This window comes from Ornithorhynchus anatinus, chromosome 4, assembly GCF_004115215.2.
Source record: "Ornithorhynchus anatinus isolate Pmale09 chromosome 4, mOrnAna1.pri.v4, whole genome shotgun sequence".
In the NCBI taxonomy this organism is placed as follows: Eukaryota; Metazoa; Chordata; class Mammalia; order Monotremata; family Ornithorhynchidae; genus Ornithorhynchus; species Ornithorhynchus anatinus.
Window position 1 is genome coordinate 47,667,975 of NC_041731.1, and position 71,767 is coordinate 47,739,741.

At 48.5% G+C, this 71,767-nt stretch overlaps 1 protein-coding gene across 1 annotated transcript; it reads left to right on the forward strand.

Moving 5' to 3' along the window:
• Positions 1 to 28,738: 28,738 nt before the first annotated feature.
• On the forward strand, positions 28,739 to 45,929 carry ZBTB43 (zinc finger and BTB domain containing 43). The gene is made up of 3 exons (XM_007669567.3): positions 28,739 to 28,798; positions 38,034 to 38,114; positions 44,415 to 45,929. Exon 3 carries the CDS (start codon positions 44,438 to 44,440, stop codon positions 45,839 to 45,841), a length of 1,404 nt encoding a protein of 467 aa, XP_007667757.1. The 5' UTR covers positions 28,739 to 28,798; positions 38,034 to 38,114; positions 44,415 to 44,437; the 3' UTR covers positions 45,842 to 45,929.
• The last annotated feature ends 25,838 nt before the right edge of the window (positions 45,930 to 71,767 follow it).

A 71,767-nucleotide genomic window follows, 5' to 3' on the forward strand; every position in this document is an offset into this window, starting at 1 on the left:
CTTTGGGACTTTTCCCCCTCGGGATCTGTCAGTAAAATGAGACGTAGGCCCAAAAGGCAGCCAGCTCCTCCAGTATGGAGTATTTAGAATTCCCAAGAGCACTGACCAGGCCTTTTTTCTCTCACTACTAATCCGCCTGGGTTTCTAGAGAAATGGAATCCATATCTCTCTATTATGCTACATTTACCCACCGAATGGCAGTGTGGTTAGAGCTTTGAAGATATTTAGGAACTGCTCGGTTTCTTTCTTCCCCATCCCCCCCAGTGGAAGTCATCTTTTCCCAAATATATGACAACACCCTGACACCAAAGTCTGGTCCAATATCTGACCCCAGGAGATTTGAGGGAGGTTGAAAGGGAGAGGGGAAGGGGCAACTGTAGGGGACGAGGTAAGGACTAAGAAGGGGAGGGACTTGGCTAGGAGACACTCCTGTCTCTTCTGACCCTAACCCATCTTCACGGAGTCCCTCATCACACCAGTTGGCCTGAAGGTGGGTTTTGAGAATTAACTTTTGAATGTTTATCCCACCCGGAAGTAGTGGCAACCCTGTCTCGTGAAATAATAATTATGGTATTTGTTAAGTGCTTACTATGTGCCGAGCACCGTTCTAAGCACTGAAGACTGTAAGCTTGTTGTGGACAGGAATCATCTCTACTGAACCCTGTTATATTGTTATATTGTATTCTCCCAAGCGCTTCTACAGTGCTCTGCACACAGCAAGCATTCAGTAAATCCAACAGATCGATTGAGAAACATTTCAGGGTGCTGCAGGAACAGCAGAGCTGGAGGAGGGGGTACACAGGGTAGTGTGGAATTCTGTCACCTGTGTCTCCCCACCCATTCCAGCATCCAACCAACCTCTATCAATTCCAAGAGTCAGCATAGACTGGTAGAGCTGAGCCTGCCTAGTAATAATATTGATGATGGTATTGTTTAAGCGTTTACTATATACCACGCATGGTACTAAGCACTGGGGTGAATATAAGCAAATTGGATGGACACAATTCCTGTCTCACGTGGGGCTCACAGTCTCAACCCCTATTTTACAAACGAGGTAACTGAGGCACAGAGAAGTGAAGTGACTTTTGCAAGGTCATACAGTAGACAAGTGGCAGAGCTGGGATTAGAACCCTTGACCTTCTGACTCCTAGGCCTGTGCTCTATCCACTAAGCCATACTGCTTGCCGTCCCAACCTGGCCACCACCTAGAGAAAGACAGCACCTGCCGCCCCCGATCCCTTCACTTCACACAAACCAATTCCCGTTAGGGGAAAGAGAGTCCAGAACCAGCCAATCAGGATCCCGTTTGAAGGCCCTGGAGAGATCACTCGGCTGGGACTCAGGTCGGATTGACACCCTATAGAGGGTGAGCTGGGCTGGGCTGGTAGGATCAAGGCCTGAGTTGGGAAGTGGAAGCTGACCCAGTAAAATCACATCAGGGCCTAAACCTCAGCCTCCTGCTCTGGGATACCTAGATGACCGGGATTGGGTGGGGTGGTGGTGGTGGGGTCCATACCTAATAATAATAATTGTATTTATCAAACGCTGTCAAGCACCATCCTAAGTGGTGGGACAGATAGATTATAATCAGGTCGAACGGAGTCCCTGTCCCACATGGAATTCACAGTCTAAGTAGGATGGAGAACAGGAATTAAATCCCCATTTTACAGTTGAGGAAACTGAGGCACAGAGAAGTAAAGTGACTTGCCCCAGGTCACACGGTAAGCAAGTGGCAGAGCAGGAAATGGAACCCAGGTCCTCTGACTTTCAGACGTGTGCTCTTTTCACTAGGCCACGCTGCTTCCCATACCTGTCTCTGATCTCTCCCTGCCGGGACTGAACCCTGGACTTTTGCTCCAGGATTACCTTCTGTCGCTTACACACACACACACATACACACACACACTTCAGCCTGGGTAACAGTGACAATCCCACAGATAAGACCCCGAAAGAAGGACATCTCTGAAGCAGGGCCCGCTGGTCAGTTACAAAATCATAGGCTTGGTCCAGGCTGGGCTCTCCTGTCCAGACGGGCAGACTCAGCCTAAGGGAGAAGGGTCCCCGCCTCTGTGGAGAGCCGGAAGAGCTGCTGCTGGACTGAGAGGACGAGGCCCTAGGAGGCCTCTGGCTGCCCTCAGCCCTGTCACACTCTGCCCCTTCTCACCCAAGGTGCTCCACCCCCTCCTCTTGCTACCTCCCCCGGGCACAGTGTTGTCCCCTGGACCCTGCAGGGATTTCTGAGCAGGAACACACCAGAGTCTGAGGGATGGACCGGACTGAATATGCACCCAATCCAGCCTGGGTCCTGTCAGCACCAATGGCAAGTGGATGTTAGGGGGAACAGTGTGATGGCCTCCCTTCATCCTCCTTGCCATCCATCCATCCATCCACCTTCCTGGTCAGCGGTGGCTTGTGACAATCTGGGTAGTGAGCAGCATAATAATAATAATAATATTAATGTTGGTATTTTTAAAGTGCTTACTATGTGCAGAGCACAGTTCTAAGCGCTGGGGTAGATAAAGGGTAATCAGGTTGTCCCACGTGCGGCTCACAGTTGATCCCCATTTTACAGATGAGGTAACTGAGGTACAGAGAAGTGAAGTGACTTGCCCACAGTCACTCAGCTAAGTGGCAGAGCTGGGATTCGAATCCATGATCTCTGACGCCCAAGCCCGGGCTCTTTCCACTAAGCCATGCTGCTTCTCTGGTAAGGCATAGTGGATAGAGCCTGGGCCTGGGAGTCAGAAGGTCACGGGTTCTAACGCCAGCTCCGCCATTTGTCTGCTGTGTGGTCTTAGGCAAGTCACTTCACTTCTCTGTGTCTCAGTTACCTCGTCTGTAAAATGGGGATGAAGACTGTGAGCCCTATGCGGGATAAGGACTGTATCCAACCCATTTTACTTGTTTCCACCCCAGCGCTTAGTATGGTGCCTGGCACGTAGTAAGCACTTAAATAAGCAGCTTGGCTTAGTGAAAACAGCAGGGGCTTGGGAGTCAGAGGACGTGGTGTCTAATCCCGGCTCCACCATCTGTCTGCTGTGTGACCTTGGGCAATCCACTTCACTTCTCTGTTCTCAGTTTCCTCATCTGTAAAATGGGAATGAAGACTCTGAGCCCTACGTGAGACAATCTGATTACCTCGTATCTACCCCGGTGCTTAGAACAGTGCTTGGCACAGAGTAAGTGCTTAACAAATAGCATAATGATTAAATACTATTATTATTATTATTAGTGACTTGGGTGAGATTTCCGGGAGCCTCTGGGGAATGAACACGTCTCCGCGCAACAGAGGGGGACGGGATTTGCATGGCCGGGTGCGTGATCAGGCTAGGGATGAATCTGGCTGAGGGTGACTGGGACTCAGGGGGTGGCCAGGTCGGCCCGGACTGGACCACGTCCGGTCGGGTCCAGCTGGACCCTGCCCCTCTGCCCCCCCCAGGTCATCCCATTGAGGTGATGCAGTATCGGGGGACGGCTGTGTCCCGGATGGTGTCCAGGGCCCAGTCAAGGCCCAAGGGATCTGAGAATGGGAATAATGACGGTATTTGTTAAATGCTTACTACGTGCCAAGCACTGTTCTAAGTGCTGGGGGTAGATACAAGAGAAGCAGCGTGGCACAGTGGAAAGAGCCCGGGCTTGGGAGTCGGAGGTCATGGGTTCTAATCCCGGCTCTGCCGCTTGTCAGCTGTGTGACCTTGGGCAAGTCACTTAACTTCTCTGGGCCTCAAATACCTCATCTCTAAAATGGGGATGAAGACTGTGAGCCCTACGTGGGACAACCTGATGACCTTGTATCTACCCCAGCGCTTAGAACAGTGCTTGGCTTAGAGTAAGGGCTTAACAAATACCAACATTATTATTATTATACAGGTTGCCCCACGTAGGGCTCACAGTCTTCATCCTCACTTTACAGATGGGGGAACTGAGACACAGAGAAGTGAAGTGACTTGTGGCCCGGGATTCTCCGGACGGACGGAGCCGCCCTCCCGCCCCCGGCCCGGCCCCGGGGAAACGGACCCCCGGGATGGCCCCCGGAGCAGGGGGGCCGGTCCGTCAGTGCGGGGCTTGCTGAGACCCCTGCCCCCGGTTGAAACAGGACCCCGCTCTCGGCCCAGGGGCCGACAGCACGTTGACACGACAGGCAATTTTCTGTCATTTCTGTCATTTCTGTCGGGGGGCGGGGGCGCCTTTCAAATGACCCCTGCTGACCCCTGCGGCCCCCCGGCCCGTGGCCCCCGGCCCCCGGCCTCCCCGGGCCCCGGCTCTGAAGGCGGCTTTGTCCTCGGGGGCTTGCGGGGCGCGCTCAGAGCCAGCCGGAGGACCGGGGCCCGGACCTCGGGACACCTAATCTCCGTTGGCCCCCGCCCCGGACGGCGAGGATGACAGACGCCTCCACTCCATCGCCGCCCCCGCCGCCCCACCTGGCTCCCGCCAGCTGCTCCCCACGCTCCCCACACCAGCTTCCCTCCCCTCCCTCCACTTGGCTCTCCTCCCCCAGCTCCCTTCTGCTTCCTCCCGCTCCCCCTTCCGCTCCCCCACTCTCCCCCACTTTCTCCCCTCTGCTCCCCCACGTTCTCCCCTCTGCCTCCCCACGTTCTCCCCTTTACTCCCCCCGCTCCCCCTTCTGCTCCCCTCTGCTCCCCCACGATCCCCCTTCTGCTCCCCTCTGCTCCCCCACGCTTCCTTTTCTGCTCCCCTCTGCTCTCTTCTACTCCCCTCTGCTCCCCTACGTTCTCCCCTGCTCCCCCACTCTCCCCCACTTTCTCCCTTTCTGCTCCCCTCTGTTCCCCTCCGCTCCCCTCGGCTCCCCTCTGCTCCCCCACATTCTCCCCTGCTCCCCTCTGCTCCCCCACGCTCCCCCTTCTGCTCCCCTTTAATCCCCCTTCTCCTCCCCTCTGGTCCCCTTCTGCTCCCCTCTGCTCCCCTCCTCTCCCTCCAGCTCCATTCTCCGCTCCCCCACTCTCCCCCACCTCTCGCCTCCGTTCTACCCCATTCCTTCCCTCCTTCCCCTACTCCGCGGAGCCCAGCCAAAAGGAGGAGGTCCCGACATCTTCACTGCTCCTCCCACCCTGGCGACCCATCCCCATTACCCCCAGCACCACCCCTCTCCCTGCTGGGATCCTTCAGCATCCTGAGATCTCAAGGCTGGACTCTTGGTGTTTAAGTGAAAATTATTTTGGAGTGAGGAGTGGTCTGGAGAGGACCGGCTCCATCTACAGTATGAAAAACCGAGATTAGACTTCAGGAAACATTGACGTTGGTGCCGAAGGTGCAGGAGCTCCTGGACGACTTTCCCAGTTAGCCATGTCCCGCTGGGTGCGGCCTGTCTGAAGGCAGGGAAAGGAAAGGAGGAGAGACGTGACTCAATTCCCTCTCCTGTCTCTTCAGGACTGCCCTGAACCCTACACCAGGCTGACCTGCTCTCTGCTGGTGCTTTGAGGTCCTCTCAAATGAGGGGAGGAGACTATTGTTCCCCTCGCTTCATGCCCCTCACAAGGCCTCGGTCCTCCTTGTCCTTTCCCCCTTGGTATATCTTGAAGGTCATGGAGCACGGAGGGTGGGGGGAGAGGAGGGGCCGGGAGGCCGGTAGGAGGTCAAGAGACTGCTTTAACCGTGTCAGTGTCCGGCCTCTCAGGAATGCCAGGTTTTCATCAGTTATTTGACTGGGGTTGGGTTACTAATACCAGGCCCAAAATGCCTAAAGCTAATAATTCTCCCCGAAATCTGATTCAGAAGTGCTCGGGTTATGGTTTCCAAAGCCAGGATTCCTGGAGAGATCAGCGGCCGCCTGGGCTCGATTGGCTGAGAGCCACCTACAAAGAAACCTCCACTTCTCTCTAGGCCTCCTCTTCTCTTTCTCTCTGTCTCTCTCTCTCTCCCATCCCCAGCAGGGGTTACCTTGGAAGAGACAGTAGGAAAGTGAGAGCTGGCAGAAAGCAGGGAGCTCTGAATTTAGTATTTATGTGGGGGTGGGGGGACACCTCTTTCCAGGTTCCTGACAGGGCCCTTTCCCCTGGGGGCCCGAACAGTATACTGTTCCCCAGCCAGGCCCACGTTCTCTGGCCCGGAGCCAGGGCCAGCCAGTCTGCCTTCTCCTGACCCCCTGTCCCGAAGGACCGTGGACTCCTGGTGGAGTCTGTGGGCAGCAGGAGTGAGGGAGAGTGGGCAGGGCCCATCCCGACATTACAGAGTGGAAGCGGCCATGCTGGGAGTCAGGTCAGGTGCAGGGGAAGGGAGTCGGCCTGCCTGAAGTGGGGGGGCCTTGCAAATAGAGAAATCAGGCTGCAAGTGAGGAAGAAGAATCACGGAAGCCTCCCTCGCTATTTTCCTCTCCGCCCCCCTCTACCCCCTTGTCGACCCCCCTTCCTTTCTGGGCTCATTCCCGCAGAACCGCAAGTTGAAATGCGGGGAACGGGCCTCTGAGAAGGAACAGACTTGTGCAGTGGAGACCACCCAGTAGCTCCCCAGCCCAGGGGCAATCCCAACTCCAGCTACTCCAGCTTCAGCTTCACTCCAGGAAGGACGAGGTCAAAGGGAGACTAAGGGGTGCTGAGAGCCACAAGGAGGGTCTCTTCCAGGAACAACGATGCCTGGTTGCTGCCCTCCCCTCCCCACCCCAACCCCCACTGCCCTGGGGTAGGTGGCCAGTGGAAGGGGCGGGAGAATCCAAGAATCCTTGAACGAATTCTGACTCAGTCCTGGTCCAGTTCTGGACCAATGCTGGTCCTTTCTGGCCTGCCCCTGCCTCTGTCCCACTTCTGCTGCTGCTGGGGAAACAGTGATTCTGGAACTGGACATTGGGACCTCCTTTCTCCTCCCACCCAACCTCCTTCTCCTCTGAAAGGATTAGTAGCAAAACAGAAAAAAATTCCAGGGGGAGGAAAACCGAAATTGCACGTCCCCAAATTTCTTGTCATTGATACCACTAATTTCTGTTCAATGCCTGATTTTTTACGATCGATCCTATATCCAGCAAAATTAGATTTATTGCTCTTGCATCTTATGAAATTACACAGATGTTGCTGCTCCTCTCCTCTCCAGGACAGTAAAAAGCAATAAAATTCTTGCAGATTTCGACAGCAGGCAATTCAATAAAAACCTATGTATATTTTATAAGTACAATAAAGACAAGTCTATAGCTGGATCGTAAATGTTTGTTTGGCCTCGTGTGCGCGTGTGTGTGTGTAAGTGTATGTGTGTGTTTGTGTGTGTCCTTGTCTCTCCTCTTTCTCCCTGTCTCCTGGGCTGTCAGTCCCGACCCTGATGTCTATCTGTCTGTCTGTCTATCTGTCCCCTATCTCTCAAATCCCTGTTGCGATTTGGGTGGCTGTCCTATTTTGGAGGAAATGGAGGGAGATGTGTTCTTTTCTGATATATTATTTAAGTTCAGCTCCAGGGACTTTCTCTGTTTAAAATTTAAAGGGGTTGTGAAGCTCAACCCTGCGCCCTTGATTAGCGGTATAAAATGGTGTATGTATTTTTGTTACCTTGTAAAAGTTTTCTATCTTATCATCGCATTTCCTTGTTTATAGACAAACACTGAATCTGTAATAGCGGGGTTGGACGTTGTTTTCTGCGGCTGAATCATCGCATGGACCCTCCTCTTCCGACCCCATTCCAACCCCAACCGCATCCTGAATTTAGGGGACGCTGAATAGGTGCTGTTTGTCCGTAGATAAAGGCCTAGGGCCTTTTTACCGCGACCTCTGCCCCCTGAAACAATTCGGGGAAACGTACGTCACTCCCGAATCGGTTCTTTAATCAATTAATCAACCAGTGGTGTTTATCGGGCGTTTAACTGTGTGCAGAGTACTGTGAACTAAGCGCTCGGGAGAGTACAATGCAACAGAATCGGCAGATACGATCCCTGTCCTCAAGGATTTTACAATCTAGTGGAGGACTTTAGGATGTAGCGAATCTGGTTGGGGCCGAAGGAGTCAGGGAAGTCGGTTCTCCCGAGGTTTCCCAGCAGGTTCCCGGTCCCTGGTCCAACTCTGAAGTCCATCAACCCCCGGACTGCGGCAGGGGCTTCTGGCGGGCCGGGGTGGGGTGGGGGAGGAACCCAAGACAGATGGGGGTTCCCTCCCGCCAGAATAGTTTCTTGCTCAGTGGAAAGAGACGGAGCTTGGGAGTCAGAGGTCATGGGTTCGAATCCTGACTCCGCCATTTGTCAGCTGTGTGACTGTGGGCAAGTCACTTCACTTCTCTGGGCCTAAATTCCCTCATCTGTAAAATGGGGATTAACTGTGAGCCTCACGTGGGACAACTTGATTACCCTGTATCTACCTCAGCGCTTAGAACAGTGCTCTGCACATAGTAAGCGCTTAACAAATGCCAGCATTATTATCTCCCTCGCCCTCACCAGGGGCTCCAGCCTAACGCCGCCCCGCCAGGGAGTCTAACGCGAATCCCTCCTACTGCTGGTCGAGGTCATTTGGCATTAGGCGGTGGAGACAGGAATGTGTCGTCCCCTCCTCCTCGTCCCCTCTTCCCTCAACGTCCAGCTTTGTTGTCAGAGGGTCTGAGCCCTAAACTGCCCCCGCTTCCCTCCCCAATCCGCTCCCCTCTTTATCACACCCGTCTCTACGGACCTAGATGAGATAACGAGACACCTGCAGTCCCCGTAGCCAAGGATTAATGAGCTCTCCGCGCAGGGCCAGCTCGGTCGGGCATTTTATCTGGACAGGAGATCGCCACTGAAAGAGACAGCCGAGCAGCCCCTCCTCCCAGCCTCCCTCCCCACCCCCAGGCCGTATGTGCTGGGTGTGTGTGAATGTGTGTATGCTTGTGTGTGTGTGTGTGTGTGTGTATGGTGGGGGGGGGGGGTAGTACTCAGCTCGGCTTTGTTAAGGTGACCATGATGACAGATCCTTACCGCCCTCCCCACCCGCCGGCTTCCCTGAGGCCTCTATTCCCGGAGCCACTGATGGACTGGCCGACAATAGGAGAGCAAACTGTGCGATTCGATTATCTCGTACCTACCCCAGCGCCTAGCACAGGGCTTTGATACCTAATAAGCCCTTTGTATTATTATAATTATTATTATCGATGGTCATAGTTGAAAAAGCTCTAGGGTCAGGTGCAGCACCAAATATAATTGAGCTTTTGAATTCGGTTCCCTTCACCCTGTGACCCAACATCCCATGTGGAGCGGGGAGTTGTCTGCCTCGGCCTTGTCCCTCCCCCTCCCAGCCCCCTCCCCACTTCCACTCCGGTTTTTCCCCTCCTGGACGTCGGCCCTGGACGCCGGCTCCCCGGCACTGCCTGGGCCTGGGTGAAGAGAGGTGAGGGTCCCTTCCCCAGTGACCTCGGCCCTTCTCTAGTCGTGTTGTCTTGGAGTGGCGTCTCACCAGCCCGAGCCTTCAGGCCGCCTTTGGGTGTTTCCCAGCCATCGCCCCCCTTTGTGTCCCTTCTCGGCATTGTCCTGCAGGAAGCGGCCTGGACCCCCTTTTGGGATGTGCGGTCTTGGTGTTTGTCAGCAGGCTGCTCCCCGCGGCACCCAATCAATCAACCAGCCGATGGGATTTATTGAGCACTTACTCTATGCAGAGCACTGTTCTAAGCGCTTGGGAGAGTACAATATAACAGTATTAGCAGACACGTTCCCTGACCATAACGAGTTTACAATCTAGAGCTCTCTCGCGCTCATAGGCCAGATCAAGACCTTGGGCAAGGCACTTCACTTCTCTGTGCCTCAGTGACCTCATCTGTAAAATGGAGATTGAGACTGGGAGCCCCTCATGGGACAGGGATTGTGCCCAACTCAATTTGCTTGTCTCCACCCCAGTGCTTAGTGCAGTCTCTGGCACATGGGAAGGGCCTCACAAATATCATCATGATTATTATCAAGCTGGGCCACCCTCAACCCACAGGTGTCAGCTCATGGGGATCGCAGCCTTGCTCACCCCAGGCCCCTGCCAAGTCCCAAGAGTTTTCAACCTGGAAAATTCAGGTCGGTTAATTCTTCCAAGCCTATTCCACCTCAGTCCACTGCCCACCCACCCCATCCTTTTTAAATTCACACACACACACACACACACACACACACACACACACACACCACCCAACTCAGAAAGAAAATTGGTCCCTCTGCCCAAATCTGCACACCTTGGCTAAAGGCTACCACCTTCAGTTGAGGGTGGGGGGCTGGGAAGGGCCCTGGGGGTCAGACGCTCCAGAAGTTCTCAGGATTTGGGATGATGTGGGGAGATTTGGGGGCCGGGGGGTGGGGCCTGCCTGGACCAACAGTTTCTAGGCCCGGTCTTCCCCTGGAAAGTAGAGACTAGGTCTCGGCGACACCATTCCCTAGTCCCGATGCCCTACAGTGCATGTTGAGCCTGGGATAGTTTGGGGGTTTCAAGCATCTGCCTCCAGAGGGGCAAAGGGAATTCAATCATTCATTCATTCAATAGTATTTATTGAGTGCTTACTATGTGCAGAGCACTGTACTAAGCGCTTGGAATGAACAAGTCGGCAACAGATAGAGACAGTCCCTGCCGTTGGACGGGCTCACAGTCTAATCGGGGAGACGGACAGACAAGAACAATGGCAATAAAACTATCAGATAGGGTCTGGAGAGGGATTGGGGGGATGGAACACTGTTCCCATCACCCCAGGGAGCCCCTGAAACAGCTCCTATGGCCCAGATGGAGCTAGAAGGACTGAAGCACCTCAGGACTGGAATTCCAGTAGGTTGAGCTGGTAAACTGGGGCGAGGACACTAGTAATGACTGAGCTTCTTGGCATGGGAGAAATGGGGCTAAGGCACCTGGAAGATAAACGTTGAGGTTCTGGACGCCTCGATTCTGTAAAGAGGGTGGGTAGTCGACACCAGAGGCCAGCCCTCGGGTCAAGGAATTCAGATAGGCTGAAGCTGGGGTGTCGTCCGGAGTTGACCTAGGAGATGGGATTTTCTGTGGTCCCAGAGGCTGGGTGAATCTCTACGGTCAGATTAGGGGCGACCCTGCAAGAGGTTAATGTCAAACTGGCACTGCCACTTTGACGAGCACTCTGGGGGAGCATGCAATTTTCAAGGCGCGGTGTCAAAACAAAATGAAAAAGCCGTAATACGCTCAATCTACCGGCCTCAGAGGGATACAGCTGAGGACTGGAGCATGGAAAAATCAATTTAATGATTCGAAGCTCAAATCCCTGACTTTCTTCAATCGACCCTCTCCCCCCTCCCTCCCGCGCGGGGACCTCGGGGGTCGCCCTCCATCCTCACGCCAACATGGGGACGATGGGGGGCTTTTTGAAAAGAGGGAGTTGGAGTTACTCCAAGGAAAACCGCCTATTATCTGCTACCTCCTTTTACCCCAATTTGTTTGTAACGGAGGAGGGCGGAAAGTGATTTTTTTGTTTTTTTCAGACCGGAGTTTCCGTGGGAGCTGGGCCTTCCGGAACCTTTGCAGGCTACTGGGTTTGCCCCAGGCTCGGTGGAGGCATCGTCCCGGTTCATTCCCAGGCCGTAGGTGGTGATGCTCCCTTGCCCCCCTCGCGCTCCCCGCCCCGGCTTTGCCTCCTTCCCTCCCTGAGTTTTTATTCAGCAAGTAAAAGGCTTGGCAGTCCCCAGGAAGGATTGGGGAAAGTCGTGCCTTGGCATATTGGGCTCTGGCTCTGTAATCGGTAATGAAATGTGAAAACTTCAAAGACCTCGGAGCTGCAGAAGATGGGAGCACCGCTCAACCCGCTCCGCACCCCGATCCCAGTCCCGCTTTCAGCCCCGCTCCCATCCCCGCTCTCCAGGTCCCGCTCCCGGTCCCGCTCCCGCTCCCAGCCCCGCTTCCCAGCCCCGCTCCAATCCCCGCTCCCCAGGTCCCGCTCTCATCCCCGCTTGCCAGGTCCCGCTCCCCAGGTCCCGCTCCCAGCCCCGCTTCCCAGGTCCCGCTTCCCAGGTCCCGTTCCCAGGCCCCTCTCCCAGCCCCGCCCCCCAGGACCCGCCCCCAGGTCCCGCTCCCAGGTCCCGCTCCCGAGGTCCCGTTTCCAGGTCCCGTTCCCAGGCCCCTCTTCCAGCCCCGCTCCCAGGTCCCGCTCCCGGTCCCCTCGGCGGCCCTCCGTGCAGCAGGTGGGCCCTGGCGGGGGCCAGACGCAGCCGGAGGCCTCCTGCGGAGAGGTCGAGACACCCGGGGCCCGGATCCCGCAGCCCCCAGCCCGCAGCCCGCAGCTGGAGTCTGGAGCTCGAGCCCGGAGGTCCTGTCCTCTTCTGTCCTGTCCTGTCCTGCCCCAGGCCTTTGAATAATAATGATGGCATTTCTTAAGCGCTTACTATGTGCCAGCACTCTTTTAATAATAATAATAATAATAATATTGATGATGTTGGTATTCGTTAAGGGCTTACTATGTGCAGAGCACTGCTCTAAGCGCTGGGGTAGATCCAGGGTAATCAGGTTGCCCCACGTGAGGCTTCTCCAGCGTTTTAAGCGCTGGGGTAGATACAAGGGCATCAGGTTGTCCCACGTGGGGCTCACAGTCTTCATCCCCATTTTCCAGATGAGGGAACTGAGACACAGAGAAGTGAAATGCCTTGACCGGAGTCACACAGCTGACAAGTGGCAGAGGAGGGATTAGAACCCACGACCTCTGACTCTAAAACCCGTGCTCGCTGCTTCTCTAAGTGAACGGTCTTTGAAGTGAAGGGCAGAATGACGATTCCGCGCTAAGCTTTCTGAGGAACCCTAATCTCGTCTCCGGGTGATTCCCCCAGACCACCCCCCGGGAGGTCGGAGAGCAGCGAGCGGTGCGGCCCACTGAGCTGCTCTCTCCGACCTTGTTTGGGGCCTGGAGGCGGCGGTGGGGCCGGAGGACCGTCCATCCCTCGGAATGACCGCCCCAAACGGCCGGGTCCCTTTCTCTAAAGAGAAGCAGTGTGGCTCAGTGGAAGGAGCCCGAGCTTGGGAGCCAGAGGTCATGGGTTCTAATCCCGGCTCCGCCACCGATTGGGCAAATCACTTCTAGCTTCTCTGGGCTTCCGTTACCTCATTTGTAAGTTGGGGATTGAGACTGTGAGCCCCACGTGGGACAGGGACTGTATCCAACCCGATCTGCTTGTATCCAACCCACCGCTTAGTACGGTGCCTGGCACATAGTTAAGCGCTTGACAAATACCATAATTGTTACTATTATTATTAAAACAATGCCCATCGTCGCGGAGCTGGACCCAAGCGTCCTGGAGCTGGAGGGCCGGGCAGCCGACGGACTCTCCAAGCAGTCGCCCGGGAGGGCGAACACTTCCCGAAGCCTTCGGAAAGCTTTCGTCGTTCATTCATCCGTTCAATCGTATTTACTGTGCACTTACTGTGATGATGATGATGGTATTTGCTAAGCGCTTACTATGTGCCAAGCACTGTTCCAAGCACTGGGATAGATACAAGGTTATCAGGTTGTCCTTAAGCGCTTCCTATGTGCCAAGCACTGTTCCAAGCGCTGGGATAGATACAAGGTTATGAGGTTGTCCCGCGTGGGGCTCACAGTCTTAATCCCCGTTTTACAGATGAGGTAACTGAGGCACAGAGAAATGAAGTGACTTGCCCAAAGTCACACAGCCAAGTGGCGGATCTGGGATTAGAACTCACGACCTCTGACTCCCAAGCCGTGCTCTTACCCCTAAGCCACGCTGCTTCTCTCTTACTGTGTGCAGAGCACTGTTCTAAGTGTTTGGGAAAGTACAATACAGCAATAAAGAGAGACAATCCCTCATCACAACGAGCTAGCAGGCTCCAGGCCCGCTCTGAGCCTCCTCTCAGAGGCTTCATCAGGACCCCACAGCTTGCCCAAAACCCAGGTGTGGAGTGGGCATCTCCCCGAGTGGCCCCGAGCCATCAAACCTGCAAGTGGTTGCTTGGGGGTGGGCGAGGAAGGAGAAAACTCCCCCAGCACGAATCCCAGCCCCGAGGGACAGGGCTGCCCTTCTCCCCTGGGCCCAGGGCAGGGGTGGGGGGCTTCTCGGGGTGCACGTCCCACCCTTTCACGAGGACTCCCCCTCCTTCGTCTCTTGGGCAGCAGTGCCAGGCTTTGGGGCCCGACCCCCAATCCCAAAGGCGCAGGGTGGTCAGGGCCGGGCCCGTCCTGGGCACTGCCAGGCTTCGCCCCGCTCTTGGGGGACTTGTAACCCCAGCACTCAGAACATTAACTTGCCCTGGCACTTGGTGGCACCGAGGGAGGTGGCGAACCCTGTCACTAATGCTCTGCACACAGTAAGCGCTCTTTATTTTGATGCTATTGATGCCTGTCTACTTGTTTTGTTTTGTTGTCTGTCACCCCCTCCTTCTAGACTGTGAGCCTGTTGTTGGGTAGGAATTGTCTCTATCTGTTGCCGAATTGTCCTTTCCAAACCATTAGTACAGAGCTCTGCACACAGTAAGTGCTCAATAAATACGATTGCATGAATAAATGAATGGACACATGTCCCAGCCCCACTGGGCTGGGCTAAAGCCCTAGAGTTAATCGCAAGACTCGCCAGATTTCAAGTTCTCGTTCCTTTTTCCCCCTTCGGTCCCCGCTATCTGCCGCTTTCATTCTTCCTTAATCCTCATTTTCCTGTTGACTTTGGTTTTAGATAACGTCCCAAGGCAGTTTGGAAGGGTCGCAGGCCGTCGTGGGGCAGGGAACAGGTCTACCAACTCTGCTGTATCGTACTCTCCCAAGCGCTTAGTACAGTGCTCGGCACACGGTAAGCGTTGAGTAAATACTACGGATTGATCGTTTCTCTGTTAAAGGGCCTCTTCCCTTGCCCAGTAACGCCCAGTGCCGGTCCCTGCGGTTACGCCGATGTCCAGTTTGCATCCTCCTACACCGGATCCTCCGAGGCTCTTCCCCATCTGAGCTTTCTCCTTCCCCAAAAGATTCTCGGGGAGGATTAGGGACAACGAAGAATGCTCTGACTGGAAGCAAGAGTCCAGGCTGGGAATCTTTGGGATGGGAGGTAGAGAAGCATGGAGAGAGGGGGAAGAATAAGGGAAGAAGAGGGGAAGAGAAGGAGGGGGAGGGATGGAAGAGGGGAATCATAAATAGAGAAGAAATGGATAGGGAGAGGGATGAGAAAGGGGGAAGGAGAGGTTGGGACAAGGTAGGGGAGAGGAGGGAATCGGGGAAGGATAGGGGAAAGGAAGAGGAGCAGCAGGGCTCAGTGGAGACAGAACGGGCCTGGGAGTCAGAGGACCTGGGTTCTAATCCCAGCTTTTACCATGTGTCTGCTATGTGACCTTGGACAAATCACTTAAATTATCTGTGCCTCAATTATCTCATCTGTAAAATGGGGATTAAATCCTACTCCATCCTACTTAGACTTTGAGACTCATGTGGGATGGGGCTGTGTCCAACCTGATTAATCTGTACCCACCCCAGTGCTTAGAACAGTGCTTGATGCATAGTAAGAGTTTAACAAGCACCATTATTATTAATTATTATTAGGAAGGGATGGGGAAGGGCAGGGTAAGGTCATTTTGGGCAGGGAAGGTATCCTCTAATTCTGTTGCGTTATACTCTCCCAAGCCCCTAGCGCAGTGTTCTGAACACAGTAAGCGCTCAATAAATATCACTAATTGTTTGAGAGGAAGAGATGAGGAAGGATGGGGAAGAGGGGTGATGAAGAGGACTGGGGAAAGACGGGATTGAGGAAGGATAATGAGATATAAGGGATGGGGAAGGATAACAGGAGATAGAGGGATGGGGAAGGATAAAGGGAGAGAAAAAAGTAGGGGAGGGATGGGGGAAAGGAGGACAAGAGGACAGGAGAGAAAGAAGAGGAGAGGAAGGGAAGTGGGAGAGGGGTGTGAAACGGAAGAGGGAGGGAGGAAAGAGGAAAAATAGGGAACTAGAATGGGAATGAAATGGGAATGAAATGGGAAAGGATAGATGGACGAAAGGAGGGAAAGAAGAAAGGAAAGGAAAAAGGGAGTAGAAAAGTAGGATGATAAGGTGAGAGAGCACAGATGGAGTGGAATGGCTAACGGAGGCGCCTGGGAGAGGGACAAGGGGATGGAGAAGGGAGGGGAGAAGGAAAGAGAAGTAGGGGAAAGGTAGGAGAGTGTAGGGGCAGGGAGCAGGATGAGCCGGGGAGAAGAAACAAGAAGATGAGGGAGAGAGGAAGAGCTCGCGTGGGGGGAAAGGGGGGCGGGTGCATGGGCGGGGTGGGGGTTGTGTAGGCTTCCAGCACCACCTGGTGTTTCTCGGAGGACTGGCAGGGGCAGGGAGGGGCAAGGGCAGGGGCAAGCAGGGGCAGGGGCAGGGGCAGGCGTAGGGGCATGGCAGGGCAGGCCAGGGCCGAGCAGGGCAAGGGCAGAGCAGGGCCGTGGGCAGGGGCATGGCAGGGCAGGCTAGGGCCGAGCAGGGCAGGGGCAGAGGCAGAGGCAGAGGCAGGGGTAGGGGTAAGGGCAGGGTAGGGGCGGGGCAGGTCCAGGGCAGAGCAGGGGCAAGACAGGAGCAGGGTAGGGGCAGGCAGGGCAGGACCGAGCAGGGCAGGGGCAGGTCAGGGCAGGCCAGGGCCGAGTAGGGCAGGGACAGGGACAGGGGTAGGGGCGGGGCAGGACTCGGCTCTGGGATCCTTTCCTCTCTCCGTGCTCCCTCCCTGAGGTCTTGGCTGCTCAGGAGAGTGCGGGGAGGCGAGGCGGGGGAGGGAGGGAGAGAGAGAGGGAAGGAGAGAGGGAGGGCCCGAGCCTGGGAGGGACAGGGTTGGGGCCTTCCGGAAGATAGATCCTAGGCTAACCCCAACCTCGTTCGTCCTGAGGCCCAGCTCAGCCCTCGGCCCACAGTTAGTAATAATAATTATTATTATTGTTGTTTTTATTATGGTATTTGTTAAGCACTTACTATGTGCCAAGCACTGGTCTGTGCACTAGGGTAGATACAAGGTAATCAGGTTGTCCCACGTGGGGCTCACGGTCTTAATCCCCATTTTCCAGATGAGCTAACCAAGGCACAGAGAAGTTAAGTGGCTTGACCAAGGTCACACAGCAGACAACTGGCGGTGACAGGATTAGAACCCACGTCCTCTGACTCCCCAGCCCGTGCTCTTTCCAATAGGCCACGCTGCTTCTGGTGGCCTCGAGTTGTCGTAGCCCACAGTTGTTCGGCTCCAATCCCAAGGGGCAGGGGAGAGGAGCAGGAGAGAGGGGCAGGGGAGAGGGGCAGGAAAGAGGGGCAGGGGAGAAGGGGAGGGGAGAGGGACAAGCTCCCCCTCAGGCTCTGCTTTGTTTTGGCAGAAGGTTTCACCTGCAGGAAAATAACACGTTTCCAGCTGCCTTGATGAGTTATTACTGGGTTGTTATTGTTAGGCAAGTGGACAGAGGAAAGAGAAATTTGCTTAGAGTCGCAATGCTGCCCTGTCCACCCCCGGCCAGGGTCGTGAGCAGGGGAAGTTCTGGAGGGGCAGCGGGCGGGGGTCATGGTGGGCAGGGGGCTCCCAGGCGGTGCCCGCTCTGTGGGTGCTGGGCCGGGCTGTCCAAAGCTAGCGGGGCCCAGGCCGTCCTTCGTCCCAACCTCTCCTGACCCTTTCCTCCTCGACACGTTTCCCTCTTCCCTCCCACAAGCCAGGCATTTTTCTGCACAGGCCATCGGGTCCCTCGCGACACCTCCGTGGCTGGGCTGAACAGGAGGACCAGCGAAGGTGTGGGGCGGGGATGCGGGGTACGGAGCGCGGGGTGAGGGGCGGGGGATTCTCCACTCCGGACCAAAGGAATTACAAGGGCACAGGCCTATTGGGCCCCAGGACTTTTAGTGCATTCTGGCCATCCGCTCCCAGTCCCCGGGTATATATATATTGTGTTTTTTTTAAAAACCCCCAACCCATCCGGGATGCGGTGGGAATTGAGAAGGGGAGGGGAGCCTGAAGGGAAGAGCCCCGGAAGGGAAGAGCAAAATCGGGATAGGGAGGGGAAGGAGAGAGAGGAAGGAGGAGGAGGAAGAGGAAAAGGAGGAGAAGGGGGAGGAGAAAGAGAAGGAGAAGGAGGAGGAGGAGGAGAAGGAGGAGGAGATGGAGGAGGAAGAGAAGAAGGAGAAGGAAAAGAGGAGATGGAGGAGGAGGAGAAGAGGAGAAGGAGAATGAGGACAAGGAGAAGGAGGAGAAGGAGGAGGAGGAGGAGAAGAGGGAGAGGAAGGACAAGAAGAAAAGTAGTAGAAGAAGAAGAAGAAATGGAGGTAAGAGAAGAAGCATGGCCTAGTGGATAGAGCACTGGCCTAGGAGTGAGAAGGACTGGGTTTCTAATTCTGGCTTGGCTATTAGTCTGCTGTGTGACCTTGGGCAAATTATTTAACTTCTCTGTGTCTCATCTGTAAAATGGGGATTCAGTCCATGAGCCCAGTGTGGAACATGACCTGTGTCCAACCTGATTAGTTTGTACCTATCCCAGTGCTGAGTAGAGTGCCTTGCACATAGTAAGTGCTCAACAAGTACCATAAGAAAAAGAGGGGGAGCCGAAGGGGTTATTATTCTCTCTCCCTTTCGAAAAGGTGATTGCAACAGGCTGACCAAGGATGTCACTGATGCTGTAGGGAGACGTTGCCTTCTCCCCTGAAGATGTATACGCTTAAGAGGCATAATGAAAAATGCTCCTGCTTGTTAGTACATCTAGAGGGTATTTCATTAGCATACGGTTAGTTAAGAAATTATGGCTCTTAGGAAACTAGCTTCTGCACAATAAAATGATTTTAAAAACGACATTTAAAAAAATTCGATTAAAATATAATGTTCTGTTTAGTTAATGCTGCAAAATGTTTAGTTTGCAAATTACAGCGTGGCTAATTTCATTTACTTTCTGCTGACATTCCCATTAGCGGGAGGAGGCCAGGCAGACATGGCTAGACTGCAGATTCCCATCTGCCTCCATGGCAGTCATTCAGGTTCCCTGAGACCTCGAGTCAACCCTCTTCCCAACCCTTCTCCTCAATCAAATGTATTTACGGAACATTTATTGTGTGCAGAGCACTGTAATAAGCGGGTGGGACAGTTTAATAATGTAGACACAATTTGTGGCCTCAAGAAACTTACAGTCTAGTGGTGGAGACAGACATTAAAATCAATCACAGAAAGGGGAGGCAACAGAGGATAATAGGTTGATGGTAGTAAGTGCTGCAGAGGTGGGCGTGGGGTAAGTATTGAAGGACTCGGGGGGACCTGCTCAGTTGCATAGGCAACGCAAAAGGGAGGGGAAATAGGGTGGAGAGATGAGAGTGAATCAGGGAAGGCTTCTTAGGCCCTGATGCCATTTCCACTCCCTCTCCTCATCTTTCCTCCTCTTCTCACATCAAACTCTCTGTCATGAAGGAGGAAGGGACGGGACATTGCACTTCGAAACTCTCCCGGGTCCTGCATATCTCAGGACCACCTTCCTCCTCCTCCTGGAAATCAAGGGAGGCAATGTGGTCTTGTGGAAAGAGCGGAGACCTGGGAGCTTGATCTGGGGCAAGTCACTTAACCTCTTTGCACTTTGGTTTCTTTGTAAAACGGAGATAAGATATTTGTTCTCCCTACTTCTCAGATTGCCAGCCCTGGGTGAAACGGGGGCTGCATCTGATCTAATTATTTTTATTTCTCCCTACTATTTAGCTCATGGTAAGAGCTTTACGATGATGGAGTCTCCTGTCAAGTCTCGGTGCAGTCACGGAGACTACAGGGCCGAGAACCTGTGCAAAGAAATTGATTATAGAGCTAACGGTTGCCCAGCGGCTTTCATAGGCTTTCGTCCTTTCCCAGGATCAGTGGGGGCAATGGGCAAGTAGGTGGGCAAGAGAGTGGTATATTGTTGAGGATCCACAATCAAACTAAAGCCAAAGGGACCACAGCATAGTGCCAATCCTTGTCCCAGCATCAATCAATCAAATTTACTGATCACTTATTGTGTCCAGACCACTGTACTAAACTCTTGAAAGAGTCAATGTAACACAGTAGATATGTTCCTTGCCCACAGTGAGCTTACAGTTTAGAGGGAGAGATGGACATTGATATAAATAAGTAAATTATGGATATGTATATATGTGTTGAGGGGCTGAAGGAGGGGTGAATATAGGGTGCAAATCGAAGTGTAAGTGCAAATGCAGAAGCAGGTGGGAGAGAGGAAATGAAGACTTAGTTAGGGAAGGCCTCTTGAAGGAAAAGTGCTTTTAATTAGGCCTTGAAGTGGGGGAGAGTGATCATCTGTTGGATATGAAGAGGGAGGGCGTTCCAGGCAAAACAAGACAAGACTTGGGCGAGGGGTCAGCGGTGAGATAGAGGAGATTGAGATACAGTGAATAAGTTGGCATTAGAGGAGTGAAGTGTGTGGGCTGAGTTGTAGTAGGGAGGTAAGATAAGAAGGGGCAAGGTGATTGAGTGCTTTCAAGACAGTGGTAAAGAGTTTCTGTTTGATAAGAAGGTCGATGGGCAACTACCGGAGGTTCTTGAAGAGTGGGGAAACATGGACTGACCGCTTCTGTGGAAAAATGATCTGGGCAGTGGAGTGAAGTGAGGACTGAAGTGGGGAGAGACAGGAGGAGGGAGGTCAGCAGGGAGGCTGATGCAGTAATCAAGATGGGAGAGGACAGGTGCTTTGATCAGCACGGTAGCAGTATGGATGGAGAGAAAAAGGTGGATTTTAGCGATAACGTGGAGGTAGAACCTACAGGATTTGGTGACACGTTGAATATATAGGCTGAATGAGAGAGATGAGTCAAGGATAACGCCACGATTATGGGCTTGTAAGACAGAGTTGCCACAGTAGCCGCTTCAGTAGCTCACATTCTTCGCATCCCACCTCTGTCAACTGTTTTCAGGATTCTTACTAATGTGCCACTCTGTGAGACGTCCTAGGTGGTTCTTCTGTTGGAAATATTTGCTGTTGGGTTTGTCCCAAAAGACATTCTACTGCTTCTAGCTGTTTTACCCCCTCAGCGGGGCAAAGCAGGAGATACTTGGGCTTTGCAAGGAGGAGTGCTGAATAAATATCATAATGCTATTATTGACTACTTGGCCTTCTGCGTCTGTGGGTTACTTCCAGTCTTTCCCACATCTGTCTTGGGAGGGTCAGGGGTGCTGGGTGTGGGTGACGGAGATGAAGAGAGGGAGAAAGAACATTCTTGTGATGCCAGATGATGGAAGTGGTGATTGGGGATCTTCTCTCTTCTCTCTTGCCTCTCTGAGGGAGGCTGACTTTCTAAATCTCAGATCAAATGCCAAGGAGTCCTTCGACTCTTGCTCAGAAGTGACTCTGCCCAGCTCACCATGTGCTATGTTTCTTTTCCTTCATCCTGTCAGTCTCTGTGCCCCCAGCTTTCTCTCCCACCTTTACTGGAAGACCGCATCTAGCGATTAGCTCACCTGAGAAAGCAGCCCTGTAGACACTCAAATGGTCCTCGGCGAAGCCAAGGAGGCCACGGGGCTGCAGAACTAGAAACTAAACGCTGTGTGTGTGTGTGTGTGTGTGTGTGTGAGAGAGCTCTCATGTCCATTGTCATTGGTACTTCTATACTTAAGCACTTAGTACAGTGCTCGGCACACAGAAAGTGCTCAATAAATACTCCTGATTGGTTCTCGACCAAGGCAGTGCCATAGCACAGGCTTCCACAGGCCTCTATGTTGGTGGGCACTGTTCTTCCCTCTTAATGCTGTTCTGGTGGTCTCAACTCTGAAAAAGCCTCTTATTCTGCCCCCCTTCTCCTCTCTCTAAAGCCAAGGGAAACATTTCCAGGCATCGTCCTCCACCCCAACTGAATCCTGAGGGGCTCTGGGCTCCCATTGACCGCCCCAGGTGCTAATATTGAGATGGGATGGGTGGGGATGATGGGGAGGGAGGAAAGAATTGTTTGATGTGGGAGGAGGAGGGAGGGCCAAGGTCATTTGGTCATTCAATTGGAAATAAGGAGTGTGATAAGGAGTGTGACCCTTTAACCCAAATTTAGCGGCCCCTGTTCATTTCCCCACACCAGGGTTAGTTAGCAGTGCTCCAGGGTCTCAGCCCCACTTAGGAAGGGTCCTGATTCCTGAAGCAACAGGGCTCAGTGGAAAGAGCCCAGGCTTGGGAGTCAGAGGTCATGGGTTCGAGTCCCAGCTCTGCCATTTGTCAGCTGTGTGACTGTGGGCAAGTCACTTAACTTCTCTGTGCCTCAGTTCCCTCATCTGTAAAATGGGGATTAACTGTGAGCCTCCCGTGGGACAACCTGATTACCCTGTATCTACCCCAGCGTTTAGAACAGTGCTCTGCACATAGTAAGTGCTTAACAAATACCAACATTATTATTATTATTATTAGTCCCTCTGGGCCAGGCCGGGCTGGTCCAGGCCCCTGGCTACAGCCCCTCAAGGGTGGGCTGAGAGGGGTAGAGAGACAGACTCTGCCTGTAGGTCTTTGCTGCCTCTCTGCCTGGAGCAAGATGCTCCTCCTCAAACTGTCTCCTCCCCAGGGTGTGTGTGTGTTGGTGGGGAGTGTATATGTACTCATTCATTTATTCAATCGTATTTATTGAGTGCTTACTGTATGCACTGAAGTAAGCGCTTGGAATGTACAATTCTGCAACAGAGACCATCCTTGCCCAACAACGGGCTCACAGTCTAAAAGGGGGAGACAGCAAAACAAAACAAGTAGTCAGGCATCAATACCATCAAGATATATATATATGTGTACATCATTAATAAAATAAATAGAGCAATAAATATGTACAAATATATACAAGTGCTGGGGGGAGGGGAAGGGGGTAGAGCAGAGGGAGGGAGTAGGGGCGATGGGGAGAGGAAGGGCAGAGGGAAAGAGAGGGCTCAGTCTGGGAAGCCCTCCTGGAGGAGGTGAGCTCTCAGTAGGGCTATGTATGTGAAGGGACCCACAAATACAGGGGGACAGGACCCAAGGGGCCATGGGGAAGTAGCTCTTGGAAATATATCCTGCTCAGCCCCCAGACAGCGGCGATGAGGGTCGATGAGGTCAAGAGGATCAATCAATCATTCGTATTTATTGAATGCCTACTGCGTGCAGAACACTGAACCAAACGCTTGGGAGAGTACACCACACTAGAGTTGATAGATCTTGCCCACGTGGACTTTACAGACTGGGGGGCGGGGGGGGGGGCAGACATTGAAATAAATTACAGAAGGGGAAATGACATTGCACTCTACCTTGCTCTCGCCTATTTCACCACCAATCCCTTGCCCATGTCCTGCCTCTGGCCTGGAATGCCCTCCCTCTTCAAATCCGACAGATAATTACTCTCGGGCCCCCATTCAAAGCCTCATTGAAGGCACATCTCCTCCAAGAAGCCTTCCCTGACTGAGCCCTCCTTTCCTCGTCTCCCATTCCCTTCTGTGTCGCCCTGACTTGCTCTCTTTATTCATCTTCCCTCCCAGACCCACAACACTTGGGTAAATATCTGTAATTCATTTACTTATTTCTTTATATTGATATCTGTCTCCCCCTCACCGTGGGCAGAAAATGTGTCTATTGTTATGTCGTATTCTACCAAGCGTTTAGACAATGCTCCGCACACAGTAAGTGCTCAGTAAATACAATCGAATAAATGAATGAAATGGTAGGGAATAATAAGGATATAATGGCATTTGTTACGCGCTTACTATGTGCAGAGCACTGTTCTAAGCGCTGGGGTAGATACAGGGTAATCAGATTGTCCCACGTGGGGCTCCCATTTTTTTTTTTTAATCCCCATTTTTACAGACAAGGTAACTGAGGCCCAGAGAATTTAAGTGACTTGCCCAAGGTCACACAGTAGACAAGTGGCGGAGTCAGGATTAGAACCCACGACCTCTGACTCCCAAGCCCGGGCTCTTTCCACTGAACCATGCTGCTTCTCTGAGCCACGCTGCTTCTCTGGATATGTGGAGTGAATATTAAAGTGGGGGACGGGCAGAAGATGACCCCTCTTCAGTGGCAGAGAAGCACGAGAAGCAGCGTGGCTCAGTGGAAAGAGCTCGGGCTTGGGAGTCAGAGGTCATGGCTTCTAATCCCGGCTCTGCCACTTATCAGCTGTGTGACTACTTTGGGCAAGTCACTTCACTTCTCTGTGCCTCAGTGACCTCATCTGTGAAATGTGGATGAAGACTGTGAGGCCCACGTGGGACGACCCGATGACCCTGTAACAACCCCAGCGCTTAGAACAGTGCTTGGCACATCGTAAGTGCTTAACAAATACCAACGTTATTATTATTATCAGCTGCGTGACTTTGGACAAGTCACTTCATTTCTCTGGGCCTCAGTGACCCCATCTATGAAATGAGGATTAAGAATGTGAGCCCCACGTGGGACAACCTGATGACCTTGTATCAACCCCAGCGCTTAGAACAGTGCTTGGCACATCGTAAGCGCTTAACAAATACCAACGTCATTATGAATATCAGCTGCGTGACTTTGGGCAAGTTACTTCACTTCTCTGGGCCTCAGGGACCCCATCTATGAAATGGGGATTAAGAATGTGAACCCATTTATTGACCGACCCCAGCTGATATCGTCCCCAGCGCTTTAAACAGTGCTTGGCACGTAGTGAGCGCTTAACACATATCATTAATACGATTGAAGTTATTATGATGATGATGAATAATAATAATCTCCATTTTCCAGATGAAGTAGCTGAGGCCCAGAGAAGTGAAGTGACTTGCCCAAGGTGACAGAGCAGGGAAGGGGGGGCCGCGATTAGAGCACCGGCCCCCTCTCCCCCGGTCGAATGACGTAGAGGGTGGACGACGCCCCGGCCACGGGGAGGGAGAGCAGAGGCGCCCGCCACGGCCCCATCCCTTCATCTCCTCTGTCAAAGGGGGATGAAGATTGGGAGCCCCATGGGGGACCACCTCAACACCTTGTAATAATAATAATAACAATAATAATAATAATAATAACAGTGATATTTGTTAAGCACTTACTATGTGCCCAGCACTGTTCTAAGCGCTGAGGGGGAATACAAGGTGATAATAATAATGGTGGTATTTGTTAAGCGCTTACTACGTGCAAAGCACTGTCCTAAGTGCTGGGGGGATACAGGGGGATCAGATTGTCCCACGTGGGGCTCACAGTTTTAATCCCCATTTTACAGATGAGGTATCTGAGGCACAGAGAAGTGAAGTGACTTGCCCAAAGTCACACAGCTAGCAAGCGGCAGAGCCAGGTTTCGAACCCATGACCTCTGACTCCCAAGCCCAGGCTCTTTCCACTGAGCCACGCTGCTTCTCTAATAATAATATTGTTGGTATTTAAGTGCTTCCAATGTGAGAGCACTGTTCTAAACATTGGGGTAGATCCAGGGTAATCAGGTTGTCCCACGTGAAGCTCACAGTTCATTCATTCATTCATTCAATAGTATTTATTGAGCGCTTACTATGTGCAGAGCACTGTACTAAGCGCTTGGGATGAACAAGTCGGCAACAGATAGAGACAGTCCCTGCCGTTTGACGGGCTTACGGTCTAATCGGGGGAGACGGACGGACAAGAACAATGGCAATAAATAGAGTCAAGGGGAAGAACATCTCGTAAAAACAATGGCAACTAAATAGAATCAAGGCGATGTACAATTCATTAACAAAATAAATAGGGTAACGAAAATTCTTCATCTCCACTTTCCAGATGAGGGAACTGAGGCCAGAGAAGTAAAGTGACTGGCCCATAGTCATACGGCTGACAGATAGCAGAGCTGGGATTCGAACCCATGACATCTGGCTCCCAAGGCCCGGCTCTTTCCACTGAGCCACGCTGCTTCTCTATCAGGTGGTCCCACGTGGGGCTCACAGTCTTCATCCCCATGTAGAGAAGCAGCGTGGCTCAGTGGAAAGAGCTCAGGCTTGGGAGTCAGAGGTCATGGGTTCGAATGCCGGCTCTGCCACTTGGCAGCTGAGTGACTGTGGGCAAGTCACTTCACTTCTCTGAGCCTCCATGATCCTCATCTGGAAAATGGGGATGAAGACTGGGAGCCTCAGGTGGGACAACAAGAGCCCGGGCTTTGGAGTCAGAGGTCATGGGTTCGAATCCCTGCTCGGCCACATGTCAGCTGTGTGACTTTGGGCAAGTCACTTAACTTCTCGGTGCCTCAGTGCCCTCATCTGTAAAATGGGGATGAAGACTGTGAGCCCCACGTGGGACAACCTGATTCCCCTGTGTCTACCCCAGCGCTTACAACAGTGCTCTGCACAGAGTAAGCGCTTAACAAATATCAACATTATTATTATTACTTCAATTCTCTGGGCCTCAGTCACCTCATCTGGAAAATGGGGACGAAGACAGTGAGCCTCACGTGGGACAGTGCTCTGCACATAGTAAGCGCTTAATAAATACCAACAACCCGATTACCCTATATCTCCCCCAGCGCTTAGAACAGTACTCTGCACATAGTAAGCGCTTAACAAGTACCAAGATTATTATTATTTTCCAGATGACGTCACTGAGGCCCCAAGAAGTGAAGTGACTTGCCCACAGTCACACAGCTGACAAGTGGCAGATTGGGGATTCGAACCCGTGACCTCTGACTCCCCAACCGGGGCGCTTTCCACCGAGCCCCGCTGCTTCTCTGCAATCCCCCCAGCGCTTAGAACAGGGCTTCGCGCACAGCAACGTGGCTCAGTGGAAAGAGCCTGGGCTGGGGACTCAGGGGTCATGGGTTCAAATCCCAGCTCCGCCGCTTGTCAGCTGGGTGACTTTGGGCAAGTCACTTCACTTCTCTGGGCATCAGTTCCCTCAACTGTAAAATGGGGATGAAGCCCGTGAGCCCCACGTGGGACAAGCTGATGACCTTGTATTCTCCCCAGTGCTTAGAACAGTGCTTGGCACATAGTAAGCGCTTCACAGACGCCATCATTATCTCCCCCGACTAGAGTGTGAGCCCGTCCCTGGGCAGGGAGGGTCTCTCTCTGTTCCCGAGCTGTCCATTCCAAGCGCTTAGTCCAGTGCTCTGCACATAGTAAGCGCTCAGTCAATCTGAGAAGCAGCGTGACTCAATGGAAAGAGCCCGGGCTTGGGAGTCAGAGGTCATGGGTTCGAATTCTGGCTCTGCCACTTGTCAGCTGTGTGACTCTGGGCAAGTCATTTCACTTCTCTGTGCCTCAGTTCCCTCATCTGTAAAATGGGGATGAAGACTGTGAGCCCCACGTGGGACCACCTGATTCCCCTGTATCATCCCCAGCGCTTAGAACAGTGCTCTGCACATAGTAAGCGCTTATCAAATACCAACTTTATTATTATTAATATTACGATTGAATGAATGAACAACATTATTATTATTATTATTATTACGATTGAATGAATGAATGAATGAATGAATGAATGAAAGGAAGCGCTTAACCAATACCACCTTTAGTATTATAATTACTATTGAATGAATGAATGAATGAACATTATTATTACAATTGAATGAATGAAATGGAAGCACTTAACAAATACCACCATCGTTATTATTACGATTGAATGAATGAAGAACATTATTATTATTACGATTGAATGAATGGATGGAAGCACTTAACAAATACCACCATCGCTATTATTACGATTGAATGAATGAATGAAGAACATTATTATTATCACGATTGAATGAATGAATGGAAGCCCTTCACAAATACCATCTTTATTATTATAATTACGATTGAATGAATGAATGAATGAATGAAAGGAAGCGCTTAACCAATACCACCTTTATTATTATAATTACTATTGAATGAATGAATGAACATTATTATTACAATTGAATGAATGAAATGGAAGCACTTAACAAATACCACCATCGTTATTATTACGATTGAATGAATGAAGAACATTATTATTATTATTACGATTGAATGAATGAATGGAAGCCCTTCACAAATACCACCTTTATTATTATAATTACGATTGAATGAATGAATGAACATTATTATTATTACGATTGAATGAATGAATGGAAGCTCTTAACAAATACCACCATCGCTATTATTACGATTGAATGAATGAATGAAGAACATTATTATTATTACGATTGAATGAATGAATGAAAGGAAGCACTTAGCAAATACCACCTTTCTTATAATCATTACGATTGAAGGAATAAATGAATGAACATTATTATTACGATTGAATGAACGGAAGGAAGCACTTAACTCATGCCCCCTTTATTATGATAATGACGATCGAATGAACGTTATTACTATTACGACTGACTGAATGAAAGGAAACACTTAACTCATGTCACCTTTATTATGATAATTACGGTCGAATGAACATTATCATTGTTACGATTGAATGAAAGGAAGCACTTACTTAATCCCACCTTTATTACGATAATTACGGTCGAATGAACATTATCATTGTTACGATTGAATGAAAGGAAGCACTTACTTAATGCCACCTTTATTACGATAATTACGGTTGAATGAACATTATCATTGTTACGATTGAATGAAAGGAAGCACTTACTTAATGCCACCTTTATTACGATAATTACGGTTGAATGAACATTATTATTACGATTGAACGAAAAGAAGCGCCTGCCAAATACCCCCGCCGTTATTATGACAATTGAATGAATGAATGAATATTATGATTATGACGATTGAGTGAACGAGACTGAAAAGGCAGTGCTCCACGAATGCCACCGTCATTACGGTTACGCCGTCCATATCCCCGCCCCTGCTCCCAGCGGTCCCCGCCCCCCTCATCTCCCTATCCCCGCCCCTTCCGCCCCCGCGCCCCGCCCCCTCCCGGCCCTGCGCCGGCCGTCAGTCCCCCTGCGGGCTGGCGGCGCGCGGCGGAGGGGGCGTCCCGGAAGCGGAGGGGCGGGGCGGAGGGGAAGCACTTCCGGGTCAGGGGCCGGGGCGGCGGCGGCGGCGGGGGCAGTGGCGGCCCCCGCGGGTCGGGCGATGTGAGAGCGGCGCGTCCAGGTGAGGCCGCGTCGGGACCGGACGGGGCGGGAGGGGGAAGGAAGGAAGGAAGGAAGGAAGAAAGAAAGAAAGGAAGGGGGAGCCGGACCCCCCGGAGACCCCGCACCCCCACCGGAAAACCGCCCCGGCCATCCGCATCCTCCTCACGTTGGGGCAGGTCTTAAGCGCTTCCTATGTCCCCCCCCCCCCCCCCGCACTCTTAATCATCCTGCTGCCATTTCTTCCTGGTCCCCTTGTATCCCCCCCCCCCAGCGCTTAGAACAGTGCTTTGCACATAGTAAGCGCTTAGCAAATGCCCCCATTCTTCCTATTAAGCGCTTCCGATGTGCCCCCTGCACTCTTAATCATCCTAATCATCCTGCTGGCATCTGTTCCTGTTCCCCTGGTATCAGCGCTTAGAACAGTGCTTTGCACATAGTAAGCGCTTAGCAAATGCCCCCATTCTTCTTATTAAGCGCTTCCGATGTGCCCCCGCACTCTTAATCATCCTGCTAGCATCTGTTCTTGTTCCCCCTGTATCAGCGCTTAGAACAGTGCTTTGCACATAGTAAGCGCTTAGCAAATGCCCCCATTCTTCTTATTAAGCGCTTCCGATGTGTCCCCTGCACTCTTAATCATCCTAATCCTGCTGGCATCCGTTCCTGTTCCCTTTGTATCAGCGCTTAGAACATTGCTTTGCACACAGTAAACCCTTGGGAAATGCCCACATTATTATTAAGCGCTTCCGATGTGCCCCCGCACTCTTAATCATCCTAATCCATTTCTTCCTGTTCCCCTTATATCCCCCCAGCGCTTAGAACAGTGCTTGCACATAGTAAGTGCTTAGCAAATGCCCACATTCTTATTATTAAGCGCTTCCGATGTGCCCCTGTACTCTTAATAATCGTAATCATCTTGCTGGTATTTGTTCCTGATCACCTTGTATCCCCCCAGCGCTTAGGACAGTGCTTTGCACAGAGTAAGCACTTAACAAATGCCAACATTATTATTATTAAGCGCTTCCGATGTGCCCCTGTACTCTTAATAATCGTAATCATCTTGCTGGTATTTGTTCCTGATCACCTTGTATGCCCCCAGCGCTTAGAACAGTGCTTTGCATTCATTCATTTATTCATTCAATAGTATTTATTGAGCGCTTACTCTGTGCAGAGCACTGTACTAAGCGCTTGGCATGTACAGTTCGGCAACAGAGACCATCCCTTCCTATTAACGGGCTTACAGTCTAATGCACATAGTAAGCGCTTGGCAAATGCCGATATTATTATTATTAAGCACTTCCGATGTGCCCCTGTACTCTTAATAATCATAATCATCCTGCTGGTATTTGTTCCTGATCACCTTGTCTACCCCCAGCGCTTAAAACAGTGCTTTGCACATAGCGCTTAACAAATGCCAACATTAGTATTATTAAGTGCTTCCGATGTGCCCCAGCACTTTAATAATCATAATGATGTTGGTGTTTCTTTAAGTGCTTACGATGTACCCCAGCACTCTTAGTTATAATAATGCTGGTATTTGTGAAGCGCTTACAATGTGCCCCTGCACTGTTAGTAATCATAATAATAATGCTGGTATTTGTTAAGCGCTTACTATGTGCCCCAGCACTGTAAATAATCATATTCATGTTGGTATTTGTTAAGGGCTTACTATGTGCCCCAGCACTGTAAATAATCATATTCATGTTGGTATTTGTTAAGCGCTTACAATGTGCCCTAGCACTCTCAGAAATCATAATAATAATGCTGGTATTCGTTAAGCGCTTACGATGTGCCCCTGCCTCTGTTAATAATTATCATGTTGGTGTTTCTTAAGCACTTACCATGTGCCCCAGCACTCTTAATAGTCATAATAATAACGCTGGTATTTAAGCGCTTACGATGTGCCCCAGCACTCTTAGTTGTCATAATAATAATGCTGGTATTTGTTAAGCGCTTACGATGTGCCCCTGCACTGTTAATAATTTTAATCATGTTGGTGTTTCTTAAGCACTCACTATGTGCCCCAGCACTCTTAATAATCTTAATAATAATGTTGGTGTTTAAGCGCTTACGATGTGCCCCAGCACTCTGAGTAATCATAATAGTGCTGGTGTTTGTTAAGCGCTTACGACGTGCCCCAACACTCTGAGTAATCATAGTAGTGTTGGTGTTTGTTAAGCGCTCACGATGTGCCCCAGCACTGTAAATAATCATCATAGTGCTGGTATTTGTTAAGCGCTTACGATGTGCCCCAGCACTGTAAATAATCATCATAGTGTTGGTATTTGTTAAGCGCTTACGATGTGCCCCAGCACTCTCCGTGATCATAATAGTGTTGGTATTTGTTAAGCGCTTACTGTGTGCCCCAGCTCTCCTAATAATCATCATAATAATGTTGGTGTTAAGTGCTTACGATGTGCCCCAGCACTGTAAATAATCATAATAATGTTGGTATTTGTTAAGCGTTTATGATGTGCCAAACACTGTTCTAAGCGCTGGGAAGGAGACAAGGTGATCAGTTTGTCTCCCCAGCCCGGGCTCTTCATTCATTTACTCAGTAGTATTTATTGAACGCTTACTATGTTCAGAGAACTGTACTAAGCGCTTGGAATGTACAATTCGGCAACAGATAGTGACCGTTCCTGCCCAGCTCCAGAGCTGGGATGGGGGACAGAAAGAAACAACACCAACACGACTAATAATGCTATTTCCTAAGCCCTTACTATGTGCCAAGCACTCTCCCAAGCACTGGGGTAGATGTGAGGTTATCAGGTTGTCCCCCTGTGGGGCTCCCAGTCTTCATCCCCCTTTTCCAGATGAGGGAACTGAGGCCTGGAGAAGTGAAGTGACTGGCCCAAAGGCACACAGCTGATCAGTGGCGGAGATGGGATTAGAACCCACGACCTCTGACTCCCAAGCCCGGGCTCTCGCCACTAAACTCCGCTGCAATTGACACCCTGCCTCGGTGGTCGCAGTGAGATCGGAACTGCTCGCCAGAAACTGTCGCGACGGGTTGACACCTGGATTTCCGTATCATTCTGTAACCGCTGACTATCGGGGCTAAGTCTTTACAGGGAAAAGCTGTCAGAAAGATTGCTGGTGATAAAAGGTCGCTTTAATTCATTCAGTCGTATTTATTGAGTGCTTACTGTGTGCAGAGCACTGTACTAAGCGCTTGGATTGTACGACAGCCGATTGGACCCTTAGAGCGTGGCTCAGTGGAAAGAGCCCGGGCTTGGGAGTCAGAGGTCATGGGTTCGAATCCCGGCTCTGCCACTTGTCAGCTGTGTGACTGTGGGCAAGTCACTTCACTTCTCTGTGCCTCAGTTACCTCATCTGTAAAATGGGGATTAACTGTGAGCCTCACATGGGACAACCTGATTGACCTGTATCTATCCCAGTGCTTAGAACAGTGCTCGGCACATAGTAAGCGCTTAACAAATACCAACATTATTATTAGTATGAGGGCCCGGGTTCCGGTACTTGCAGTACTGTTCACCAGAAATTGTTGCAACGGATTGACACCTGGATTTCAGTATCATTCTGTAAGTGGTGACCACCAGGGCTGAGCATCTACGGGGAAGACTCAGGGAAGACGTCTCAGGAAGGTTGCTGGTGATAAAGGGTCGCTTTAATGAAAAACTGCCGATTGGACCCTTAGAGCCTGGGTTCTCGTACTTGCGATAAGAACTGCTAGCCAGAAATTGTCGCAACGGATTGACACCTGGATTTCTGTGCCATTCAGTACCTGGTGACCACCAGGCCTAAGTATCTACAGGAAAAACTTCTCAGGAAGGTTGCTGGTGATAAAGGGTCGCTTTAATGAAAAACTGCCGATTGGCCCCTTAGTAATAATAGGGCCCGGGTTCTAGTACTTGCAGTAAGATAAGACCCGCTAGCCAGAAATTGTCGTGACGGATTGACACCTGTATTTCCGTATCATTCAGTAACCGGTGACCATCGGGGCTAAGTACAGGGAAAACTTTTCAGGAGGGTTACTGGTGATAAAGGGTAACTTTAATGAAAAACTGCCGATCGGACTCTTAGTAGTCATAGGGCCTGGTGTCTAGTGCCACAAATTGTAGAAATGGTTGGACACCTGGATTTCCACATCTTTCAATTACTGGTGACCCATTAGTGCTAAGTACGTACGGGGAAAACTTCTCAGGAAGGTTGCTGGTGATAAAGGGTAGCTTTAATGAAAAGCTGCCGATTGGCTCCTTAGTGTTGCGAGTCCCCACCGGCTCCTACCAACCAGGACCTTCCTGGATCGGGGGAGCCTCGGTGACATATAGAAGTCAAACCACATCTCTGATCACCAAGGTTCCTGTGGAAAGTTTTTACTTAGTTTTACCAACGTGCAAGGGAGTGACACATCCGCACACTAACTCACTCCACTCCACCAAGGGTCCAATACCAATCTGTGGTCAAAGGAGCCCATTCTGCCAGTGCTGCTGCTTTCTGCTTCAGCGCTGCCTTATCTGTGTGTGCCTCGGTGTACCCTACTTCTGCTGCCCTCCTGCCTTCCTGCGTGCCTCCGCTCCTTCTCTTGCTACTTCTGCATGTGTCCCTGTGCTGCTTCTCTGCGTGCCCCCGCCCCTCGCTGCTTCAAAATGCCATTTATCTGCCTTAGGCATCACGGCTGCGGCTCTACTTGACAGTCATTGATTGATCCAGGCCCGTCACTGGGGTAGAACGTGGGGAGAAATCCTCTCGCCTCCCTCCGTGCTCCACCCCCACAGGCCAGCAATCACCTGCCTCAGGTAGAACCCATCAGTGCCTTCTCCGGTCTCTTCCTTGTTGTTGTTCACGGGATCACAAACAGTCACTGATAAGTCAGCTTGTGTGGGCTCACCACAGATATTAGCAGTGCCCAGGTCCTAGTACTTGCAATAAGATAAGAACCGCTTGCCAGAAATTGTAACAACGGATCGACACCTCCATCTCCATATCCTTCAGTTACCGGTGACCTACCAGTGCCAAGTATCTACAGGAGAAGACTTTTCAGGAAGGTTGCTGGTGGAAAAGGGGAACTCTCGTGAAAAACTGCCCGCCCAGATCCCAGTGCTTGCAATAAGATAAGAACCGCTAGCCAGGAATCGTAGCAACGGATCGACACCTGTATTTCTGTATCATTCAGTTACTGGAAATCCACCAGGGCTGAGTATCTACAGGGAAGACTTTGCAGAAAGATTGCTGGTGGAAAAAGGGTAACTTTAATGAAAAACTGCCAGTTGGCCCCTTAGTAATAGTAGTTTCAAGCACGGGGAGAGACCACCCAGGTGGAAATTAGACAGAGGCCATGTTCCGCTTGGGGCTCACAATCTAAGAAGGCAGTGTAGCAATTTCTGATAGTAACGATCCGATTGAAATTCTGAAGCATCAAGGCGACTAGTTTTTTCTAATTAATCAATTGTATTTACCGAGCGCTTACTGTGTGCAGAGCGCTGTACTGATTGCTTGGGAGAGGACAGTGGAAGAGTTAGTAGACACGTTCCCTGCCCACCGTGAGCTTCTAATTCTCTGAATTACGGCTGTGCTCCGTTGGTGCCAGGATGCCGTGACCAGTAACAAATAATGCTTAACGAAAGAGAGATCCATGTGTGTATTCATTTGAGGAAACTGGCGATCCCTCAGTTACATGAATTTCCAGGCTGACTCTCCTGTGGATTAACAGTGTGTGGGTGTGTGGATCCTGCCCATGTATTGCGTAAATCTGTTCCGGGGCCAGACTGCACTCTTCCTAATGGCAGGCATTTATTTCCATGTTTATGGTGCTGATTTGGTGATCTCCATGTGCAGACTTTTCTCGGGAAGTTTTACTGGAAAGGGAAAGGCTTAATAGAGCCCACGTAGGACTCACAGAATTGCAGGCAGTGTCTGGAACTGGTGTCACTAAAGAGTTAAAATTCAGACCAATGAAATGGGTTTCCTCCAAATTCAAATGCAGAAAAATGTGGCATGTAACGAAAGTGCCTCCAGACACCTCCTCAGAACTCTGAGACTGTATTGATCAAGCCAGACGATATTCTGCTTATGTCTCATATTTCTCCAGTCATTTGGAATTCGGTAAGGAATTTGAGATTTTCCTTACGACTTGGCACTTTCCCCCATTAAGGAGAAATTATCTTTCTGTTTGCAAAGGTGCTTTTGTCACCACACTAACACCCAGATTTATAAGGAGTCTCCGTGTTCACTGACAAGACCCCCGTGCCCTACTTCTGAGAACCAAGAGGTGCCTGTTAAAGCAAGGGACAGGGACACAAGGGAAGCACATTGATCACAGATAGTTCATACTTCCCTGGACAGTCGCCCCGGGCACCAGGAGAAAGTCAGGATTATCACAGCCAGGTGTTGGTCCCTCCTGTGCCTCTGGCTGGCCACAATTCCCAACAGGGAGCTGGGAGGGGAGGAGAATCTGGGCAGCCAGCTGCCGGCTCTGCCAGGCTGGAGTTTCACCGACTCTCTCCTGCCACATCTGTGCTCTATACTGAGCAGGTTTATTTTGGCAAGTGTGTGTGTTTGTGAGGTGGGGGGGGGGGGGGGTATCCAAGTGAGTCAGTGTGCTTTTGTGTGTGCCTGAGTCAGTGTGTACTTGTGTGTGTCTGAGTGAGTCAGTGTACATGAGTGTATGAGTCATTGTGCATGATGGTGTGCGTCTCTGCTTGGGTGTAGCTCGCAGGTGAGCAAGAGGGGCAAAACAGGAAAACATCCCCACAGGGGTTATCTTCACTGAAGCCTGTCCCTTTTAGGAACGGGATAATAATAATAATAATAATGATTGTGGTACCTGTTAAGCACAATGTGCCAGGAACTGTACTAAGCACTGGGGTGGATACAAGCTAGTCAGGTTGGACACAGTCCCTGTCCCACATGGGGCTCACAGTCTCAATCCCCATCTTACAGATGAGGTAACTGAGGCATAGAGAAGTGAAGTGGCTTGCCCAAGGACACATCGCGCACCAGTGGCGGAGCTGGGATTAGAACCCACGATCTCTGACTCCCAAGATATCAGTATCTCAAAATATGTTGGAAGGGGCATTCCAGGAGGCAGTTGCCTCAGTAGTACATATTTATTGATCTTTTTCCCTAATCAAACTTTTCTTTTCCTCCTCTTTCATTTTAATAATAATGTTGGCATTTGTTAAGCGCTTACTATGTGCAGAGCACTGTTGTAAACGCTGGGGTAGATACAGGGTAATTAGGTTGTCCCACGTGAGGCTCACAGTTAATCCCCATTTTACAGATGAGGTAACTGAGGCACAGAGAAGTTAAGTGACTTGCCCACAGTCACTCAGCTGACAAGTGGCAGAGCCGGGAGTCGGCTCTTTGCACTGAGCCATGCTGCTTTTAAGCAATGCTTAGGTATGTTGTCTTCCGTGTGCGTAGAGCATCATTTTTTTAGATAATGATTGTATGTCTTAAAAATAATGCCAAATCCCATTTTTATTTCCTGTGCGTTATATATTCTATGAGTGGGACATAACATCAGAAGCACCGTTACTGGGTGGGTCCAATATTCATTGTCTTATTGTGGCAACAGGACACTTGGAGGAACAGGACTTTGGGTTGTCTGATTAGGGATCTAAGATCTGTAGCTTTTTCTCCACCTATGTGACTCTCTCTCTAATCCCTTATCTCCTCTATGAATTTATCCACCTTACCTGGAACCTAGTGATGTTTTGCAACCTGGACCAAGTTCCCGTGGTAACAAATTGCAAATCCTATGCATTTGTTGGGGGAAGAAGTGTTCCAATTTGTTTTGAGCCTGGCATTGTTAAGCTTTAATGGGGGCCTTCTATGCCCTGGTGTTTTGGGATATAAAGACTAATACTGCGCATCCTTTCTACATCTTTTGTAAACTTCACGCTTTCCTCTTTCCAGGCTGAAAAGTCCTAATCTTTTCTGGCTGTCCACACATAGAAGCTTCTTCATCCTCCTGATCATCTTGATTTTCTATTTTCAACAGTGCCGTTTAGAGCGGTGGTGTTTGTCGACACCAGAACATTGCTCATTGTTCCGAACAGTTACTTTCCACTAAGTAGCCCAGTGGAAAGAGCATGGACTTGGGAGTCAGAGGATGTGGGTACTAATCCCAACTCTGCCACTTGCCTCCTCTATGTGACCTTGGCTAAGTCACTTAACTGCTTGGTGCCTCAGTTGCCTCATCTGTAAGATGGGGTTTCAATATCTGTCCCCCCTCCTACTTAAACCCTGAGCTCCATGTGGGACAGGCCACAGTTATTGTGAATCTGCCCCAGTGTTTAGTGCAGTGCTTGACACTTAGTAGGCACTGGAGCATCTTGATTATTTTTCTCGGTGAGGAAGATGACAATTATTTAATGGGTCTACTCACCAGAACAACTAAATCCTTTTTGTATAAAGAATATATTGTATTTCTTGTTGGCTTTTACCTTTTATGAGGTAAAATGTTGTACTTGCGCTTTGAAATCCTTTTATTCTAGATCATCCATCAAATTAGAAATGCCTAAAATATTTAGCCCATGCCTGTTAAAGATTAAAATAAGCCAAATTTTGCTCCTATGTCCACTCAGCTCTCAGAAAGACAGTTTAGCAGAAAGACAGATAAGCAGCAGTTTAAAGCCCAATTTTCTTAAATATGGTAATAGTTTTATGGTATATGTTAAGTGCTTAGTATGCGTCAAGCTCTGTTCTAAGCACTGGAGTTACAAGTTTATCAGGGTGGACACAGTCCCTGTCCTACCTGGCGCTCACAGTCTAAGTAAGAGGGAATAGGATTTAATCCCCATTTTGCAGTTGAGGAAACTGAGGCACAGAGAAGTTAAGTGACTTGTCCATGGTCACACAGAAAGCATTTGGCAGAGCAGGGATTAGAACCCAGGTCCTCTGACTCCCTGGCCTGTGCTCTTTCCACTAGCCCATGCTGCTTTTGGTTTTTGGCCAAAATAGCAGTACCGAAATTACGTACTAATTTTAGACCAACTAAAATGCATCAAGAAGAGAAAACTTGAACATCATTGGAGGAAGGATTTTACAAGAAAATCCAGGGAATGGGGAAAAATATGAAATATTCTGATGAGATCTAGCACTTTTCAGGGGTAATTTAATTTTCTCCAAAATATCTTGACCGAAATGAACATAGGCTCGTTTGTCTGCTTCTTGATTTTTTTTGGTATATCTACCTGTCTATGTATATGTGTGTGTGTATATATATATATATGCAAATATATGTATGTATATGTGAAAACTTTGTGGTTTTTTATTTAACGTTTCAGAGCTGGCTGTGTAATTTTTGGAAACAGGTCGGGCGAACATGTTACAAGGAACTTTGTCCCAGGGATACGACTTCGCATTGGGTGAGTTTCAAAGATGCTAATAATATAACCAGTTTTATAATGAAAGTCACCCATTCTTCTTTTAATGAAACCAAATATAATCACCATTCTTCATTTGTGACCAACACTGTCTCCAGTCTCTTCATCCCGTTGTTTGTCTCATTTGGCAAAATGACTAAGGCTCATCACCTGCACTTATGAAGACACTTTGGATTTTCTGAAGTTTTTTCTTCCCCATTCAGACTTAGAGAAGTGTGATTTTTCTCACATTAGCCTATAGGTTTTGTCGTGTTTTTGTTCTCTGAAACCAATCTTAGCAAAAGTGTCTATGGAAAGGATTTGGGATAATTAATTTATGGGGCAGATGGTGATTTTAAATGGCGATTCCCCCTTTCTAGATTGTGAGCTCGTTGTTGGGTAGGGATTGTCTCTATTTGTTGAGGAATTGTACTCTCCAAGTGCTTAGTACAGTGCTGTGCACACAGTAAGTGCTCAATAAATAAGATTGAATGAATGAGTGAATGAATTCTAAAGCAACCATGCAAATGGACCAATTGGGGGTTAAAAAAAAAAACCAATTAGTTGGTGGATCTGATGTACTCAGCGGGTAGTTCAACACAAATTCTAATCCACTGTGCTACGCCCTCGCTCAGTGGTATTTGAGTGCCAAGCACTGTACTAAACACTTGGAAGTATGTATCAGAAGCAAGAAGCGGGTTCCCTGCCCTTGTGGAGTTATTATTTGCAATCTAACTGGGGAGACAGACAAAAAGTGGGAGCAGAAGGAAGAAGGTCCCCTTTCCACACATCCTCCCTCTAGCCTGGAACTCTTTCCCCGCCTATACACCAGACCACCACTCTCCCCACCTTCAAAGTCTTATTAAGTTCACATCTCCTCCAAGAGGCCTTCCCTGATTAAGCCCTCTTTTGCCCAGCTCCCTCTCCCTTCTGCATCGTCAACGCACCTGGATCTGTGACCTTTGGGCATTTGATATTCATCCCACCCTCAACCCCACAGCACTTCTGTATATATCTACAAATGATATATTTTGAATTATTTATATTAATGTGTGCCTCCCCCCTAACCTGTAAGCTGGCTGTGGGAGGAGAACATATCTACTAACTCTGTTGTACTGCACTTTCCCAAGTGCTTAGTACAGTGCTCTTCACACAGTAAGTGCTCAGTAAATACTCTTGATTGATTGCAGGTTCTGAAAGATGGCGATACAGATATGTCAGGAAGAACTACTTGGATAAATAGTTAAATGTACGTGTGTTTGGGCAGCTCGATGTGACTAGGGTGTGGTGAATTAATCAGGGCAGGTTTTCTGAAGGTGTGATTTTTTTTAGAAGGGCTTTTAAAGATGATGAGAGCTGTTGTCTGACAGATTTGGGAGCGGAGAGGGGAGTGCCGTCGGGGAACAACCCGAACCACGTGTTGGAGATGCAAAAATTCAGAGCAGGCTACGGTCAGAGGATGAGTGTGGGAGGAACTGGTGAAGAGAGCAGGGTTGGAAAATGGAGAGCATTGAAGGCACTTGGGAGAAAGTTTTGCTAAATGTGGATGGAGGTGAGGGGTAGCTACTGGCTGTTTGGGACGAGTGGAGGCTATAAGCTCGTTGTGGGTAGGTGCTCTGCAAAGAGTCAACACTCAATACATATGATTGATTGATTGGGAAGACAAATGATATTTCCAAAAGATGATCCAGGCATTTCCACCTTCAAAGCATTATTGAAGTCACATTTCCTCCAAGGGGCCTTCCCCGATTAAGCCCTCTTTTCCCTGGCTCGTCCCTTCTGCGTCATCTACACACCTGTGACATTTGGACACTTGATATTCCCCCACTCCCAACTCCACAGCACTTATGTATTTATCTTTAAATTATATATTATAAATTATTCGCTCATATTAATGTCCGTCTCTCCTTTCTAGACCGTAAGCCTCTTATGAGCAGGGAATGTTATATTGTACTCTCCCGAGTTCTTCGTACAGTGCTCTGCACATAGTAAGCACTCGGTAAATACTTGATTGATTGATCGATCAGAAAAGAGCCCGAGCTGAAGTGAAGAGGCTGCGGTCAGGGAGACTGACGATGAGGCTGACTCAGTAGCGTTCATGACAGCGCTTGAACCAGAGTGGGAGCTGTTTGGGTGGATCTAGGAAATGTCACCGAGGAAGAAGCAACAAGATTTAGCAGTTTATCGAATTTGAGAACTGAAAGAACAGAGTTGAGGATGATTCCAAGGCTGCAGACTTCTAGGTCAGGGAGAAGGATGATGGTGATGTTAACAGGAGTGGGAAAGTTAGGAGGAGGGGTATGTCCAGTTTGAGGTGCTGCCTGGGCTTCTAGACTGAAAATGCCTGGCAGGCAAGAGGAGATGCAGAATTGTAGATTAGGTGAGAGATTGGAGTTGGAAAAGAGCCTTGGGGGATCACCTACCCACTCATCTCAATATTTCTTATTTGAATTCAAGAGGCATGGCAGCGTGGCTTAGGTGAAAGGGCACGGGCTTGGGAGTCTGAGTTCATGGGTTCTAATCCCAGCTCTGCCACTTGTCAGCTGTGTAACTTTGGGCAAATCACCTAGCCTCTCTATGCCTCAGTTACCTCATCTGTAAAATGGGGATTAAGACTGAGCTCCGCGTGGGACAACCCGATTACCATATATCTACCCCAGTGCTTAGAACAATGCTCGGCATATAGTAAGCACTTAACAAATACCATTATTATTATGACCTGATTTTTTTTTCTCAAGTGCTAATTTTGTGCCAGGCACTGTTCTAAGTGCTGGGGTAGATACAAGCTAATCAGCAGGTTGGATGCCCCACTTGGGGCACACAGTCCCCATTTTGCCGATGAGGGAATTGAGGCTCAGTGAAGCTGTGACTTTCCCAAGGTCACACAGCAGATAAACGGCAGAACTGGGATTTAGAGCCCAGGTCCTCAGACTCCCAGGCCCATGCCCTTTCCACGAGGCCACCCTGCTTCTCGTGATTCCACCAACATGCTTGTGTTTCTTTAGTAATAGGGATCGTGGTTATGAACGTCAAAGTATGAGTGGGCTGGTAGAAATTTTTGGTGAACACTTAGATTTTTTTTTGTAAGTGATCTCCAAGGGCGCTCAACAGAGCTTTCGTGATTTGATCTCCTGTGTATGTAAATCCGAGAGAGCGCTACCTTTTAGAGATTGAACTTTCAATCTCGCTGCGGGTTCCAAAGTAAGTAATGAATATTTGTGTGGTTTCCTTTTAAAATCAGTCAATGAGAACCTTTCAGCGCTCTGAAATGGGTCAGTGTTTCTTTAACGAGTTCATGCCTGTGTATCGTGTTACGTGAGCCAAGCGAGGAGGATCCTGACTCCGATTTGGCATGAGTGGTGTTAGGAGGGGCTCGGGACTGAACCAGCAGGGGTTGGCCTTAGTAACAACCTATGGAAGGCAGGACAGTCGGGAAGAAGCCATTTCTGCCCATCTGCTGCCTGGTTGAGATGGTCGCTGGTACTGCCTCGATTATATTCATTTCACTCTTATGCCCAATTGGAGGGGAAAAAAAGAGTTAAGCCTCTTGATGAAATGCCCTGTGATCTTTAACCCGAGTTGGATCACCTTGGCAGTGTGAATTAGGAAGGCGGCACGCCATTGATAATGAAAACTCCATTTCTGAATGGTCTGGCTCTCTGCCATGTAAAAGTTCACCAAGGTGAGGTCCGGCCTGGAATCTATTTGCTCAGGTGTCATTTTGGGAAAAGCTTCGAATCGGAACTGCTTTGCCATTCTGTTAATTGTGGTTTCATTAACCTCCTCCCCCTAGCCCCCCGTTAAATTAGCTAAACATTTTGCCTTTCTGCCATTTTTGTTTAATTTTCTTGTGAATGTAAGATGAGGGATAAATGAGCTCATTTCTGCCATTGCATATGTTTTCACTAAGCTTTTTGGCTGGAACATTGTTAGGGAGTCAGGAGACATTCGTCTGACCTTGTGGGTCTGTTAGAGGCAGCGTGGCCTAATGGAAAGAGCTTGGATTTGGAGTCAGAGGTTCTAATCCCGGCTCTGCCACTTTCCTGCTGTGTGACCTTGGGCAAGTCACTTAACTTCTCTGTGCCTCAGTTTCCTCAACTCTAAAATGAAGATTCATTGCCTGCTGTGTGACCCTGGGCAAGTCACTTCACTTCTTGTGCCTCAGTTACCTCTTCTGTAAAATGGGGATTAAAACTTTGAGCCCCATATGGGACAGGGACTGTGTCCAATCTGATTGGCTTGTGTCTACGCCAGGGCTTAGAACGGTGCTTGGCGCATAGTAAGTGCTTAACAAAGACCACTGTTTTTATTATTATTACTTAGACCATGAGCCCCACGTGGGAGCTGATTCTCGTGTATCTCCCCCAGAGCTTAGTACACTGCTTGACACACAATAAGAGCTCAACAAATACCACAATTGTTATTAGTGTTATTGTTATTATTAGCTGCTTTATTGGAGAAACTGTGTGGGTGCATGTATGCGATGTTGGAATGGGTGAATATTTCAGCCCATACGACAGGCTGTTCCCCAGATCATTTTTCTATAAGAGAGTTCAGTCCATGTTTCCCCACTCCTCAGGAATCTCCAGTGGTTGTCCAGCCTCCTCCACGTCAGATAGAAACTCTGTACCATCAGCTTCAAAGCACTCAGTTACCTTGCCCCTCCTACCTTGCCTCATTGCTTTCTTACTGCAACCCATCCTGCACACTTCACTCCTCTGTTGTCATCCCTACACACTGTACCTCGATCTCGTCTGTCTCCCCGCCGACCTCTCGCCCACGTCCTGCTTGTGACCTGGAACGCCCTCCCTCTACGGATCCGACAATCACTCTCCTCAACTTCAAACCTTACTAAAAGCATTTCTTCTCCAAGAGGCCTTCTCCAGCCAAGCCCTCCTTTCCTCTTCTCCCACTCCCTTCTGGATCACCCTGATATGCTCCTTTTATTCGCTTCTTCAGCTTCACAGCACTTAGGTACATATCTGCCATTTATTTATGTTGTCTGTCTCCCCCTGTAAACCGTAAGCTCGTTGTGGGCAGGGAACGTGTCTTCCAACTCTGTTATAATGTACTCTCCCAAGTGCTTTGTACAGTGCTCTGCACACGGTAAGTGCTCAGTAAATACGATTGATTACTACAGCAGGAGTTTTCTTAAATTAGAAGTTCGGCAAGAATACAACCTTCACCATATAGGAGAACTGGGTGAATCGGCTTGTGTGTGTTTTTTCCGTATCTTCTAAACTCTTCTGATTCATGGTGTAGCGGGTGGGTATTTGAGTTTTCTCATGGACGCAGTTGATAAATAATATAATCAAACTTTTTTATGAAGCCCAGGATGATTAGCAAATAAGGCAGTCATTTTAAACTCACACGGAGAAAATATATAGGCATGTTAAAGTATAGTCCTTGCATCCATTTTAAAGCCTCACTTAGTGGTAACCTGCATCAAATTGAGAGGTGGAGTTGCTGTTCTGCTGTCTCAGCATCTGACTAAGAAGTCACCCAGTGGGAAGGATTAATAAAGAAAACACTTGGGTTTTCACCTAGGCTTAAAGCAGAGGATGTGCTTTTACTCAAATTGGCCTTTTAGAAAATCCTTTGGGAATATTGGTTTTGTTAGGTTCCAGCTTAAGCAAGAAAAACACTGACTTCGTGTCGGCCTCAAAGTGAAAACATTTTTTTCTGTTGTTGTTTAAATGTTTTTATCTCTCTGAGTTGCTCGTTTGACCATCAGCGGCTTACTATTAAGATTGATGTCATTTTGTGTTTGCATTTTTACAGTATACAAGCCGGCACCTGGGCTAGTCTCGGTTGTTATTGGGCAACGAGAACAAGAGTCTCTTGCTCCGCCAACATGGCACTAGGTAATTGGGAAGTGAGAAGCCAGTCACCACGGCCTCTGAGAGGGGAGGGCCCCTAGAAAGTGTTGTAGTATCCAGTCCGCCTCGGTCGGGATGTGGTATTTCATGCAGGTCCTGAACCACGTCCAGCCTGCTGAGTTTTTAACTGAAAACGTACAATTTCGTCTTAAGTCTGTCTGTCAGACCACTTTTCCTTGCCCACGTGCAAGCGGGTCTCTGGGAGGGTCAATGAAATGAAATACCTGTTGGTCAGGATCGGGAAGGAGAGGAAAAAAGCCCGCCTGCGTGGTTGGTGCCTGAAGCGTCCTGTTTTCTACGGGAGGTAATGAAGATCCTTAGCGGCTCGAAAGGGGCGTCTCGTGTTCTGGTGAAAATATGAGAAATGGGTGGTGGAGGTGTTCCGTTAACTTGGAATTGGAACTAATTTTCTTTTCTCTTGCAGCCCTGCTCTAGATTTGTAATGAAATGGAGTCTGGAACCAGCTCTTTTCGAGTGGAGTTTCCCGATTTTTCCAGTACCATTTTGCAGAAACTAAACCAGCAGCGCCAGCAGGGACAGTTATGTGACGTGTCCATCGTTGTCCAGGGCCACCTCTTCAGGGCTCACAAAGCCGTCCTGGCAGCCAGTTCGCCTTACTTCTGTGACCAGGTTCTCCTGAAGAACAGCCGGAGGATCGTCCTGCCCGACGTGATGAACCCGCGAGTCTTTGAGAACATCCTCCTCTCGTCTTACACGGGGCGGCTAGTGATGCCTGCCCTGGAAATCGTCAGTTACCTGACGGCGGCCAGCTTCCTCCAGATGTGGCACGTGGTGGACAAATGCACTGAGGTTTTAGAAGGGAATCCCACCGTCCTCTGCCAAAAGCTCAACCACGGCAATGACCACCAGTCTCCGAGCAGCAGCAGCTACAGCGGCCTCGTGGAAAATTTTGAGCTGGGCTCGGGCGGGCAGCCCGATTTCCAGAAAGCCCAAGACCTGCGGGACGGGGAGAACGAAGAAGAAAACTCCAAAGACGAGTTGTCCTCCCAGTTAACCGAGCACGAGTATCTCCCCAGCAACTCCTCCACCGAGCACGACCGGCTGAGCACGGAGATGGCGAGCCAGGATGGGGAGGAGGGAGCCAGCGACGGGACGGAATACCACTACACCCGCCCCATCTACAGCAAGCCCAGCATCATGTCTCACAAGCGCTGGATCCACGTGAAGCCGGAGCGGTTCGAGCAGGACTGCGAAGGCGTGGACGTGCACGCCGCCTTCGACGAGCACCAGGTCTCCGAGTCGGTCAACGCCATGCAGACGGACCAAGCGATGCCGTCCTCGGGCGCCGACGAGGATTTTCACGTCGGCGACAAGAAAGCGGAAGCCGAATTCGACGAGCAGGCCGACGAGGGGAATTACGACGAGCAGGTGGATTTCTATGGGTCGTCCATGGAGGAGTTTTCTGGGGAGAGGGCCGACGGGAGCCTGAGCGGGCCCAGGCAGGAGGCGAGCGTAGCGGCGGGCTACGGGGACGCCATCGACATGGTCCCGGGGATTAAAGAGGAATCTTCCCACCTGGGGTTCTCTTCTGCCGACAAACTGTACCCGTGTCAGTGCGGGAAGAGTTTCACCCACAAGAGTCAGAGGGATCGGCATATGAGCATGCACCTCGGCCTCCGGCCTTACGGCTGTGGAGTCTGTGGTAAGAAATTCAAAATGAAACATCACCTCGTCGGCCACATGAAAATCCACACGGGCATAAAGCCCTATGAGTGTAACATCTGTGGGAAGAGATTTATGTGGAGGGACAGTTTTCATCGGCACGTGACTTCTTGTACCAAGTCGTATGAAGCTGCAAAAGCTGAGCAGAATACTACTGATGTTAACTAAAAATAGGACCTGGGGAAATTTTCTCTTTTTTTTTCTTTTTTTTTTTTTTGGTGGTGTGCACAAAAATAAACCATTATAATTATGCAAATCTTGTGCACAGATGATGTGTGGTACTTGCTATTGTGAGACTAGCTCAAATGGAGGATATTTCTGATAGCTTGGATGTAAGTAGGCCAGATTTTTTTAAATTTAATTTCTTAAAACCAGGATGCTTCAGACTCGGCCAAAGGGATCGCCTCTACAGCGAGACGGGAGTTTGGTTTCTGCCGCCTGCCTCGAAAATTGCAAACTTGAAAGGCCAGTTGGATTCTGATGGGGTTTATTGTTTTGTTTCGTTTTGTTCTTTTACTGTAGCCACCTGCGCTTGGAACTGGACTGAGACCATCGATTCATTTTAAAGAGCGACGACGTCGAACCGTCGATAACGTGGCAAAATTTTAAAGTCATTTTGCTTTTACCACTAAAGCTTTGGGTGATCAGTGGAGTTTTGGTTTCGATAACTACCTGCTCTGCGAAAGCCGAAAGAAATAAGGGTGATACACGAGAGATGGGTTTGAGCTTTTGGTTCAGGTGGGATCTCTCTAAAGGGCATTTGAACAAAAACTGCAAAGAAAAGACGCAGCATAAGTAACATTCTAACGCGAGATGAAACTTTAATTTATGGTACAAGCTTCAACTTGCATGAGATCGTAACTACAATACACGATGACAGAGATTTGTATTTTAGTACCGAAGCTTTGTTTTAAAATTTCTAGGCAATCTGAATTCAGTTGGTGTGGCCCTAGCTCTCAGAGACCGGTGCGTTAAACTCGGCGATGGGAACGGTACTTAGCCTGCAGTTTAGCTCGTTGCCGTAGGCTGTGGCGTGATTCTGGCCTTGAGTGGGCACCCCGCTGCCCAAGGGGGTGAGGGAACCCCACTTAAGGAAACGGAACGGTGCCCACCCCAGGAGCGGGCAAATGGGAACAAAAATCGGGAGCGGAGTTCCGATTGACCCAGAGTGGTGCCATCGGGCTAAGCTCTCTCTCCAGCGTCTGGCATTAGGAACGAATGTTGGCGGAAGGGCCTCTTGCCTACTGAGGGTCGGGTGTGTTCCCGGCTGCGGAGTGGCACCACAGACCGGACCCAGGGCCAGCCTTGGCAGCTGGCAAAGGGAGGGCCGCAGCCGTCGAGGAAGGGAAGATGGGCGTCGGGAGGAACTGAGAAGGGAGTTCACAGGCCGGGTGGACGGCTTTTGCCTCTGTCGCTCAGAACCACCCAACCTGGCCTTAGCCCGAGGCCAGCCTAAGAGGTGAGGGAAGCAGGTCCGCCGGGAGAAGACTCGAGGCTGCCCGGAAGTAAGAGCAGGGCCGACTGAGCTGGATTTGGGGGTTGGTTTGTGGGGTTTTTTTTTTTGTTTCTTGAAAAGTCACACGCAGAATCGGGTATTTACGTTGGAGGGGCCACTGTCCTAACCCACTGGACGTGCGTAGAGAACAGGAGGGAAGCAGCCACTCCGAGCCTTCTTTCTTGCTCCGTTGGCTGAGCGAGACAGCTGGGAATCCATCAGAGAGCACTCTCAGGAAGCCCTTAAGCCATCTGGGACACCGGGGTTGATTGCTGGGGGAAGGGCAGGGTACTACTAGTATATGGTAACTTTCCTTTTGACTTGGCTGTTCCTTCTCAATTTTCAGTGGAAACAGCATCTTCAGAAAAAAGAATAGGGTGACTTTGGTTCCTTGGGCTCTTGATTAATTCTTTGTGGAACAATTGACTTTTCCCAAATGCGGGCCCCATTGCTGGCAATGGACAGCCTCAAATGGCTAACCCCAAGGAGTTCCGGTTCTAGACACTGAACGGTGAAAGGGAAATAGCACTTAGTTACTGCGTCCCCCTCCTTGAAATCACGGTAACTCAACAGGGATCTATTCACTAACACTGTATCCTTTTCCGTATATAGAAGCACTTTGTATTTAAATCTCTTTATACATATATATATTGTTTTTTAACTTAGGAACTATATATTACCTCCTGATTGCCACATTAATATTGTCTCTCTTAAAATGGAATCTTCCGCTGGTTGCCAGTTTTTTTCCTTGTTTACATGACTGAACGTGTGTAGAGGTGATTATACAATCCAACTCCACTCCTTGCCCCCACTTGTTTTTGTTTTCTAGGCTATCGGATCTTTTGCCGATTCTAGTAGTCCTGTGAGAAGGAAAAACGCTTAAAGACTTCCATTAATCCATTAAATACCGATCAAGGGAAGCACTTCATTGCTGTCAAATGCTGACCACTGCAGAGCTATTAGCAAAGCATATTTCTCTGACAGCTTTGTTCTTCAGTTTCCTTTGAACTAACCATTTCAGATGGAAACGATTAGGAAAATTTGAGGAATTTGAGCTTTAAAAGGAAATTTGCTACTTGGGGTATTGCCTCCGTCTATATTGAATCCAACTGAAGGAGTCTGTTATTTAAAGATTTTTCAGTATAAGTGGATCCCGCTATTACCACCTCTCTCCCATTCTTCGTCCCTTCCCTCTCCGTGATGGTCTCTGAAAGTAACCCCTTCAGTGGGGACCTATGAGTTTCTCTGCATTTTATCCTTTCCAAAGAGATGGGTTCTTTTTCATAGACATCCCAGTGGATGTCTTAGTTTATAATTAAAAAAAAAACACCTGACGTGTCGTTTGACTTAGTTTTGTGTTCACCCTGGTGCTCAGTATAGTGCTCAGCGCATAATAGGCCCTCGGTAATTGCTGTTACTACACCTAGCGCATATTTTATGCATCGTTATTGGTTTCAAGAAACAAGGAGTGTGGGAATTGAGACTGAACCAGATCTTTGGAATAGTGGGATATTGGGGTTCTGATCAAAACAGCACAAAGTCCTCTCTGAGGGTGGGGTCAGTCAATACATTAGTGGTATTTATTGAGCACTTACTGAGGGCAGAACATTATTCCAGGCGCTTGGGGAAGTTCAGTGCAATGGAGTTGGTAGACGCGATCACAAAATGGCCTAGCGGAAAAAGCACAGGCCTGGGAAGGCAGAGGACCTGGATTCTCATCCCTGCTCCGCCACCTGTGTCCCGTGTGATCTTGGGCAAGTCGTTTCACTTTTTTGCCTCAGTTACCTCATCTGTAAAATGGGGTTAAGACTGTGAGCCCCATGTGGGACATGGACTGTGTCCAACTTGATGAGCTGGTGTCTACCCCAGCGCTTAGTACAGTGCCTGTCCCACAGAAAGAACTTAAACACATGCCATTTAAAAAAATGCTCTCAGACTGCAGGGGAGCTTACAGTCAACCCATCGTCTTAATATAGTCCAAGAGGCTGCCTCGTAAGAAAAGACGACTGTAGACCCTGTGAAATTATGTTCTTTCCACCTTTTCCAGGCAGTACCGTCCCCTCGTCACCCGAAGGATGGTGCTTCCTCACCTGTTCTGCCAGGGCCCCCCTGCCGAGGATTGCTTTAGAACAACCCTTCAAAGCTGTCAGTCTCTAGACTGGCGTGACTTGGGCAAAATCACTTGCGGGATCCACAGTTGCTTTTCTGAAGTTTAATTTCGGTTTCCCCTCCCTACTGGTAAATAGTTGGAGCTTCACTTAATTAGGACTGTGAATCTAGTGCATGATATTACTAATGCTAACACTTGTATCATGCTTTTAATTTTAGACCTGCTAGCTTTAAAAGATTGCACCCGGTAGGGAAGCAGCCTTCCCCTGTGCCTGAGGAGAGCAGTGGCCCTGGAAGAGTGGGTCAGTTTTTACACCCCAGGCCTTTCACTCATTTCCCTCAATTCAGCCTTTCCTCACCTTCCTTCTCAGAGAGCCTGGGGGAGTGTCGGGGGCTCTCTCTGTTGTTATATTGTACTCTCCCAAACACTTAGTACAGTGCTTTGCCCACAGTGCTCAATAAATACTGATTGAATGAATGAATGAGTGAATGAAAGGGGCCGTCCAAGACAGAGAGGGAGAGAGCTTTCTGTCTGTTTTCAGTTGGGAGGGTGATGACCAGTTTTGGGGCCCAACCCCTGCAGTAATTCTGAAAGCTCTAAGGATGTAGTTCTTTCTTCCTGTGGGCCTGCGTACCCTCCAGAGAAAGTAGCTTGCCAGGGAAATCAAACATAGGTGACCCTCAGGCAAGGACTTGTGGGGATAGGAGAGAGAGCTCTCGAACTGCCAAGTTGGGGTCCGTTTTCCAGTGGTCCAGTGAATTAGAAGTCCCGAAGCACAAGGATAATCGGTCTTGGTCCAGTGAATTAGAAGTCTCAAAGCACAAGGAAAATCAGTCTTCCTGCCTCTCCCCCTGCCTCCACCAGCCCTGTAAAACGTGCAGAGAGATGCCATGAACCAATTTCTTGTATAAGGTGTTTTCATGGGGAATGTTGAGCTCCCAAAAGGTTCAGTCATTTAATTCACTGAAAACAGGGGTTTTCTTTGAAGCAGTTGTTGGCTATTTATTTCATGGATTTACAATGGCTCTACTGAATTAGTGCCCTAAGGGAAGATGCTGGAACCCATCTTTTTTTTTTTAAAAAAAAAAATGACATTATAGACCTGGATTATTTTGCTTGAAGCTTGTAAAAGTCAGTTGCTGCTGCTTCTCCCCCATTCATTCCCCCCGGCGTGGTTCCTGATCATTCTTCCAGAAAACTTCCTTTTTTATTTATGCGTCAGGTGAATCTCTTTCCTTAACAAGTTACACGATTATTTTTATTCTAAACAAATTGTCATTTAAGATTGCCTATCTTATTGATATTTTGTGAGGTGTTATGCCTGTATTGCATAAAGAGTTTTGTCTTTAATATTGCTGTCTTCATTGTACAGCATGATTTTACTTAATTTAATGTTACTGTTTAATATTTTCTTCTTATAGAAGAGCCAATGCCCTTTTATATAACATGTTTTAATAAATGTTATCTGTCAACTTTGTACAAGTTTTTGTGTCCACTTTTTGGTAAATCAGATTTTGTGCATCTTCATTATCTTTCTGGCTTTGGGGAAAAAACATGTAAGATTTCAGAACTTTGAAATAATGCCAAGAAAGAATAGTCAGTAATACAATAAAGTTGATGAAATTGAATTATACCAAATGATGCATTTCAGCTTTGCCTCTTCTTTTCCAGGTCATCTGAGCCCTCTCCCAACCTCTCTGTTTTTGCCACTTGGCTTTCCTTTTTATTCCTCCATCTCACTTTATTGTCCCTCCTCCTTCCTTCTCTTCTTGCCTCCTGCTCTTCTTTCATCTTCCACTTTCTGGACTCACTCTGCTCCTCTGTTCTCTTTTTCTCTCTCTCCCCTTCTGTGTTTTGAGGAAGTGCTGTTCTTTTTGAAATGTGCTTCAGGCTGGCGAACCTGCAAATTATAGCACTGAAAGCCCCGGCAGCCTACCTCAGCCACAGCTCATTACACAAGATCTCGCTCGTTTTAGACCTAAACTTCCCACCATCCCACACAAACCTGCTGTTATCACCGTTGTGGGGTGTGAGGTTGGTTGGTTTTTTTTCCTTTTTTCTTTTTTCTCCCCTTGCTGAATGCTTAAACAAGCTGCAGCCCCCGGCCCTGGTTGGCCCTACCGTATTGGGGAGAAATTGCCAACAGCGGATTGGGCTACTTCCCTGATTTTCCAATCAGGCCAAGGGAAATGCAGGGCATCTCAACAACCCCAGCAGAGGCCAGATAAATACCATTGCCTCATTGATTGAAACTGCCTTTTTTTCCTCCTGCCCAGCCTTCCCACCTCACCAGCGGTGATGCAGTGGACAACCTAAGGTGGGCTCTAGAGATGCACGTAGGTCATTCCAGAGTGAAAAGCTCTTGGGCTCTAAAGTGAGAAGTTCTATCTATATACCTAAACCCCAAAGGGGGGAAAATGGAAATCGTTGAAGCAGCTATTTGTGTGAGGGTGGTTAGCCATCTGGAGCATTTCACACCTGTGCAATTTATTTAGGTTTCCTCATAGTTAACTTAGGGCCACTTTGCCTTCCCACCAAGCATGTGAGAAGCAGCCTGGCCTAGTGATAAGAACAGGGGCCTGGGGGGCAGAGCCCCTGGATTCTAATCCCAGCTCCGCTACTTGTCTGCTCTGTGAACTTTTGGCAAGTCGCTTCACTTCTCTGCCTCAGTTCCTTCATCTGTAAATTGGGGGTTAAGACTGTGAACCCCATGTGGGACAGGGACTGTGTCCAACCTGGATTATCTTGTACCTACCCTTGCTGCTTAGTACAGTGCTTGGCACATACTAAGAGCTTAATACCATAAAGAAAAACAAAAAAGACTTCTCCAAGCAATTAAATCCCTGAGAAACTAGCATGGGTAGCCATCTTCTACTCTGTCCACCACGCACAGAAATTGCAGGCCCATTTCCATACCAGAAATCCCAGCTCTGCCACCTGTCTGCTGTGTGTAATCTTGGACAAGGCTCTTCACTTTTCTGGGCCTCGGTTCCCTCATCTGTAAAATGGCGATTGAGACTGTGAGCCCTATGTGGGACAGGGACTGTGTCCAACCTAATCACCTTGTATCAGCCCCAGGGATTAGAACTGTGCTTGGCACATAGTAAGCACTTATCATGCCATAATTATTAATAGTAATAATAAACAGTTTTAACAGGGTAAACCATAACTTCCTTGTTGCAACTGAATCTGGAGCAGCTAGAAAAATCTTACCCTTGTCCAGGGGCCAACCCAGAGTGTTGGACCTCCAGGTAGAGTAGACTTCAGAGCCATGGGTCTTCTCAGATAATAATGATGGTATTCGTTAAGTGCTTACTATGTGCCAAGCACTGTTCTAAGCACTGGGGGGCGGGTGTTCAAGGTAATCAGGTTGTCCCACATGGGGCTCACAGTCTTAATCCCCATTTTACAAATGAGGTAACTGAGGCACAGAGACGTTAAGTGACAAGCAGCGGAGCCGGGGTTAGAACCCAGGACCTCTGACTCCCAAGCCCGTGCTCTTTCCACTGAGCCACACTGCTCGCTGGACTTGCTGCAGGAATATGCTTTGAGCTTTTTTATTAATGGTATTTGTTAGGTGCTTACTATTTGCCAGGTGCTGTATTAAGCACTGGAGGAAGATGCAAGCTAATCAGGATGGACACCATGCACGTCCCACAGGAGGCTCACAGAATTAATCCCCATTTTACAGATGAGGAAACTGGCACAGAGGAGTTAAATGATCCAAGTCACACAGACAAGTGGCGGAGCTGGGATTAAAACCCAGGTCCTCCTGACTCCCAGACCCGTGCTCTATCCACTAGGCCGTGCTGCTTCTAGGTGAAGTCTGTCCATCAATCAGCGGTGTGTAGTGATTGCATACTTCATGCAGAACATTGTGCATTTTGCTTTCAGTGAATGGAGATGGGGACTGAAAGGAATTGGCCCCAAGTTATTTTATTTTTAATTTTTCCCACTCAGCTGAGAGTGAACTGATATTTGGAAGTGTTTTTGTGGAAACCAAAACCGAGCTGAAGAATCATTCCAGGGCTTTTTTTCCAGTGTGAACTGGCTGGAATCAAAATAAAAATGGAATTAATTGCTGTGATGCCCTGTGTATACCACTTTTAATTGCTCCAAATTAGAAAAACCATTCATTCAGTGCAATACAACCAGAGGGTGCAGTTCCCCAGTGGAATTGCCAGAGGCAGCACTTTAGGAAGGAAGGAAATGGCCCAACCAGGTGAGAGGGCCAGAGATGTTCAGGTTGGAAGCTTGGGTACCCAGGAACCTTTCTTTCTTTCTTTCTTTCTTTCTTTCTTTCTTTCTTTCTTTCTTTCTTTCTTTCTTTCTTTCTTTCTTTCTTTCTTTCTTTCTTTCTTTCTTTCTTTCATTCATATTTAATGAGCACTTACTATGTGCAGAGCACTGTACTAAGTATGTGAGAGAGTACTGTATAACAATAAGCAGACACATTCCCTGCCCACAAGGAGCTTACAGTCTAGCGGGGGAGATAGACATTAAAGCAAATATAAATAAATTATAGATATGTACATAAGTGCTGTGGGGTTGAGAGGTGGGTGATGAATAGAGGGAGCAAGTCAGGGCAATGCAAAAAAGAGTGGGAGAAGAGGAAAGGAGGGCTTAGGGAAGGCCTTTTGGAGGAGATGGGCCTTCGAGCCTCTTTCACTAGACCAGGAAGGAGCTACACCAGGGTTGGGAGGGAGGAGAGTAGGGGTATCCTCTATGTTGGAGAGCACATGATAGTGTGAGTTTACAGGATCGTAATTCTTTCAGAGGTCAGTGGCATTTCGTTCACAGCATAGTGACTGAGGTGGCCAGCTTTCCTTATAGGTTTTCTAAAAGGGGAAACATGGGTTGAAGTCTTGTGGGATACTTTAGACTCCAAATTTTTCCAACCAGATTTCCAACCAGATGCCATAAAGTTGTGGCTCAGGGCACCAGAGAGAATAATAATTATTATTATTATGGTATTTATGTACTTTGTGCAAAGCACTGTGCTAAGAGCTGGGGTAGATACAAGAAAATCAGCTACCACATGGGCCTCACAGTCGAAGAAGGAGGGAGGATGGGATTGAATCCCCATTTCAAAGATGAGGGAACTGAGGGACAGAGCAGTTGTGAGCTGCTTAATGTCACACATTAAGTAATTGGCAGAGCTGAGATTAGAACCCAGGTCCTCCGACTCAAACCTGTGCTCTTTACTTTCCCAAGCTCTTAGTACAGTGCTCTGCACACAGTAAGAGCTCAAAAATATGGTTGATTTCCAACATCACTAAAATCCACCCTGTCCTCTCCATCCAAACTGCTACTTCGCTGATCCAAGAACTCATCCTATTCCCCCTTTACTACATCTATCTCCTCACTCACCTCCCTGACTCCTGTCTCTCCCTACTGCAGTCCATAGTTCACTCTGCTGCCCCAATCATTTTTCTAAAGAAGTTTAATCCATTCATTCATTCAATCGGATTTATTGAGTGCTTACTATGTGTAGAGCACTGTACTAAGCGCTTGGAATATACTATTCAGCAACAGATAGAGATTATCCCTGCCCAATAACGGGCTCACAGTCTAAATAGGGGCCAGGGGTTGACAGCGGGACAGGTGCAAACAAGGGATCGTGAGGAGGTGAGCGGCAGAGGATTGGAGTGTACGGGGTGGACTGGAGGAGAGAAGGGAGGTGAGGTAGGAGGGGGCAAGGTGATGGACAGCTTTGAAGCCAAGGGTGAGTAGCTTTTTTTCATGTGAGGGTTGATAGGCAACTCCCGGAGGTTTTGAGGAGGGGAGTGACATGCCCAGAGCGTTTCTGAAGGAAAATGATCCGGGCAGCGGAATGAAGAATAGACTGGAGTGGGGAGAGACAGGAGGAAGGGAGGTCAGAGAGAAGACTGACACAATAATCCAGTCGGGATATTATGAGAGCTTGTACCAGCATGATAGCAGTTTGGATGGAGAAGAAAGGGTGGATCTTGGCGATATTGTGAAGGTGGGACCGGCAGGTGTTGGTGACGGATTGGATGTGTGGGGTGAATGAGAGAGCTGAGTCAAGGACGACACCAAGTTTGCGGGCCTGTGAGACAGGAAGGATGGTAGTGCCGTCCACAGTGACAAGGAAGTCAGGGAGAGGATGGGGTTCGGGAGGGAAGATAAGGAGCTCAATCGTGGACATGTTGAGTTTTAGGTGGCGGGCAGACATCCAGGTGGAGTCATCCTGAAGGCAGGAGGAGATATGAGCCTGGAGGGAGGCAAGGAGAACAGGGGAGATGTAGATTTGGGTTTCATCTACGTAGAGATGATAATTGAAGCCGTGGGAGCGAATGAGTTCACCAAGGGAGTGAATGTAGATGGAGAAAGAAGAGGGCAAAGAAATGACCCTTGAGGAACCCCAACAGTTAGTGGATGGGAGGGGAAGGAGGTGGCCCCACATTTCAAGAACCTCCAGTGGTTGCCCATCCACCTCTTTATCAAACAGAAACTCCTTTCCACCATCAGTAAAGCGCTCCATCAGCTTGCCTTCTCCTACCTTACTTTGTTGATCTTTTACAGCCCAGCCCAAACACTTGGCTCCTCTAGCCCCATCTTGCTCAGTGTGCTCTGATCTCATCTATCTCACCACCAACCCCTTGCCCATATTCTCCCTCTGCTCTGGAACTCCCTTCTTCATACCCGACAGACCACCACTCTCCCCACCTTCAAAGCCCTTCTAAAATCACATCTCCTCCAAGAGGCCTTCCCTGACTAAGCCCTTATTTCCCTTACTCGCTCTTCTTTCCGCCATTGCCTATGCACTTGGATCTGAATCCTTTAAGCACTTGATATTCACCCCACTCTTAGCCTCACAGTCCTCATGTATGTATCCATGATTTATTTTGGTCTCTCTCCCACTCTGGACCGTGGGCTACTTTTGGGCTTGGGAGCCTGTCTGCCGGCTTGGTACAGTGCTCTGCGCACAGTGAGTGCTTAATGAATACCATTGATTGAGTGAAATAAGCATGTGGGGAGTGGAAGGCCAGGCATTTAAAAATAACAGCTATGGTAGCTTTATATGAGCTAAGCACTGGGATAGATAGAGGATAACCAGGTTGGACACAGTCCCAGTCCCACACAGAGCTCCCATTCTAAGGAGTAGGAAGAGCATGGATCTCATCCCCATTTTACAGATGAAGAAACTGAGTCCCGGAGAGGGTGACTTGCCCAGGGTCGCACAGCTGGCCCGTGTGGTAGAGTTGGAACTAGAACTCAGGTCTCCTGACTCCCACATCTTTATACTCCATTGCTTCCCCTACCTGTAATTTATTTTAGTGTCTGTCTCCCCTCGACAGCTTGTAAGCTGCTCGAGGTCAAGGATCAGCGTGGCTTAATGGAAGGAGCCCGGGCTTTGTGAGTCTGAGGTCCTCGGTTCTGATGTCGATTCTGCCACTTAGCTGTGTGACTTTGGGCAAGTCACTTAACTTCTCTGTGCCTGTTACCTCATCTATAAAATGGGGATTAAGTCTGTGAGCCCCTCATGGGACAACCTGATTACCTTGCATCTATCCCAGTGCTTAGAACAGTGCTTGGCACATAGTAATTGCTTAGCAAATGCCATCATTATCATTATTATTATAACTGTCTACTAACTTAGTTATATTGTAATAGTAATAATAATGATAGTGGTAGGCCCTGTACTAAGCACTGGGGTGAATTCAAGCAAATCGAGTTGGTCACAGTCCCTGTCCCACGTAGGAGTTCACAGTCTCAATCCCCATTTTACAGATGAGGTAGCTGAGGGACACAGAAATGAAGTGACTTGCCCAAGGTCGCGTGGCAGAGAAGAGGTGGAGCTGGGGTTAGACCCATGACCTTCTGACTCCCAGATCTATGCTCTCTTCTCTCCACCATGCTTCTCTCCCAAGGGCTTAGTACAGTGACACAGTAAAGTGCTCAGTCACTAAAGGATCATTAATTGATTGAAATCACTTTTGGTTTGGAAGAACAAGCCCCTCCTTCAAACCTTTAAAATATTTCACCACTAAGCCAAGAGAGCTTTCTCCCCTGACACTACCAGCACTGAGGTACTTTCTTCACTGTGCTGTGTAGCGCACTTTGATTCTGATCCCAGCCCTGTAGGAGTTACATTCATATATCCCTATTCTCTATACTCAGCTATTTCTCCTCCTGTAATCTGTTTAAATGTCTCCTCCCACAGACTGCAAGATAGTCCAGGACAGGGATGGTCCCTACCAATGATATTGCACTGTACTCCACCAAGCGCTTAGTACAGTGCTCTGCACACACTAAGTGTTCAATAAATATCATTGATCGATCTATGACTTAAATGGTGCCATTTGGTTAAGGAGCACTAGAAGCTTGCTTTGCCAGCAGAAAACACACCCGAGAAAACATTCGCTAGCTAATTGTATCAAGTAGTAAGATTAATAAGCGACAATCATTAAATCGGGTGTTATAATAGTTCTGCTAAAAGGCTTGTTCTGTAATTGTGGACTCTGGGAGATTATGGTGCATCATAAAATGGGTGATGTGTTATTAAAGTCAAAATGCCACACCTACTAAGACGTGCAGCTGTCTGTGGATGGAAATCTTTTTATGTAGCTCACGTTCCATTTGCCTTTTCATAACAACGTGGCTCAGATGCAGTAAATCTTGTGGTTGGTAGCCTCCTGTGGTCAGTAGCCTCCTGTGGTAGCGTACTGTAGCCACAGGTCCCCCTCCACAGGGATGACAGGGGCAGCAGGGACGAAGGCCCCCTCAGTTTTTAGTCCTCGACTCCTGGCCTTGCTCATCCCAGGTCTCTGAAAAGACCCAAGAGTTTCCAATCAGGGTTGAAATGACCCACAGCAACGACTTATTGGCCTATTCATTCTTTGAAATCTGTTCCCTTCCAGCACCGCCTCTTCTTGCCCCTTTCCCCCCACCCCCTGCTGCCCCAAACCTCTGCCTCTGTGCAAAATGAAGAGTAGACACCTGTGGCTGTTACCTTGAGCCCACAGATCTTTGCTAGCAACTTCTGAAAAAGGAATCAACATGTGTCTATCCTTCCTAGGCTTTCTCAGAATGAGACTATTAATCTAAGTGCATTTTAAGTTTAAAGAGGTCAACGGTATACTTACAGAAGTGAGCATAATTCCTCACTAAGGAAATTTCTTTCATAGGGAAAAAGCTTTCATAAATGACTTCTCCACAACCGTAACCATTTCCATTGCAAGTTAAAGGGAAGATTTGACTCGTTCTATGCTGAGAACATTTTTGCTAATAAAATTTGAGTCAAGTGTTGTAACTAATATTTAACCTCCAACTTTACGAGAGAGACTCTGTAACCCAAGAAACCTAACAGTATGAGAAGAGCTGAATCCTTTACCCCAGAGGTGTGATTTTTTTGGTGGGGGATCAGGTTCAGTTTTTAGATATTTGCAGGTCACTTCAAGGGTAGGACTGTTTTCCATTCCATAAGACCCTAATCTTCAGTTTGGGAATAAAGAGCTCTCCTCAGGCCCTTCTTCGGAGCTCAAGAGTCTGTTTCCTTCAGAGGTGTGCCTGTGTAGGGGAATCCTGTTGGTAGCTTTCCATCTAAACTTCCACAGCTCCTGACCCACCTTCCTCAACACCATGCCCTCCCTGGATTAGTATGATGTTATAGAGCCGTAATTTCTTTCTTATCTTCAGCCAAAAACTCATTGACTTGAGGATCCCACTTGGTGATTTAGCCAGGGAGGTGATTCTTCCCACAGAGAGGAGCAGCAAAAAACTGATCATGGCTTTGGTTTTCCTTCTGTGGTCCCAGCCGCAGGGAAAACAGTCTTAACTCTCTACGTGTTTCGTTTTTTTTTTCCCAGTGGTATTCATTAAGCCCTTACCATACTCCAGACACTATACTAAGTGCTGAGGTAGATATAAACTAATCAGGTTGGACATAGTCCCTGTTCCATATTACAGTAGTCCTGTGTAACTGAAGCACAGAGTAGTTAAGTGACTTACCCGAAGTCATACAGCAGGCAATTGCCAATTTAGAACCCAGATCCTTCTGACTCCGAAGCCCACGCTCTGTCCACTAGGCCATGCTGCTTCTCAAAAATGTTCAGACCTCCTTCCTCAAAGTCCTACTTTTTAAAATCATTCAGTTAATTTCTTTATATCTCTTAGAAGAGATTAAACCAGCCTTGTGGATAAGGACCAGAGTTTGCCTTCTCACCAGTTTGGGGTTTTTTTTGGTTTTTTTTTTACCATGCCTCCTGCTTCCCCAGACACCAGCTCATATCCAATGCCCCTATCTCAGGAGTTACACAGTGGGTAAAATGAATGAAATCACATGACAAAATTTTTTGCCACAACTAAAGGAGGACCCTCTAAGCACCCAATGTCACAATGATATATTAAGGTCTCCTTGAAAGATCTTGTGCTGGGTTTCTGCACAGTTGTCTGAGCGGGTTGGAGTCGGACTAATTAAGGCGTGCATGCATTTGTGCTCAGTGAGTGCTCATTAAACGATCACTCATGGTGATGGGAGGAGACCCTTCCACAACCAAATTCCTGCTCAAGCTTCCCAAGGCTCTGGAAAAGTCCAGTACAACTTCCCTCTGCTCAAAGGAAACTTGTTCAGGGGCTCTCTATTGCTCCCTGAAGGGAGCCAGCATTGGACTAATGAAAGGAGAACTAGTTTAGGGTTCAGATTTGGGTTTCTGGTTCCTTGGGCAAATCGCTTCACCTCCCTAGACCTCAGTTTCCTCATCTATAATGTGGAGACAATAACCCCCACCTTTCCTCTACCTCACAAGGGCTGCTGTGAGGACCAAAATGGGAGAAGTCATGGGAAAGTGCTTTGGGGATAAAAATCTCACCATAAAATTGAAGTGGTGTTATCTTAGAGTTGTAACCTTTGGCAAGAAACCAAAACACCTGTACATCATTGTATAGCTAATTCGACCCCCAAATCTTCCCCCATTAGAGCTCGGGAAGGTCGGAAGCGCACCTCTCTGGGAAAGCGGTTCTGAAAGGGTGGGAGGAGGCAGATGCAATTGCTCCAGATTGAGGTGGCCAAAGAGGAGCTCTTTTCCCCGTGCCTTCTCCCCGAACCTGCAACATGGTGCATTGGAAATGAGTCTAGGCTGAAAGAATATCAGTCTACTTAGTTCTGATTTTCCATCCTGGAGGTGAAAATCATTTCACTTAACCTCCCACTCCCACCCTCCCGAGTACCCCAGAGTCAAAGAGTTCTATTGAAAACATATCCTTTCCCCAGCCACGGCCCATCTGGCCTCCGTCCAGCTGTCATAACTCACATTGGTTGCTTAAGATCAGAGTTCAGTGTTTGCTTTCAAAACAAAGCGTAGGCCAGCTTTAGTATCTAATAGGTCATTCGGCCGATCCCCTGAAAAAAATCAATATTCACACCCCCAGCTACTGGGGTTTTCTGTTTCACACCTTTCCCCACTGCCCTGGTAAATTGAGACATAGTACCAATCAACTTGACTTTCTATTTGCACCTAGTAAAATGAAGCAGTATAACGGGCTTTTAAAAAATACAGACTTGGGCTTTGTAGTAAGGGAAGCACACTGTTTTGTGCTGGTGAGAACTGTCCCTTTTAGATTTCTGGGGAGAAATCCAGGTCAGAAAAGCCCCCCGTCAAGCCTGTGACGAGGTAATGCCACATCTGTAATCAGAATGGCCGGTGGAGGCGTTGCATGCTATGGGATGGAGCCCGACACCTAGGTGGACTTGTCTCCCCAGTGTGGGAACATTCCATTCGGGAGTTCCCAGCAGGGAATTGCACTAACATTGCTACTTTACTGTGGCTTGGGTTACATAGTTAGGCTCTGTTGAGAGACTTCCTCTTGGGAGGAAAGGCGTCCTCCCTCCTGCAGGCTGCAGACCAGAGAGAGAGAGAGTTTTGTTTTCCAGAATCCCGGAGAAAACCAAAGGCCGGCCGGCCAGCCGGCCCCTCAGTTTCCTCCTGCCCTTCCCATTAAAAGCCGCGGGGAGAAGCGATACGTACCTTTCAGGCCGAGCCCGGTGCTTCGGTAGACTTTGGTCCTGGGGAAAAGCAAACTGATAAGATGCCTCCACCCACTGTCCAGGGCAGCTTCAGGGACTGTACTTTCCCTGCAGCCCAGTGATCGCTGCTCAGAAGGGAGCTATAATTAGGTTCCACTATGGTGCAAAGAAGCGCGGATTTGTCGAAGAAATTCAAAGGAAGCTGAGTATGTCATCGGCCAATCAGCCCAATCCTTGGAGTTTCCTGCTGGGCTCATTTTGATACATTTTATATATGTATGTATGTATAAATATATTTTTAATGTATTTTGTTAAGAGCTTACTATGTGCCGGGCACTGTAATAATAATAATGGCATTTGTTAAGCGGTTACTATATGCCAAGCACTGTTCTAAGCACTGGTAGGTCCAAGCTTTGTCCATCAAGTCCCACATGGGGCTCACTGTCTTAAAGCCCCATTTTCCAGATGAGTTAACTGAGGTGCAAGAAAGTTAAGGGACTCGTCCAAGCTCCCACTTGTTCCACTGCTCCCAATGCATGACGGCCCTGTGGCTGAAAGCTGAGCTTGAATGGAGGATATAAATGAGAACAAAGACAAGGCAGAGATGAATGACGTGCAGAATGCGGGTTTGGGCAAGAAGCCCCTCAAATCCACAGCAGGTCCTGAGACTCCCAGCCCCACAGCACTTATGCATATAGCTGTAATTTTTTTATTAATATTAATGTCTGTCTCCCACCCTCTTGACTGCAAGCTTGTTATGAGCAGGAAAAGTGTCCATTTATTGTGTATTGTACTCTCCCAAGTGCTTAGTACAGTGCTCTGCACACGGTAAGCACTCCAATACATAAGACTGAATGAATGAATGAGTGAACGAGTCCATATCCGTTGATTCTGAAAGAGCCATAGAACTCTCTAGACTGTAAGCTCGCTGTGGGCAGGTGACATGTCTACCGACTCTGTCATATTGTACTCCCTCAAGTGCTTAGACCAGTGTTCCTCACACAGTAAGTGCTCACTAAATACAATCGATTGGACCTCAGAAACTATGTCCATGCGACTCGGCGAATCGGCAGAGTCCGGCTGCTGCCGCTAACCTAGCCCCTTGAAAGCCACACGGGCCCAAGATGCCAAGAACCATCGGAAAGAGTTTCTCTGGAGCAGGGACAAGGACCCTAGTGGTAATTGACATGCCTCAAATCTAAAGCATTATATGTGTGGAATGTGGCTTGCCTTTTTCCCGAACTGTACCAGCTTCCGCAGAGCAACAGAATATTTTATTACAGCTTTTGAAAAGATAATAAAAGGACCACATCACACAGAACCACAATGTAAACACCCTCTGAATTGCTTACTGCTAAGTACACAGTGGGATGTAACGAGACCTGAGGTTGGTAACACCATATCCCCTGAGAAATTAGAGCCAGCAAAGGGTTATGATTCTAAGAATCTGAGGCCAAGGCCTCAGAATGATCATTTAATAAATCTGGATCCGATGCATATAGGAGAGGTCAAAAAGAGGTTTACTTTGGAAAATGCACCAAAAATTCAGTGTGAGTCATACAATCACAAAGCAGCCTGAGAATTGAGTATTCTGGCGCCATCTTGGGTGTCTTCGGGGGAGTAGTCTTATTATGGCAAGAGATGATCTAATCGACGGAAATCATTGTCACCCTGCCCATTCTTAAGCTCGGGAGGTAGGGGGACCAATAATAGTAATAATAATAACAATAATGGTATTGTTTAAGCACTAACTATGTGTCAAGCACTGTTCTAAGTGCTGGCGTAGATATAAGGTTACTATGTTGGATGCCGTCCCTGTCCCACATGGGGCTCACAGTCTTAATCCCCCTTTTAGGGATGAGATAACTGAGGCACGGAGAAGTGAAGTGACTTGCCCAAGGCCCCAAAGCAGACAAGTGGCAGAACCAGGATTAGAACTCGGGTCCTCTGACTCCCAGGCCCGTGCCACACTGCTTCACAAAATTAACGGCGCCCCTCAAGGGACAGGCCATGAGCCTGAAGGCCAGAGGTATATCAGTCACCGAATCAATAGTACTCACCGAGCACTTACTGTGTGCAGAACTCGGTATTAAGTGCTTGAACGAGTACAGTGAAAGAGAGTTGGTAGACGTGATCCCTGCCCACCAAGAGCTTGCAATCTAGCAGGGGAGTAAGACACTGAAATAAATTACAGGTAGGGGAAATGGCAGGGAATAAGGATACCTAATAAGTTCTGGGTGGGCGAGGGCGGGGTAATATCAAGTGTTTAAAGGCTACAGATCCAAGTGCATATATGACACAGAAGGGAGAGCGTGTAGGGGAAATGAGGGCTTAGCTGGGGAAATCCTCTTGGAGATTTGATTTTAGGAGGGTTTTGAAAGTGGGGAAAGCGGTGGTCTATAGTATACGAAGGAGGAAGGAGTTCCAGGCCAGAGGAAGGATGTGGGCAGGGGCTCAATGGTGAGATAGACAAGATTGAGGTTCAGTGAGTGGGTTGGCAGAGGAGGAAAGTGGGCGGGCTGAGTAATAGTAGGAGTTCAGCAAGGTAAGGTAGCAGTAAGTAGGGTAGACTGAGTCTTTTAAAGTCTTTGGTAAGGAGTTTCTGTTTGATGCAGAGGTGGATGGACAACCGTTGAAAGTTCGGGAAGGGTGAGGAGATATGGGCTGAACTTTTTTGAGGAAAATGATCCGAGCAGCAGAGTGAAGTAAGGACTGGAGTGTGGAGAAGTCAGTGAGCAGACTGATTCGATAGTCTAGGTGAAATATGATAAGTGCTCGGATCAGTGCGGTAGTAGTTCGGGTGGAGAGGAAAGGGCAGATTCTAAAGATGTTTCGAAGGTAGAACCGAAAGGATTTGAATATGGGAGTTGAATGAAAGATGAGTGGAGGATGATTCCAAGGGTACGGGCTTGCGAGATGGGAGGATGATGGCGTTGTCTACAGTGATGGGAAAGTCGGGGGAGGACAAATTTCGGGAGGGAAGATGAGGAATTTTGTTTTTTGACACGTTAAGTTTCCTGCCTGAGGACGCGTCAGTGCCTGAGATCATTGCAGTCGATGCCACTCGCTTTGTAGAGAATTATGGGAAGACGAGTTCCAGACAAATCACTGCGGAATGTGGCTGAAGGGGTGAGAGCGAAAGCCAGAAAAATTGCTGAAGAGAAGGCAAAGTGTTTAGGTTGCAGCAAAAGAAGAGTGCTGCCATCCAAGCCCAGTGAATTTTCACAATAGCAGTACTAACTTTTGGTTTCATTTAACCCATTCGAAGATTGTAAGCTCTCCATTCTAGACTCTAAGCACCCCGTCTAGACTGTTGTAAGTTTGTCGTGAGCAGGGAACGTATCTACCAACTCGGTTAAATTGTACTCTCCCAAGCGCTTAGTACACTGTGCAGGGCACGCACGGTAAGCGGTCAATAAATATGACTGATTGATAATAATAATAATAACAATAATGATAGTATTTGTTAAGCGCTTACTACGTGCAAAGCACCGTTCTCAGAGCTGAGGGGGATACAAGGTGATCAGCTTGTCCCAAGTGGGGCTCACAGTCTTAATCCCCATTTTACAGATGAGGCAACTGAGGCGCAGAGAAGTTAAGTGACTTACCCAAAGTCACACAGCTGACAAGTCGCAGAGCCGGGATTAGAACCCCTGCCCTCTGACTCCCAAGCCTGTGCCCTTTCCACTGAGCCACGCTGTTGATTCACTGGTGAGCAAGATTCCTAAAAGCACGTGGCTGTTATAGGTAAAAAAATGGATTCGAGGAAAAGATGTCCTGGAATCCATCAATCTATGGTATTTACAGAGTGCTTACTATGTGCGGAACGCTGTACTAAGCTCTTAGGAAAAGAAGATACAGTAAGCTAATTATCAGAGAAATTTAAAGGCTATAAAAAGTCCTAGGAATGAAGAGGATTATGTCTGGACCTAGACCAGTAGCAGTAATTTTTTCTTTATTAAAGAGTGTGCAAAATTCTAGTGATTTTTTTATGGGGCAAAGACAAAAATCAAGTTTGTGTTTCACTGACTGGACAGTTATAACTATGGAAGGATTCTAGAAGCCAAGTGGAGTAACAGTTTTTAATATTGTATTGCTTTTTGGTTTGTGGCTTCAATACGTGAACTTCTGCTTCCAGGCATGGTGGGCATGGTGGTGCGGAAGTCTGAGGTGGGAGTGAAGCAGGTGTCACTTTTCCCAGAAGGCCCCCAGCTTACAGCATCAAATTTGGGCAGGCCAGTGCCCGAAAAAGCATCCAAAAGTCCAAATACTTTTCTATTCACAACACCAACTGCTTGTAGATTTTTTTTTTCATTTGTAGTTAGCACCAGGCAAACTATCTGAGTACACTTCCTCACAGATAATTTGTGTAGGGTACAATATGATGAGGTTTCTTGAGGGACCTCGGTGGTCTGAGGGTGAGCTCACGTCAGGATCAGTATGATTACGGACGCACAAGAATGAAAAACACATGCAACTCCCTTCCCCCAAATTAAAGGGTGGCGAAGTTTGATTATCTCCTGGGAGGCCTGGTGACAACACACTTGGAATGGAGCCCAAGGTAAAGAGACAGTGCCACAAGCAAGTAGAGTGGCCTAGAGGAAAGAGCCCGGACCTGGGAGTCAGAGGACCTGCCTGTGGTGTGACCTTGGACAGTCACTATCCTTCTATGAGCCTCAGTTTCCTCATCTGTAAAATGGGGATTCAATTCCTATTCTCCCTCCTACTTAGACTGTGAGCATATGTGGGACAGGGAATGTGTCCAACCTGATGATCTTATATCTACCCCAGAATTTAGTACAGTGTAATACTAAACTACATGTATGTACAGGCATGTAGTAAGTGCTTAACAAATAGCACATTTATCAGTATCATTTCAGTGGGCTGCTGGCTAAAAGTGGAACAGCACTCTCAAAAGAGCTGATAGCTTTCAACACAGAAAATGCCATAGTATGTTCATTCTTAAAATGTATAATCTCCAGTTCCTCAACACAACATCATCCAGTTCTTACCTTTTGATCTGAAATGTTTTTCTCCCTTCCTTCCTCGTTCCCTCCACCCATATTTCTGGAAGAGTCTGAGAGGAACCTTGGGGTCTGATGGTTTGGAAAGGGAAAAGAGAAGGGAGATTCATTCTAAACTGTAAGCTTGTGGTTAAGAAATGTGTCTACCAATGATGATGATGCTGATAGTAACAATAATAATAATAATAATAATGATGGTATTTGTAAAGGGCTTATTAAGTGCCAGGCACTGTACTAAGTGCTGGGGTAGTTGCAAGATAATCGGTTCAGACAAAGTCCCTGTCCCACATAGAGCTCACAATCTTAATCCCCATTTTACAGATGAGGTAACTGAGGCACAGAAAAGTTAAGTGACTTGCCCAAGGTCACACAGCAGACAAATGGCAGATCTGGGATTAGAACTCAGGTCCTCTGACTCCTAGGCCTGTGCTATATTGTACTTTTACATTGTACTCTCCTTTATGTTTACAACAGTGCTCTGCACACACTAAACGCTTAAAAAATGCTGGTGATTTATTCCACAGTCTCCTTTCCATAACATTTTTATTTTCCAAAATCTTCCACTTCTGCTCCAAGTTTTGAATGTAATCTGGGACTAGAGAGTCTGCACAACTGGAGGTTAAAAGAAATCATCCAAGCATGATGTGGTTTTTTTTCCCTCTCGTGTTCCCTAGCAGCCACTCTTCTGGAAGGAAGCAACAACTGGCTCCTGTTCAGGACTGCTCATGAATTTAATGGTTAGAAGAGAGGGCTCCAAGAAGACAAGGGGAACACAGATTTTTCACCAGAAACATCAGGAACAGGATATATGCCTGTGAGGTATATGTTCTCGCCTCTCCCCTCCCCAACACTCTGGCGCTTCTTAAACAATGCTACCCTGCCAAGGCCACATTTTCCTAACGTGTTCAGGCTTTGGATCCCTCTATCAGTCAATCAATCGATCAATCCGTGGTATTTATCTGAGTACTCACTGTGTGCTGAGCACTGTACTAAGTAAACGCCTGGGAGAGTACAATCCAACAGGGTTGGAAGACACATTCCCTGCCTACAAGGAGTTAACAGCCCAGTGGGTTTTAGGGAGACTAAGTTTGTCCCCCACAGCACCCAACTGGAAGTGGAGGTAAGCGGAGCTGGAAGGAGGCTGGATCTCAGTTTCTGATCGCACAGTTGGGCTTGTGAGGTTTTACACCTGTCTCAAGAAGGGTTTAACCCTAAGAGAACAGGATAGTCCATAAAAGGTGCCAAGTCGGGTGTGAGCAGGAAATCAGGTGTGTCGGAGAGTGCAGAGTGCAAGTACTAACAAAGTTAATATGAAAAAAAATTATTTAAATCAAAGTTAGTACACTGGATACAGAATCAGTGGGCCATCTGATAATCATGGAGTGAAATGTACGCAGGGATGAAAAGAAGACCGTACCCTTTGAGCATTTGGGATTCACTACACCCTCAGCCCCACAGCACTTAGGTAAATATCCATAATTCATTTATATTAATGTCTGCCTTCCCCTTTAGACTGTAAGCTTGTCGTGGGCAGAGAATGTGCCTACCAATTCTAGTGTGTTGTTCTCTCCTAAGCGTTAATACAGTGCTCTGCACACATTAAGAGCACAGTAAATACAATTAATTGATTGATTAAGGCTTTGCGCAAGAAACACATCAGAGAGATTTCTACACCTCAATTGTAGCAAAACGGTCAGAGGAATTGATTCAAATTGTGGAGACTACATGGGATATTTGAGATCAAATCGATAAATATAAAGAAATCACCGGAGCCAGAAGGCATCCGCCCAGGAGTTCTGAAGGAACTCAGAGAGGAAGTTACAGAGCAAACAAATACCTGGATCCTAATTTTACAGCCAGTCACTGAATTAGAGGACTGGTGGATCCCCAGTATCCCTCTCAGGATCACACGTGGAAAGTTTCCAAAGCTCTACCACTCTCGGCTACGAGGGGAAGAGTCAAGCAGAAGTCTACCCGTTCCATGTCTAGCTTGGGCAGTGGCTAGCGAGTGGCAGGCAATCTGCTCCAAGTCAAAACTCACCCATTCTGGGCAGCAGCACCAAGGGAGACAGTGGAGGGCAGAGCCTCGAGTTTACTGCGCAGAAGGCGGCAATGGGAATCCACATTTTTTAATCAAGAAAACTCTATGGATCCACTACCAGAACGACTGCAGACAGAGAGCTGGCCGTTCTGGGAGAGATGTGCCCGTGGTGTCGCCGTGGGTCAGAAACGACTCGACGGCATAAGACGAGACAAGGATCCGCACTGCAATCTCCATTTATATGTACAGAATGACATGGAAGTGAGTCTAGAAAGTATAGATTGGGAAGTCTCGATTATACTTGGCCAATTAATAGATTCCATAAGTACACTGACATGAATGATGGCTTCACCTGACTGTATTGTACTTTATTGTCTGTCTCCCCGCTAGACTCTAAGCTCCTTGAAGGCAGGTGACATATCGATCTCCTCTGGTACTCTCCCTTGGGCTACATATAGTGCTCTGCCCAGGGCAATTCTCAAAACCACTGACAGGGAGAAAATATGCTTTCTGCTAAAGGGTACATGGTGGCTATTATGCTGGAGCTCTTTTAATGGCGTCCCACTAAGTATGTGGATAGAAGAAGACCAGGAGGCTTTCTTAAATTTCTACCCCAAAGGCTTTATAAATGGAGCCTCACCTTTTCTTCTGCTTTGAGGATATCCCTCTTTGGATGTCCCTCGGACATTCATTCATTCAATCTCATCTATCGAGTGCTTACTGTGTACAGAGCACCGTACTAAGCGCTTGGAAAGTACAATACAGCAATAGAGATAATCCCTGCCCACAGTGGGTTTACAGTCTAGAGGCGGGGAGACAGACATCAAAACAAGTAAACAGGCATCGATATACATAAATAGAATTATAGATCTATACATATATACATAAGTGCTGCCGGGAGAGGGGGAAGAGCAAAGGGAGCGAGCTGAGGTGACATGGGAGGGGGAGCTGAGGAAGAGGGGATTTAGTCTAGAAAGACCATTTGGAGGGGGGTCCTGACAATCCTTCCTCTGCCCACTTTCTAACACTCTGCAACTCCGCTGACCACCCGCACCACCCCAGCTCGCTCACTCACAACCACTGTGTCCACCCTAATTTGCTTGTATCCACCCCAGTGCTTAGTGCAGTGCCTGGCACATAAGAAATACCATAATTATTATTATGATGTCCCATAATTGTAGACAGCACCCCTATCCTCCCTGTCTCACAAGCCCGTAACCATGGCATTATCCCTGTAATTATTTATTTTAATGGTAGGCTCATACTCTGTGCCAGGCACTATACTAAGCGCTGGGGTAGACACAAGCTAATCGGGTTGGGCACAGTCCATGTCCCACACGGGCTCACAGTCTTAATCCCCATTTTCCAGATGAGGTAGCTGAGGCCCAGAGAAGTGAAGTGACTTGGCCAAGGTCACACAGCAGATAGTGAAGCAGAAGCAGCTCAGTGGAAAGAGCCCGAGCTTGGGAGTCAGAGGTCATGGGTTCGAATCCCGGTTCTGCCACTTGTCAGCTGTGTGACTGTGGGAAAGTCACTTCACTTCTCTGTGCCTCAGTTACCTCATCTGTAAAATGGGGATTAAGACCGTGAGCCTCCTGTGGGACAACCTGATTACCCTGTGTCTACCCCAGCGCTTAGAGCGGCGTTCTGCACATAGTAAGCGCTTAACAAATACCAACATTATTAATATTATTATAGCGTTAGAGCTGGTATTAGAATCAGGCCCTCTGACCCCCCGGCTTTCTACTAGGCTACACTCATTCTCCTGACTCCTTTTCTCATTCAACCCACATATTCAGTCTGTCATCAAATCCTGTCAATTCATCCTTCACAACATATCTAGAGTCTGCCCTTTCCATCTGAACTGCTCCCATGCTGACCCAAGCACTTATCATATCCTGCCTTGACTATTGCATCAGCCTCCTCACTGACCTCCCTGCCTCCTGTCAGTTCACATCTCCCCACTCCTCAAGAACCTTCAGGGGTGGCCCGTCCCCTTCTGCATCAAACAAACACACTTTCTTCGCAGCTTTAAAGTACTTAATCGACTCCCTCCCCGCACCTTGCCTTGTTGATTTCCCACTAGAACCCAATCCGCAACCTTCACTCCTGCCCTGAGAACACCGACTTCCTCACTGTATCTCAATCTCGTCTGTCTCGCTGGTGACTCTTTGCCCGTGTTCTCCCTCTGGCCTGCAGCTCCCTTCATATACGGCAGACTACCATTCTCCCAACCTTCAAAGCCTTATTAAAATCACATCTCCTCCAAGCTCTCATTTTCCCTCCTCCCTCTCCCTTCCGCATCACCTACGCTCTTGGATCTCTATCAGTCATATTGATTGAGTGGTTACTTTGTGCAGAGCATTATACGGAGTGTTTGGGAGAGCACGGTATAACAGAGTTGGTAGACATGTTGCCTGCCCACAGTGGCCAGGAATGTGTTTATTTACTGTTGTACTGTGCTCTCCCAAGTGCTTAGTACAGTTCTCCGCATACAGTGAGCGCTCAGTAGATATGATTGAATGGATGAATGATCTGTACCCTTTAAGCTCTTGTGAGAAGCAGGGTGGCTCAGTGGAAGGAGCAAGGGCTGAGGAGTCAGAGGTCACGGGTTCAAATCCCGGCTCTGCCGCTTGTCAGCTGTGTGACTTTGGGCAAGTCACTTAACTTCCCTGTGCCTCAGTTTCCTCATCTAAAGACTGTGAGCCCCACGTGGGACAACCTGATCACCTTGTATCCTCCCCAGCGCTTACGACAGTGCTTTGCACATAGTAAGCGCTTAACAAATGCCATCATCATCATTACTGAAATTCACCCCATCTTCAGCTCCACAGCACTTATGTACATATCTGGAATTTATTTTAATGTTTGTCTCCCCCTCCAGACTGAAAGCTCCTTGTCGGCAAGGAATGTATTTTTCTTATGGTGTGTACTAGGCATTGTGTAGGCCTATTATGTGCCAGGCACTGAACTAAGCACTGGGGTGGATACAAGCTAATCAGGTTGAATACAGACCATGTCTCCTGTGGGGCTCACTCACAGTCTTCATCCCCATTTGACAGATGAGGTAATTGAGGCACAGAGAAGTTAAGAAACTTGCCCAAGGTCACCCAGCAGACACAGTGGCAGAGCTGGAACTAGAATCTTCTGACTCCCAGGCCTGTGCTCTTATGCTCTGCCATTCCCCATATGTAATTCATTTTAATGTCTGTCTCCCCCTTTCCCCTAGACTATAAGTTCGTTGTGGGCAGAAAGTACGTCTACCAACTCTGATAGATTGTTCTACTGAACTCTCCCAAGGGCTCAGTACAATGCTCTGCGCACAGTAAGCCCTCAATAAATACAATCGATTGATTGATTGAACCCTGGTTCTTCCAGCTCCCAGGCCTATGCTCTAGCCATAAGGCCACACTGCTTCCTGACTATATCTACCAA

Coding starts and splice junctions, on each gene's coding strand:
- ZBTB43 (XM_007669567.3), top strand. CDS start 44,438: ATGGAGTCTGGAACCAGCTCTTTTCGAGTGGAGTTTCCCGATTTTTCC.